The 72,089-nt window shown below is 40.0% G+C and overlaps 1 long non-coding RNA gene and 1 pseudogene across 1 annotated transcript; both read right to left on the bottom strand.

The window, feature by feature from the left end:
* Nucleotides 1-35,072: 35,072 nt before the first annotated feature.
* LOC134757544 (uncharacterized) lies at nucleotides 35,073-47,574 on the bottom strand (annotated as a pseudogene).
* A 3,787-nt stretch (nucleotides 47,575-51,361) lies between these two features.
* Nucleotides 51,362-53,563, bottom strand: LOC129528117 (uncharacterized). Its single transcript, XR_008673337.1, has 3 exons — nucleotides 53,500-53,563; nucleotides 52,917-53,028; nucleotides 51,362-51,483 (listed from the first exon to the last, which is right to left on the bottom strand). It is a non-coding gene; the product is annotated as an uncharacterized lncRNA (long non-coding RNA).
* Between the last annotated feature and the right edge of the window lie 18,526 nt (nucleotides 53,564-72,089).

The following is a 72,089-nucleotide window of genomic DNA, read 5'->3' as shown; positions in this document are numbered from 1 at the left end:
TTTTGGCTCATGGTTCCCCTAACATGTTAGCAATTTTTTCATTGTGCCTGTAGGCCAAAAGAAATGCTTGATGGTTCTATTTATTAAATCATCCATGCCCGCCTCCCCCAAATATTTATGTCCTAAAAATTCAGTAGTCTTTTAGAAAAAAATTCAGATTGAAGGTAAAAGTAATATATTTATTTCATTCCTAAATAACCACAATTAATTACCAGTGGGATATGTGTGCTTGTTGGGCATTGTACAACTTCTTAAACCTTGGAATCAGATGGAAATCCACCACTGTCATTTCCTGCTCCATGTTGATTTTCATGCAGTACTTCCTTTTTTATCACAGCTAATGCCAGAACCCAGATTTACAAAGTCATGATATCTCTGGAAAGGATGTGGTGTGATCTACCATGAACTTGTGAACTACCTTGAGCTAGTAGTTCTCATGGGGTCTGACACATGTTGCTGCCCCATGAGTTTGCATCCCCATCTCGAGCTCTCTGCACAGTTTGGGAGCTGCAACACCAGAGCCAGGCACTATGCCAATTACACGTTGAATCCTACGTGGATTGAATTAGGTCCTGTTATATTTATGGATTATTAGATAGAGATTCGTCTCCCATCTGAAGCCCACAAATAACTTTTATAAAGAAAACAAGATTATTTAAAGAATATGTAGGGCTAGGAAAATTATTATCATAGTATCAAACTTAAGCAAGGACCAAATAACATTACGCTGATATAATCTTTTTTTTTTTTAAGATAGAGTCTCACTGTGTTGCCCAGGCAGGAGTGCAGTGGTGCGATAGCTCACTGCAACCTCCGCCTCCTGGGTTCTAGTGATTCTTCTGCCTCAGCCTCCTGAGTAGCAGGGACTAGAGGCATGCACCGTCATGCCCAGCTAATTTTTGTATTTTTAGCAGAGATGGGGTTTCACCATATTAACCAGGTTGGTCTCAAACTCCTGACCTCGTGATCCACCCGCTTCGGCCTCCTAAAATGCTGGGATTACAGGCATGAGCCACCGTGCCCAGCCTACATTGATATATTCTTAAGAGCCATATTTTCATTCATCTAGCCACTGCAAATGAAAGCCTCATTTGAGTTGCTACTTTAAGCCATAGAATGGATTCTTATAGCCAGGGATGTTAACTTGGAGACCATTTATGCAATATCTTTATTGATTTGAAGTTTGTATATTCTCCTGAGGATGGTGTATGTAGCTTTTATAAAATCCTCAAAGTGGTCTGTGATCAAAACAGTAAAATTTGATCTATAACATTAAACAAAATACAATTTTAAAATTAGCTAAGACATGTTACTATTAACCCCAATAATGACATTTGCCAAAGTAGATCTTATTGGTAGAAAGCAGTTGTAAGGGTTTTTTTCTTTTTTTTCCCGGAATTAACCATTTTTCAATGTCAGAATGAAACAAAGATGATTCACTGCTTTCTTATTTTATTATTCTTTCATTCATTTTTCTGTGCTTTATAAATATTCCCCTACTTACTAGACATAATTTAGAACATTTATAAGTCACTTCCAAAATGAACAAAATAATTTTTCGTCTCCTTTTGTTTTGAAGATCTTAATTTTTCTGATACCTAGCCTTAAATAAAAATTTATTCGGAAAATGACATTTTCCAAAATACATATTCTTGTATGATCTATCATCTCCATATGGGATCCTAGCTAAATTGATGGCACATAATATTCTCTCTTGCGTGGATAGAGATTGAAAACCCTAGTATGAAAAACAAGCCAAATGCTGAAGCTGTTACTATGGGATATCAAATTCCCAGATTAAAAAAACTCACAACTCGTAATTTACTAGGTTATTACAAAATATTCCAGTGTTATTGTGTAGACCTAACACCTAAATAATTGCTTTAATGAATACAAGTGTCTCAGATTAAATAACCTCTGTCAATAATCGATATGTAAACAGAGTTTGATTAACTTGCCTATTCTTCACTTTTCTGAACAATAATGTTCTTGTCTTCCTGTGCAGCTCAGCTCACGTCCCAGATTCTCACTATCCCTGGCTTCACCAGCTCAGAGGGAACACTTCCTTCACTAAATTATACACTTCTAATCTCTAATGGAAAGTATAAGACCTCACCCTGCCTCCACCCAGCCCCAAATTACATATATTACTTTTAAAGAAACCACCTTCTTCTCAGCCTGAAATTTAGATTTATCTTCCATCTCCCTTACACCAATACTCTGTATACATTCAGCAGGCAAGACCTAGAGAGTTAACTTTTGTTACGTATTTGAAAAATAACCTCTTTTCCCCATCCTACTGTCTATCCCGGTTCAAGCTCTTATTTTCTATTTTCTAATACAATTGTAATAGAACCTCCTTAACTAATTTTCCTGCCTGTTTTCTTCTCATTCTAATCTGCTTGACACAACTTTCTAATTTATTCTCTATACCAGATAGCACAGTTAGGTTGTTCTGTTTTTTAAAATCCCGTTGTGGTACCCATTGCCCAAGAACTTTTACAGCCTCACCTACTACCAGTCCCTTAAAATTCACAAGAATTATTTTATCTGCCCCCGAACCTGTAATCCTAGCGTTCAATTTGTAGTATCTTCTCTACTTCTATACTTTTATAGCACTGTGCATTGTGGTCATTTTCTACCTAACATTTTATATATACATATATATATTTGTCCTACCAATTTACTCTCTCATAAGCTTTTGCCATATAGTAAAATTCTTTCGTTCATCTATAATTTATTGTTTACCTGCTAACCTTATGGCTATTCTGTAGGTCCAGGGTTTCAATGAGCAAGATGGATCTGCCTAAGCCCTGCATATAGTTAGTGCCCCAAAAACATTTGCTGAATTAAGTTTCTAATGGTTTTTGTTCGTATACATATATAAAGCAAATTTTTTGTTGAATTGAATTCTACTTTGTATTCCTTTAAATTTACTTTATGCTAGTCTGATATGTTCAAGAAGGGGAACCCTGTCTTATTCATTCTTTGTGATCCTCAGGTCATACGCTACAGGTAGGCCTACAATGGATTTTTAATAAATCCATTTTGATTGAATGATGAATGCTTTGTTTCTTCCATATATGTGATGCAGTGTGACCTGAGTCCATCATGCATGATAGGCAAGTGTGACCGACTGTGGAAGTGAGGGAACCTGAGTTTATTAGGCACTTTATTGCAGGCAGAGCGTTTGATGGTATTTTATTTTTACTTGCCGTTTGAGTTTTCTGAAACCAAAAGAGTATTTAGAGTGAGTTAGCCTGTCACCTGATCCTTTAAATAGCTCAAATATTGGTTTAGTTCTTGTTTTGTTATCAAGACATCCAAATATTGGATAAAGACATATCTAAATGGAAGAAATTATTCCAAAATGCCTGTATACATTTGAATAATGTTCAATATTAACTTAGTTTTTATAAGATTCCTTTATATGATTGTGTATGAATAGAGATGCATTGATACAAATATTTAAAATTGAGATAATATATCCAAGCCAACAACACTTACCAAGTAGCCAATATGTTAAAATGCTAGATTCAGTAGGAGAATACTGCCCTCATGGAGGTCATGTATTAATGCACCAGTCAAGTGTTTTGTTCTTGTACATTATTGTGAGTATATTCAGGGAAACATAAATTAAACTGTCTGAAAACCAAAGAAATTACAAATTTGTCATAATTGTTGCTAATCCTTACTCCAAATGAAATTATTCCTGTAAAGCACCTTACATAGTGACTACCACATAGCAGATACTCAATAAATATTCATTACCTTTCCCCTATGGGGTTAGAGTAGAATTAACCAATTATTTATAATGGAGTGGAGTGCATGAGAAATTCATCATGGAAACTTTCATTTATCCAGAAGGACCCAAATTTTTATTGTGCTTTAATAGAATTTATCAGCTAGCTGTTTCATTCATTACTTCCCCTGCATGAACACAGAACTAACTATATAATGTGAAAGAAATAAAATGAAAGAGAAAGAAAGAAAACTTTAAAATATAAAGTGTTGAAACTATTGTGAAAATTGTAAGGCACCTAAAACAGAAAATAAAATGCTAAAAGAAAGAAGAAAACATTATAAATGGCCCTCTTCTGAAGATCCTAAAGCTCCAACCCTGATGTAGACACAGCAGATTTAACACAGCAGATTTACTGTAAATACACAGAGTCTGCTCGATATTGTAGTGTAACTCATTTGCCTACTGAACATGCCGGTAATATTTAATCATAAACAAATTAGAATGTTATTCTAATTCTAAATTCTAGAAAAAAGCAGGATTGCACAGCATCCTGCAAGATGGCCTGAGCTTTGCCTGATGATCCATGGGGAATCTTCCATTCGGTGCCTTTCAGAGAGGTTGGTTTGTGGGTGCAGGAGCACAGGCCACAAGCAGGGGCCTGAGTGGCTGGAAACCACCCCGCGACCCGGCATTCCTGAGCTGCTCCGTTCTGCCAGGAAACTGCCCAGCTGTATGGAGACAGACAGGGAGTTGCTCTTCTGGTCCTCAGAGGAAAGGAAGTACAGTGATGTCAGCAGTGACCGCCACTGACATCTCTACCCGGTCAAATAGCCAAACTGTCCCAAAGGAGAGCCTTGGTAAGCACCCGCGGGGAGAAGAAAATTATGCTCAAGCAACAGGGTGGTCTTCAGAATGGTGAGAACACATCACACTGGACACACTCTATTGCTGTTTGTGTTAAAATTACAAAAACATGATCGGTTGTTGGTAAAACCGTAATGTGTGTCTAGATTTATTGAAATAATAAGGAATCCGTTCTGTAGTCTCATGACATTTTATTGGCAAATTCTGCTGAAACTAGTTTGGATCTGATTGTAATCATTGTGTAGGCTGAAAACTCGCTGGAACATATTAAAAACAGAGCTTCCTGATCCCACAGAAATCAAGCAGGTGCCCTCAGGGTAAATAGCAAGTCTCAATGTGGCTTCCTTTCCAAATCCGCAGCCTCTAAAAGCAGTTCCATAATAACTGCAGCTTGGGTTCCTCAACTAACTCTGGCCAAGTTACTTAGACAATTACTCTGCTAACTCTATGTCTGTCCACCTTGGTTTTGACAAGAAAGTTCTAGAAAGCAGACATCATTTCTGTTTTTCCTGCATGTACCTTCTGGACCCCAGGTTCTACTGGCAAGGTCTGAGAGGAGTGAGATAGATGATGACACTTCTTAATCGTTATCTACCAGGCACTCTGTTAAACATTGTTTATACAGTATCTCATCATATTATCTCATCAGTTCTATGTGGTAAGCATTATTTTCATTTTATGAATGAGGAAACAGGTCCAGAGAGGCTTAGAATTTTCCTGAGTTCATGGCAAATGAGTCTGCCTCATTCCAGAACCCGAATTGTCCATCAATTCCATGTCCTGCTGTCTATGTAGGATAGAACAAAGAAGATGGGTGCTTTCTGTGTTCTAAAAGGAGAAAGAGGTAATCGCTTTTGTCACCTCCCTAAAGAACTCAGAGTTGGAGTGCACCTAGAGGAGATGTTGCTGCTAATTTGGGAATGGGTTTGGTCTGATGGTGTCTGGGCCTTCCAGAGTTCTGAAACAGGTATAAAGTTTATCTTTGTTATCCCCTCCTATCTTTTTTTTAATTTTAATAAGCTTTAATTTTTTGAACAATTTTAGATTTACAGAAAAATTGGGAAAACCGTACAAAGAGTTTCCATATACAAACCCACATGCAGTTTCCTGTATTATTAGCATCAATATTAGTGTGGTACATTTGTCACTGATGAACCTATGTTGACTTTATTATTATTATTATTGTGAGACAGGGTCTTGCTCTGTCACCCAGGCTGGAGCGCAACGGCATGATCTTGGCTCACAGCAACCTCCGTCCTCCCTGGTTCAAGCAATTCTCGTGCCTCAGCTTCCCGAGTAGCTGGGACTACAGGCAGGAGCCATGATACCCGGCTAATTTTTGTATTTTTAGTAGAACAGGGCTTCAACATGTTGGCCAGGCTGGTCTCAAACCTGACCTCAAGTGATCCGCCTGCCTCGGTCTCCCAAAGTGCTGGGATTACAGGCGTGAGCCACCGCACCTGACCTTCAATGTTGACATATTATTATTAACTAATGTCAATACTTTATTCAGATTTCCTTAGTTTGTATCTAATGTTCTTTTTTGTCCCAGAATGCCACATTACATTTAGTTATCCTTTCTCCTTAGGCTCCTCTTCACTGTGACAATTTATCAGACTCCTGGTTTTTTATGACCTTGACAGTTTTGAGGAGTATCAGTCAGGACCCAAGAAATACACAAGGTGAACCTTGATGTTCCCTCAATTTGGATTTGTCTGATGTTTTTCTCAAGATTAGACTGGCATTATGAGTTTTGGGGAGGAAGACCCCAGAAATAAAGTGCCATTTTTATCACATTGTATCAAGGGTACATACCATTAACATGAACTTTATTACTTATCAATTACACTGCTAATGTTGATCTTGATTATCTGGCTAAGGTAGTATTTTCCATCTTTCTTCACTATAAAGCTACCATTTTTTTCCCTCTTATCATTATTGCTGACTTATGAATTCACTATGCACAGCCCAAACTCCCCTCTCCTTAAGGGTAAAATATCTACACAATTTATTTGGAATTCTTCTGCAGGAGAGATCTGTCTCTTCTCCTCTATTAATTTATTTATTTAATCATTTACTTATATCAGTATGAACTCATGGATATTTATCTTGTACTTTGAGTTATAATCCAATACTACTTTATTTATTTTGTTGTTCAAATTGTTCCAGCTTTGGTCATTGGAAACTCTTTCAAGTTGATTCCTGTGTCCCTTTGACATACCCCATCATTGTAGCCTTTTTTTCTTTTTTCCTTTTTTTTTTTTTTTTTAGCATTTTGTTACTTTCTGGCACTACAAGATGCTCCAGGTTCATCTTGTGTATGTACCCAGTCCTGGAGTGAGCAATTTATTCAAGGAGTTCTCCTATCCTTTTTGGGTAAGGAAATCCAAAAGATCTTGAGGGCAAAGGGATATTATGAATAATATTAGGCAGGCAAGTAAAATTGTCTGATCAGATTTTCATCTTAGAAGGATTGTTTCTGGCTGGATAAGTCTAGAAATAAAGGCAGAAAGTCAGACCAGAGAGGAGGCTACTGTTGCAGTCCACTTAAAAAGAAAAAAGCAAAAAAGCAACAGAGAAGGATAGACATTTGGGAGGCACCTTAGCTTACATTCCTAACAGAGCCGTGGTAGTCTGGTCCTGGGATTCAGTCTACCCTGCCACAAAGCGCACAGAAACTTTCTGAATGGAGGAGAAGGATAATTAGAGTAATAGCTAATATTTATTGAGCACTTACTATATTCCAGGCACTGCTCTAAACACTTAATATATAACAACTCATTTAGTCTTCACAACAACCCTTTATGCTAAGCACTATTATTATTCTAATTTTATAGTTGCAGAAATTGAACAGTGAGAGAATAAGTGGCCCAGAGTTTCACAGTGAGTATGCAGCAGCCAGAGACACCAGCCTAGGGGCACTGTGCCCAGCCCCGCACTCTTAAACACGGTGCTATAGTGCCTCATGCTGAAAGATGGCTTCAATGTTGACAGCCCTTACTGCTAGAGCCTCAGCATGGCTGCCTGGACCAGCTGACAGGATTTCTAATCCTCAGCTGCCTGCGACACTTCTGTTCCCTCTGATTCCTAGCTTATCCCCCAAAGCCAGTTCAGACTGGCCAACCATCGTGCCTGACTCAACGTCTGCATCTGGATCTTCCCAGGCCCTGCTGCCCATTTGATGTGACTCCCTTGCTCATTTTCAAAGTCAAAAGCACCTCTATTGTCTGGCACTGTCATAGGTGCTGGAATACAGAGGGTGTAAGTGATATTCCTGTCCTCAAGGGGCTCACAGTATGCACATGTGAGTGTGTGTGTGTGTGTAAAAATAGTGTCATATTTAGTTCTGCTTACTCTGTAACTCCTAACCATGGTATCTGTGCCTCAGTGCTGGGCTGCCCACTTGACCTTAGACTGTCTTCAAACTCATAGCATCCAGGCTTATGCCCAGGTCCTATCCCTCCTGGGTCTGTCATGACTCTGCTTTCTGCTTGTCTGTGGGGCTTCCGGTCCATGCTGTCGCTCACCTACACCTCCGCCACTAGGAGCCACGTGGCCAGCTTCCTCTCTCCCCTGCTGCGAATGGAGTCAGCTGGGGAATGTGCCTGGCCAACCCAGTCTTCCAGACTGCTCTGCTCTGACTCATGCTAATTTTGTTTCCAGAATTTGTTTTCATTCACAGCACTGTGAGAGCTTCAGTCTCTTCTTTTGCTCCAGAAGAAGTAAGAGGTGAATTAGAGGTGATTAGCAGTCAAATTTCTTCCACCACTCTCTTCAGGCCCATCTGGATTTTTCTATTTGACTATTTTCTAATTTGAGCCTGAGTCATTCTCCCACCAAATAGTGAGACCGTTTAAATATTCTGCATTGTTTCTCTGATGCTTCAAGTTTCAAAATCCATCTCATATACATTAATGTCTCCCAAAGGGATACTGCTACTGCCTACTTGGTTTGGGGAAACACCTTTACTAAGTCTGACGTAGTGAAACCATTGCCATGATGGTGCAGGGAGATGCAAGGAGATGGGTAATCTCTTGTGAAACTTTTTTTTTTTTGAGATGGAGTCTCGCTCTGTCTCCCAGGCTGGAGTGCAGTGGCGCGATCTCGGCTCACTGCAAACTCTGCCTCCTGGGTTCACGCCATTCTTCTGCCTCAGCCTCCCGAGTAGCTGGGACTACAGGTGCCTGCCACCATGCCCGGCTAATTTTTTTATATTTTTAGTAGAGACAGGGTTTCACTGTGTTAGCTAGGATGGTCTCGATCTCCTGACCTCGTGATCCGCCCGCCTCGGCCTCCCAAAGTGCTGGGATTACAGGCGTGAGCCACAGCACCTGGCCGAAACTTTTTAAAAAGGATGCTAAGAGTTCCCTCTCCATTCTCTCCAAAGATTCCAAAAATATTATGCAGTTAGGTTATGTGACATAATGTTCAGTTAAGTAACACACTTAAGACTCACATTTTCTTCATCAGCTTATTTCTAGACATCTTAAAGACATCTTTTATTTTTATTTTCCCAGTTAGAAATAAAGAGCCTTCTTGGTCCTTTCTCTGGCCTTTCTACATTTATGGAAGGGTAAATCTAGATCAAAGACTATGGCGAGGGTGGAAAGGAAGGAAACATAGAAAAATTCTGTCTTATTCTCTTGTTAGACAAGTGACTCTCCTTTCACCTCTCCCCCGCTCCCCCCCCCCCCCCGCCAACATGTCACTCACTCTCTGGGACAGTTTCCTCATTGTGCTCCCATAATCCACTGTCAGAAGTTGCTTTGTGAATTATTTGTAGCAAATAAATACCAAAGTGAGAAAATAATGATTTCAATACATGATTGTGAATTCAAAGTTAAAGCTAAGATAGCGTGGCTCGCATTCTCTTACATGCGACATTCTCTTACGATCCACTTTCTTGAGTGGGAGGGAAGGTGGAGGAGTTTCAGTGTGTGCAGCAGTTGCACCTAACCCACTGCAGTGTGTGTCTTGTGCATGCTTCATGGAGACTTGATTGACAACCACAGACCAGGGTATGTTTTCCACAAGTGGCATCTATTCACTCCTCCAGGGCAAGAGCTTTCTGATATTTTCAGTGAGTTCTGCTGAGAGCTGTGAGGTAAGTTAAGTCCTGACCCCAAGCAGAGACCCTCATCCACTTGTCCTGTCTGCAGGGTAGAAGCTCTGTTAGTAGCTTCTGGTCATTTCTGGCTACCCTAAGTCCCCACCAGAAAACTCTCAAAGCCATAGTAAGGTGAGAATGAGCAGGTCACCATGAAGATCAGCTGTGCAATGGGCAATGAGTGGACAACCACTGCTTGGACACATTCTGTGGACACAGCCTCTCTGATGGGCTTCCCCATGCCTGGGAATGGCTGGATATGGGGTGTAGCGAGTGACACATACAGCTGCTTTGAACGAGTCAAGAAGGAGGAGAGGAAAGAAGAGTTTAGTTTTCTATTTGGAGGAAGTAGATCAGGTCCATAGATGCCTGCAGGGACTGGAGATAGTCTTTTAAAGGTTTTTAGCAGTGGAGAGAAGAGTAGCCAAGAGTGTTGTGTTTGTTGCTTGTTTTCTTTTCTTTGCGTTTTGAAGAGGAATTGCACCACCTGTTCTTCCCCTGCTTCCACCCTTCAAACAAGCCCAAATGGACGTTTCCGTGCAGGTCTTTCCATACAGACAATAAGCATCAAAAAACAGTTTGGAACAGCTGAAGCAGAACCTTTGCAGAAGCCCCTTTGTACCTCAGGCCCTCTGTCGAGTCCCCCGCTCTGCAATCAGGAAGCCTCTATGTTAGGCCAAAGTGTTCACCAAGAAAGCTGCAGCCAGAGACTAAGGCTGGGAAGGACAACAGGAGAATATTTTGGCAAATGCTTTGCCTCTGTCCTCCCTTTCTGCCAGTAGCCACAGGAGACCCACAGTCAAGCAAATTCTGCCATTAGTTCCTGTATCTGTTTCAGAAATCAATATTAGCCAGTTTTTCCTCTACACCTTGTAAACTTCAGGCACGGCTGTCAGCTGCGCTCTGTGCTCCCTGAGAGTGAGCCATCGGAGGGCTCCCCCAGGGCTGGGGAAGCGAAGGGAGGCCAGTCTTCTGTGTTGCTTGCCTTCATTTCTTAAAGTGCATTTTCAAACAGTTTGAAAAGACTGCTGGCTGCTGCTGGGCTCTGTGTCTGGCTGGTTGCATCTGATCCGCTAGATAAATGTTGCCTCTAGCAGGAATTGCGGTGTGTGTTCAGAAACATAAAGTTGTTGCTTAATGAGACCAAGGAGGTGACAGGGCCAGCCTTAGCATGAAAGAATGCTGAGGAGGAGGTACCTGTTGGGTGTGATTCAAGTCCCCTGGACAGGAATGGAAATTCTCATCACCTTAATTCCGTGGTGATACATTCTAACTTCCTGTATGTAGCTCACACAGTAGCATGGAGGAAGTAATAATGATAATAATAACATTATAGTACTTTAAGGTTTACAAAATACTTTTACATCATTGCATTTTTGTGGGATGGTCCCCACTTAGTCAAGCTTCAGATAAAATTGTGTGGGTGCTTCTAGAAAAACTTCTCCCTCATTGTCCTACTCTTAAAACTATTTCTCTGAGTGGTTTGCATGGTAAAAAGGAGCCTATCAGGAGAAAGTATTTGTTATCAGCCTCTGGGAGGCAGAGCAGGTGACATAGGAGAGGTCAAGATGTTAGAAAAGCTGTGACCTGTCCCCACCCAGCCCCACAAACCAGTCTTTGGGTCACTGATGGAGGAGATGGGAAGTTGCTATTTTTCTCTGGGGCTGGAACTGGTGGTCCACACAATGCTCTTCGAGATCCAAATGACTTTCCATATAGCACAGAAGAACTCCAAATAAAACATGTAGATACCCCCCTGCAGGGGGTGGAGCTTAACCCCCTCCCACAGAATGTGGGCTGGACTTACTAACTTATTTCCAAAACATAAAGTATGGAAAGGCAAAAGAGAGCAGAGTGGAGAAAGCTGGTTAACACCAGCAGTGATACGTTATGTTGATATCAGGGACCCTCTGATCAGGCCATATCACCTCTAGGTTTTCTTCCCAGCATCTGAAAATCCTATCTTAATCACGAGAAAATATGAAACAAACACAAATTGAGGAACATTCTACAAAATCACTGAAGAGTAGTCTTTAAACTGAAAGGTCACCAAAAAAAAAAAAGCAAAAAAAAACCAAAAACCAAAAAACCAAAGCACACACACACACACACACACACACACACACACACACACACACACAAGAAAAGAATGAGAAACTGTCACAGATTGGAGAAGACTAAGGAAACATGACGACTAAAGGTAACGTATTATCCTGCACTGGATCCTGGAACAGAAAAATGACATTAGTGGAAAAACTGGTGAAATCCAAATAAAGTGTGTACTGTAGTTAATAGTATTTTACCAATGTTAATTTCTTAGTTTTGACAAGAGTACTGTGGTTATGTAAGATGTTAATATTAGGGAAAGCTGGGTGAAAAATATACAGGAACACTCTGTTCTATCTTTATAACTTTTCTGAAAATCTAAATTAAAAGTTTTTTTAATGTTTTAAATTACTAGGAAGCCAGAGTACAAAGACAACTGGAGAATACACATGTAGAATAAATAAGCTGAGAATAACGGAAAGTTGGATGAGAGAATTGACATTCCACAAAGGTTTTACTTCTCCAAACAGTTGTTCAGATCATCTTGGGTCATCTGGATTTTGGCCATTTCGTCACAGGAAACGCAAGCAAAGAGTAACAGTGATCTGTGTGTGTGTGATGGGAGCAGTGGGGGGCAAGGGGGAGATCAGAGATCCCACCTAAAAGTTTGGTGTTGGGGAGATATGCTTATCCATGCATTGGGGAACTAGGTTTAAAACTGGTTCTTTGGGAATGTCTTAGAAGACCAATCTAAATCAAAAACTGAGTTAATGATGTTTTTATCTACCATTTTTCTCTAAGGTCTTGAGGCTTTGTTATCAGAGAGGTTGGGATTCTCATTTGTTGAAGGCATTTTGCTTTGGCATTGTGCCAACAGTATAGAAAAACCTAGAAACCTTCCCACATATTTTCAAAAGATGATACCCACTTGTACATTTCTGTTGGGACCAAAGCTAGCCTTTCAAGTATATGTGAATAATGGCTTAAAGGTTATCTCCAACTCAAGCTGATCTATTACTTTAAAATCCTCTATTAACAGTTTCTTTTTTATGTTAAGCATACCTCTTGCCAGCCTCTGTATCTTTTCCTCTGTATTTGACGGTGTGACTAAACAGACTTAGAGTCTCTTAGGTTTGCATGCAAAAGGTTTATTTGGGTGTGCTTTTGGAATTAACACCTTTGAGGGGTGAGGAAAGCAGAATTTAGCAGAGAGAAAAGTTGAACCATAATGCAGTTGCAGTACAGGTCTCAGACAAACCTACTGATAATGTTGGAGCTGAGATAGCCCTTTATATTTCAACACTTGAGGAAAGAGAGTGGGGCTCCAACCTATAACTAATTATTAGATATATGCCAGGCAGTGATGTAAACTTGGGTAAGGTATCTCCCTTTGGCAGAGGGAGATTGCTGGGGAGGGATTTGAGTATGAGCTGTCAACAACCAACATTCTGCAGCTAGAAAAATAAGTACCTTGATCCTGAAAGGGGATCTCAGAGGCATATCAAAGCATCCCTACAGTCCTATCATTGCAACACTTGAATATTCTTCCAGAGGGAGTTAAACACATGCGGAAATAGCCTCAGGATTTTGGTTGGTTTATCTTTATATGAAAACTTACAATATGGTAATAGAGTGAACTGTAGCCCCACCACTGTAGCTGATCTCAAAGCCACAACTGGTGTCCTTCATCTTCTGTCATTACCCATTCTAGATTATTTTCACTGTCTATTATATCTCTGATAGTCTCGGTGGCTAAGCTGAGAGGGCAATCAGTCTTTATTCTTGAGTGTTGAGGTGCTGGTCACCATGCCCATCTCAGGCAATAGCTGCTATTTGAGTACATTCACTGAAGATTGGCCAGAGGAATACCAAGAGATGCTCCAGTGAATCACCTGTGTGTCATAGTATTCCCTGTCCTCATTGTGTAACTTCCCCAAGAACTGGATCAATTACCACTGCCAAGATGGTGACTCCTTTCCTTGCCTGCTAGTTTCTTGGTGTAAGAAGAACAAAGTGACTGGGCCGCAATGAAGCTTACAGTTTAATAGGATTCTTGCTGTATCTCCTGGTGAAAATAATCATAACTTTTGGATCCAGCACCTTTAGACCTACAGAGCCTAGAGCTGCAGAAACAGAATGCAGAAATTCCTTCAATCACTGCAAGTAATGCTACCCCAACCCTGGATTCTTAGACTTGTTCATGGGGAATATGTTATTGACTTTGGGTACAAGTTACATCCTGGAGGATGAAATCTGATTCTGTTAGGGTATCTTCTTTAAGATGTCAAAATCAAAAGGTTCTTCCCTGTCAAAAGGTTGTTACAGAAGTTCATCAGATCTGGAAGGTGAGGAATATGATAAAACTAGTGAATCCTAGGATTCCAAATTGGTGGCATAGAAGTAAGCTGGCCCCACTCCTCACAATAGAAAACCAAAAACAAATATACAACACTGAGATTATCACCAGCAATATCCCAGAGCTCAAATATGAGAAGGGGACAGTTCCTGGGGCCACAGAGAAGTGAAAAAAGTCCAAGAAGATGGGAAAGGAATTGGATGTCCACAATGCCCCCTGCTCAATCTGCCCAGCACAAACGTGAAAAATTTGCTCCCAATTCATAGTTTCCACACTGGAAAAAATGAAGTCGAGGTGGACAGCAAGTTTTTCCACCATCTTGGGTTGCCTGGCAGGAGACCTATTCCTGCTTCAACCCATGGAAGCATTGAGAGTACCTGAAGAGAGAAATATTCCTGAGGACAGCCAGAGACTAAGGGAGGGAGATGGGACCACCATTCCCAGCTCTGGAAACTCTTCTCTGGAACTTGGCCAAAGGAAACAGCAAAGCAAAGTGGCTGTTCAGCAGCACCACACTTTAGGGGGTTCATTCCATAGGTCCCCTGGGCATGAACCCCTAGCCAGCCTGCACACATTACTGGGTTGTGCTTTTTGTGACCTCCCCTATTCAAGATAGGTGGCACTCTGTTTACTGCAGTAAAGGCAAAGCTGGGCTTAAGGCATCATTTAGTGCCGAAAAGGAGGTAGTGACCTAGCAGGAGGGGGAAAAAAAAAAGAAAATCAACAAGTAAATTAAGCAAGAGAAAGAAATAAAGAGCATTGGAAGAGGAAAGGAAGTCAAATTAGCCTTATTTGCAGATGACCTGATCTTATACTTAGAAAATCCTAAAGACTCCACCAAAAAACTCTTAGAACTGATAAACAAATTCAGTAAGTTTACAGTATACAAAACAACCTACAAAAATCAGAAGCATTTATATATGTGAACAGTGAATAATCTGAAAAAGAAATAAAAAAGCAATAGCTACAAAGAATAGAAAATACCTAGGAATGAATTTAACCAAAGAAGTGAAAGATCTACAAGGAAAACTATAAAACACTCATGAAACAAATTAAAGAGGACACAAAAAATGGAAAGTTATTACTTGCTCATAGATTAGAAGAATGAGTATTGTTAAAGTGACAATACTACCCAAAGCAATTTATATATTTAATACAATCCCTATCAAAATACCAATGACGTTATTCACAGAAATAGAAAAAATAATCCTAAAATTTACATGAAACCACAAAAGGCTCCAAATAGCCAAGGAAATACTGAGCAAAAAGAACAAAACTGGAGGCATCACACTACCTGACTTCAAAATATAATACAAAACTATAGTAACCAAATCAGCATGGTACTGGCATAAAAACAGACACATAGACTAATGGAAAAGAATTGAGAACCCAAGTATAAATTCATGCATTTACAGCCAACTCATTTTTGGCAAAAGTACCAAGAACATACAATGGGGATAGGACAGTCCTCTCAATAAATGGTGCTGGGAAAGCTGAATGACCAGAAAAAATGAAACCAGGCCCCTCTCTCTCACCACATACAAAAATCAAATAGAAATGGATTAAAAACTTAAATATAATACCTGAAACTATGAAACTACTAGCAGAAAATACTGGGGAGGTGCTCTAAGACATTGGTCCGGGCATATAATTTTTGTGTAAGACCTCGAAAGCACAGGCAACCAAGGTAAAAATAGAAAAATTGGATAACATCAAGCTAAAAATCTTCTGCACAGCAAAGGAAATAATCAGAATGGAAAGACTTCTCACAGGGTGGGAAAAAAATCTTTGCAAATGATCCATCTGACAAGGGATTAATAACCAGACTATATAAGGATCTCAAGCAACTCAATAGGAAAAAAGGAAATAAATCAATTAAAAATTGACAAAAGGTCTGAATAGACATTTCTTTTTTAAATTTAATTATTTAATTATTATTTTTTCTTTTTTTATTACACTTTAAGTTTTAGGGTACAAGTGCACAACGCACAGGTTTGTTACATATGTATACATGTCCCATGTTGGTGTGCTGCACCCATTAACTCATCATTTACATTAGGTATATCTCCTAATGCTATCCCTCCCCCCTCCCCCCACCCCACAACAGGCCCCAGTGTGTGATGTTCCCCTTCCTGTGTCCATGTGTTCTCATTGTTCAATTCCCACCTATGAGTGAGAACATGCGGTGTTTGGTTTTTTGTCCTTGTGATAGTTTACTGAGAATGATGGTTTCCAGCTTCATCTATGTCCCTACAAAGGACATGACCTCATCATTTTTTATGGCTGCATAAGTATTCCATGGTGTATATGTGCCACATTTTCTTAATCCAGTCTATCATTATTGGACATTTGGGTTGGTTCCAAGTCTTTGCTATTGTGAATAGTGCCACAATAAACATACGTGTGCATGTGTCTTTATAGCAGCACGATTTATAATCCTTTGGGTATATACCCAGTAATGGGATTGCTGGGTCAAATGGTATTTCTAGTTCTAGATCCCTGAGGAATCACCACACTGACTTCCACAGTGGTTGAACTAGTTTACAGTCCCACCAACAGTGTAAAAGTGTTCCTATTTCTCCACATCCTCTCCAGCACCTGTTGTTTCCTGACTTTTTAATGATCGCCATTCTAACTGGTGTGAGGTGGTATCTCATTGTGGTTTTGATTTGCATTTCTCTGATGGCCAGTGATGATGAGCATTTTTTCGTGTCTTTTGGCTGCATAAATGTCTTCTCTTGAGAAGTGTCTGTTCATATCCTGTGCCCACTTGTTGATTGGTTTGTTTGTTTTTTTTCTTGTAAATTTGTTTGAGTTCTTTGTAGATTCTGGATATTAGCCCTTTGTCAGATGAGTAGATTGCAAAAATTTTCTCCCATTCTGTAGGTTGCCTGTTCACTTTGATGGTAGTTTCTTTTGCTGTGCAGAAGCTCTTTAGTTTAATTAGATCCCATTTGTCAATTTTGGCTTTTGTTGCCATTGCTTTTGGTGTTTTAGACATGAAGTCCTTGCCCATGCCTATGTCCTGAATGGTATTGCCTAGGTTTTCTTCTAGGGTTTTTATGGTTTTAGGTCTAACATTTAAGTCTTTAATCCATCTTGAATGAATTTTTGTATAATGTGTAAGGAAGAGAACCAGTTTCAGCTTTCTACATATGGCTAGCCCATTTTCCCAGCACCATTTGTTGAATAGGGAATCCTTTCCCGATTTCTTGTTTTTGTCAGGTTTGTCAAAGATCAGATAGTTGTAGATGTGTGGCATTATTTCTGAGGGCTCTGTTCTGTTCCATTGGTCTATATCTCTGTTTTGGTACCAGTACCATGCTGTTTTGGTTACCGTAGCCTTGTAGTATAATTTGAAGTCAGGTAGCGTGATGCCTCCAGCTTTGTTCTTTTGGCTTAGGATTGACTTGGCAAAGCAGGCTCTTTTTTGGTTCCATATGAAGTTTAAAGTAGTTTTTTCCAATTCTGTGAAGAAAGTCATTGGTAGCTTGATGGGGATGGCATTGAATCTACAAATTACCTCGGGCAGTATGGCCATTTTCATGATATTGATTCTTCCTACCAATGAGCATCGAATGTCCTTCCATTTGTTGGTATCCTATTTCATTTCATTGAGCAGTGGTTTGTAGTTCTCCTTGAAGAGGTCCTTCACATCCCTTGTAAGTTGGATTCCTAGGTATTTTATTCTCTTTGAAGCAATTGTGAATGGGAGTTCACTCATGATTTGGCTCTCTGTTTGTCTGCTATTGGTGTATAAGAATGCTTGTGATTTTTGCACATTGAGTTTGTATCCTGAGACTTTGCTGAAGTTGCCTATCAGCTTAAGGAGATTTGGGGCTGAGATGATGGGGTTTTCTAGATATACAATCATGTCATCTGCAAATAGGGACAATTTGACTTCCTCTTTTCCTAATTGAATACCCTTCATTTTCTTCTCCTGCCTGATTGCCCTGGCCAGAACTTCCAACACTATGTTGAATAGGAGTGGTGAGAGAGGGCATCCCTGTCTTGTGCCAGTTTTCAAAGGGAATGCTTCCAGTTTTTGCCCATTCAGTATGATACTGGCTGTTGGTTTGTCATAGATAGCTTTTATTATTTTGAGATACGTCCCATCAATACCTAATTTATTGAGAGTTTTTAGCATGAAGGGCTGTTGAATTTTGTCAAAGGCCTTTTCTGCATCTATTGAGATAATCATGTGGTTTTTGTCATTGGTTCTGTTTATATGCTGGATTACGTTTATTGATTTTCATATGTTGAACCAGCCTTGCATCCCAGGGATGAAGCCCACTTGATCATGGTGGATAAGTTTTTGATGTGCTGCTGGATTCAGTTTGCCAGTATTTTATTGAGGATTTTTGCATCGATGTTCATCAGGGATATTGATCTAAAATTCTCTTATTTTGTTGTGTCTCTGCCAGGCTTTGGTATCAGGATGATGCTGGCCTCATAAAATGAGTTAGGGAGGATTCCCTCTTTTTCTGTTGATTGGAATAGCTTCAGAAGGAATGGTACCAGCTCCTCCTTGTACTTCTGGTAGAATTTGGCTGTGAATCTGTCTGGTCCTGGACTTTTTTTGGTTGGTAAGCTATTAATTATTGTGAATAGGCATTTCATAAAAGAAGACATAAAAATGGCCAAGAGATACATGAAAAAAATGCCCAATATCGCTAATTATCAGAGAAATGCAAATTAAAATCACAATAAGATAGCATCTCACTCCAGTTAAAATGGCTTTTATTTTAAAAAGACAGAAAATGGAGAAAGGGGAACCCTCCTGCACTTTTGGTGGGAATGTAAATTGGTATAACCACTGTGGAAAACAGAATGGAGATTTCCCAAAAAACTAAAAATGAATTACCATATAATCCAGCAATTCCATTGCTATGTATATAGCCAAAGAAAAGAAATCAGTATATGAAAGAGATGGCTGCACTCCCATATTTATTGCAGCACTATTCACAATAGCCAAAATACATAATTAACCTAAGTGCCCATTAATGGATGAATGGATAAAGAAAATGTGATTATATGCACAATGGAATATTCTACATTTATATATTAAAAAAAGGATAAAACTCTGTCATTTGCAGCAACATGGATGAAACTAGAGGTCTTTATGTTAAGCAAAATAAACCAAGTACAGGAAGACAAATATTACGTATTCTCACTTATATGTGGAAACTAGAAAAGTGGATCTTATAACAGAGAGTAGATTGGTGGTTACCAGGGGCTGGAAAGGGTAGTGGGAAGAGGGGGATTAAGACAGGCTTATTAACAGGTACAAGTATACAGTTTGATAGAAGAAATAAGACCTAGTGTTTGATACATTTGTAGGTTGACTATAGTTTACAATTATCTATTGCACATTTCAAATAACTAAAACAGAATAACTTGAATGTTTCTCACATAAAGAAAAGACAAATATTTAAGGTAATGAATACCCCAATTTCACTGGTTTTATCCTACAAATTATATGAATGTATTAAGTTATTACATGTATCCCCCAAATATGTACAACAATCATGTATCATTTTTAAAAAGTGCATCCTATGGTCATGTGCATAGCATTGTATCTCCCTTGTAGGAAAGTGGGTCCCATGGTCAAATGTGACGTAATGCACAATCCTGTATTGGTGAATCAAACACTCTATAAGGCAAACTCATACTCAGAATGTGTGCCAGTTTCAATCAAGATATACAGTTGCCCTTTCCAAGTTAGAAGGGAGTTCAATTTAATCAACTGTGAACAAGCAGCTGGTTAGTTTCTTCATGGCATGATATCAGAGAATTATATTATATATCTTAAAATTATCACAGTCTACCTTCAAGTGATAGCATATCACTCCATGTATAGTATAAAAGTCTTTCAGCAGTATGCTTCCTTTCTCCCTTTCTGGCCACTGTACTATTGTTGTTATACATTTAACTTCTATAGATGCCATAAAGTGCACACTACACTGTTATTATTTTTTATTTAAGCAAGCAATTATGCTTCTAAGAAATTTAGATAAGAAAATGTCTATATTTACCCAAGTAATTACCATTCTCAAGTCTTTTAATTCCAAATTGTCTTCTAATATCATTTTACTTCTGCCTTAAGAACTTTCTTTACATTTCTTATAATACAGGTCTGCTGGGGATAGATTATTTCAACTTTCCTATATCTGAAAAATCCTTTCTTTTGTCTTAATTTTTGAAATCTACTTTTGCTGGGTTATGAATTTCAGGTTTAAAGTTAGGTTTTTAAAAATTTTTCTTTTCAATGCATTCTAAATGTTGCTCCATTGTCTTCTTGCTCATGCTGTTTCTAGGGAGAAATCTGCAGTCATACCTATGTTTTTCCTCTGTACTTATCTTTTTTATCTATCTGCTTTAAAATTTTTATCTTTGTCACAAGTTTTAAGAAATCTTATTATGATGTGCCTTGGAGTTATTTTCTTTTTTCTTTCTTTTTATTCTTGGAGTTTGCTGAGCTTCTTGTACCTGTGAATTTGTAGTGTTCATTAAATTTGGAAAAATTTTGGCCATTATTTACTCAAATATTTTTTCCATATCTCCCTCACTCATCCAGAGACTCCAATGTGCCATTAATCTCATCCAGCATATTTTTCATCTCAGACATTTTAGAAGTTCTATTTTGGTCTTCTTAATATCTTCCATGAGTCTGTTCAACATGGTCAATCTTTTCTCTAGCATTCTTCTAGGTCTCACCTTATTTGTTTGTTGTCTCTTGGTAATCATCATCCTTCATTCCCTGCTGTCAAATGTCATGAAAATCATTGGATCACATTTTTTTCTGGGTTTTCAGATGAGAAAGCAAATCATGTCCCTGTTATTCCGTCTTGGCAGCAAATTAAAAATAGTCTAGGTTCTTTTAAAAATCTCAATCTTTTAAATGTAAATTTTATCATAAAGAATGACCAACTAAATTCCTAGCACCTCATGACAGATATTTATGGCTACCCACCTAATAACTATTATCCCTCTTTCCTTGCTAACAGAGCCAATTTTGCTTTAATTTGGAGGTTCTAATCCTCAGGGAATGCAATAGTTTGTTCCATGCCATGGGAAAAAAAGGAGGCAGTTTTATTATTCCTTGTTGATGATTTGGTCAAGGTGTAGGTATGTGTCCCAGTCTGCTGGGGGATTTCTGGAAAAGATTTTCTCCCAGATAAAACTTAGAGCTGAAGATAAAACAAAGCTTTCTCTTTCCCTGTTTCATTCTTTCATTTGAAGATTTTTGTGAGAGGATTTGATGCTTGGATGTGTCAACCAACTTACATCCATGTGGCAACAATCTAGAGTAATATTGTCAAACACAGAAAGTAAAGAGAGGAGAATCATAGAGAAGCTGACCCCCACATTAAACCACAGAACTATCCCTGGGCTCACCTACCTTTAAACTTCTTATTAGGTGAGATAGTACACATTCTCAATACATAAGCCACTATTTTTTAGGTTTTCTATGGCTTGTAGCCAAATACATCCTACTTGATGTATTTTACCATGGCTCAGTTTCTCAGATTTATCCAACTGCTTTCTTCCACAATCAGAAAGATGATGTTCTGAGAATGAAGGCTGCCATCAGAGGAGGTGGAATCTCAATGGCATAAAAACTACTTCACAATTTTTTAAAGGAGTGGCATTGTGTAGCCATAATCCTAGGCAGTCAGAGCCCTGTAGGCTTTGCCTCTTAATGTTAGAGTCATTTAACAGACAATGGCTATGCAGAAGTTGCAATGATAGGGAACTTGATGGTAATGTCCCCAGGAGAGCTGTATTGATTCTTGAGTGGAATACTAACTTCTAATGACCAAAATCCACAGGAAAAAAAAGCCCTAGCCAAAGATACTTGAAATAATGTATATTAATACAGTTCCATCATAAATAATACATACTATTAATATGGTTTTAAATAATGTATAATGCTAGATTTGCATAATAAATAATACATAAATATGTAATCAGCCCGTGAAGTCATATGAAATTAGTAATCATGAAGGAAACAACCTAGTAACATGCTATGAGAGGAAAGGAGGCCTTAATCAGTGCTGCTGTGTCATCTTGTGGCTAAGAGAAACACCAACCTTGTATAAAGAATTTGATCTATATATTTTGCTAGTGAAGAATAGTAGCTAGTAACAGACCTCAGTTACAGTTAATAGACTTCCTTTTGGTCTATAAAGATAACACTGCTTTTTAGCAATGTTAAAATTAGAAAAAAATCTCTAATCCATCACTGATTGAAAGGGTATAGAAGAGTTGTTTCCTAAAACTGATACAACACAAACCATTATCATTGACCCTTTCAAATTCTTCCATTTTTTCAGGAGTTCACTTGTGTTATCTTATTTAGTCTGTCTAGTAATCCTATGTGATGGACAATATTTTTCTCATTTTCCAACTCAGGAAATGATGGATGAGGGAGGTTAAGTAGTAAGTTACTTAACTTACCCAAGGTTACACAGCTAGTTGATGACAGAGACAGGTACTCAACTCTTCTGAAACTAAAGCCTATTGTTTTTCCACTATATTACCCTGTCTATCATTTTTAATGTATCTCTTCTCTGTGGATTAAGATCCTGGATATTTTATAATTCAAATTTAGCAAACCTTTGAAGAATTTCTTCTGTGTGCTTGACATGATGTTAGACATCCCATGCAGGTGATGTCATTTATCCCCCACAATAACCCTATTGGGTATTTGTATCTTCATGTTACAGATTAGGAAATAGAGGATTAGAAAAATGAAGTGGCTTGTCCAAAGCCTCAGAGTGTGAACCAAAAGTTGAGCCCTGTGTCTCCATACCACACCACACTATATCTCTGGCAAAAGGCGATGAAATGTGACCCCTTGTTTTAGCACCAGTTTCCTGAGGAATTCTCCAAAGAGCAGACCCAAAGCCCAGGCTCCTTTAGAGTGTTGACTCCTGCCCAGCAATATTAATTGCTTTCTTCTGGAATAGGAAAGGTAATGTTCTAGGAGTGGAGGTTGCTGCCAGAAGATTGGCGGGGGGGCAGTACCAACTGCAAACTTTCTTCACAGACTTGTAAAGACACTGTGAGCAGCCTCAGTCAAGCCCACTCAAGGTACGTTAACAAACACTCAAATTCTTGAGTCCCTCATGTTCATGTTCCACTCCTCCACAATATGTAGTTGGTGAAAAGTCCCTACGCTTCTTTTAATAGCATTCTTGGAAATTGTGCTTTGAGATCAGTTCTTCTGGGAAACACATAACCTGCTGAAGAAGTACTGAGAAAGACTGAAACTGTAAATGTCGAGTCTACCCAGGAGAGTAAATATAAACTGCTTGCATCTTTCTGGCTGACTTATAGCTTATCAAGCACACATTAAACCTTTAAGCCTTTTTTTCTTAAGTAAGAATAAATCTAAGTTGACTATTCCAGCATATGTATTTGTTTTCCCTACACTGTCTATAAACCATGTCCAAGGTGAGTATTTATAAGCCTGAACAAAAACTAGACAAACAATTCTGAGAATAAGTGACAACTGTAACAGTTCATGATAACACAGTCACAACAAAGGAAATGCTACGCATTAAGTGATTTTTCTTGCAAATCCTTTATACATATGTCAGGTTGTGTGCTGGCAGAGAGAAAGAGAATAAATCAAAGAGAATGCCCATATAAGAAAGGATTTTTAGGCAAATGATGTCTTGTATGCATAAATCAAATAGTGACTGTAAAAATTCAGAGGAATAGCATAGGTTTCTATGGAGTTTTAAACAATGAAGTTATTTGGCAACCGCACAACAATTTATTTTATGGAGCAGCTTATAATTATTTGCTAATTAAAGCTTATGCCATTTCAGGTAAGTAGACCCGTACCATTAGTTAATTTTGTAGACAAGATAACTGAAACAGGGAATTGTTAATAACTTCCCCAAGGTCACATACCAGGTATGGGTTGGGCAAGGACTTCACTTCAGAACTCTTGCCTTCATAATCCTAAGTTGCAGGTCAGGGTAGCGGTGCAGCTGCCTCTTAGCTCTCTCTTCAGTGAGGGACAGGTCAGGGGAACATGCCTAGACATCTGGGGTTGGGTGATAAAGGCAAAGACTCCTGGCAGTAAATCTAGAAGTGCCAATGATTGGTGTTGCCGTTAACATTTCAGCTGGACCGTGAACCCCATCGGGATGCCTATGAGAGGCAAACACACGTCTGTAATACAGCCTAGAGTGAGATGATCATGGCAGTAGATCTAAAGCTGTAGTTCTCAATTCAGGCTGCAATACCAGGAGGGACCTTAAAACCCATGCTCCAGGATCAATTAAATCCAATTCTCTGAGATTGGGGCTTGGACCGGGACAATTTCAAAAAGTTACCCAGGTTTTTCTAACACGTGGCCAGAGTTGAAAACCATTGGTGTAAAGATCCTTCCATATTTGCTGGATGTGGTTGGGCAGGTTGTTCATTGCACAAGGACACCTAACTAAACAAACCAGAGAGGACTGAAATTCAGCCCATACATAGTGTGCCCTAATTTGGGGGTGGCATTTGTTCTCAAAAAAGTCACTTTTTATCTGATTCCCACAAAGAAGGCCCTGGATCACTCTCTATTCTTAGGTCTGCATTGCTGCATATACTACAAATTCTATTTTCAGTTTATTATGCATTCTTTAAAATTATATTGGCATCTATTATATGCTGGGCACTGGGCATACACTGGGGGTGCAACTACAAAATGATCACAGCTCTAGTCTTATTGAATCCCCATTGTTGGGCAGGACAAGTGATTACACAGGGAGTTACACAACAATGTGGAAAGTGCTCCATTGCGGATGACTACAGGAAGCTGGAGAGGATCTAGAAAGGGTGCTCCACCCAGCCATTTTGGGGCTAAGGGACCTCATACTGGAAGTGGTGTAAGAGCTGAGACGGAGGAGTCACTGGCAAGATAAAAGGAAGAGGTGGCATTTGAAGCTGAGTGACAGCATTTGAAGAAACTTGGAGTCAAGAGAATGTGGGTTATTGGGGAACGGACAGTGGTTCAGCCTGTCTGCCTGGAGCATGGAGGGAATGAAGGTAGAGGGAAGGGGGCTGGGACTAGGGTAGGTTCTGCCCATCTTCCAAGGGCTGGATTGGCCACTTGCAAGCTTAATCTCTGTGCCTTGCTCCTCAGTCCTACAACCCTTGTTCCATCTTACCATGCTCTCTCACTCCCTCCCTTCTTCTTTTCAGATATGGTTATTAAAGCAGAAAACACCTAAAACACTTGTAGTCAACCTCCTATAATCTATAACTCTAAGCACTAGAAAGAAACAAAAAGTTTGGAAGCAAAAAAAAGGGACAAACAAGCACGAGATACAGATACAGATGCCACCTCTTCACTTGGTGCCAAATGGCACATCCTCACAATTGGCACAGATTCCTTCTTGCCCACTGCTCTCCTTCCTGGATATGCCTGATTTCACATTCAAAATTACCATCTCAATCCCTGGGCTAGTGGGGGTGCAGCAGGGTGGGGAAATGGGGTGGTATAAATTAAACGAGCTTGGTCATGAGCTAATAAAATTATTGAAGCTGGGTGATAAGTACACATGAGGATTTATCACACCAGTCCCTCTATTTCTTATTATGATTGAGATTTTCCATTATGAAAAGGAGAAAAACAAAAACAAACTTAAGATCCTCTGCTACTTCTTTTCTTCTTCCATTTTGGTTACCATTTCTTCTAGTGACACTCTGGTTCTTTTTGTTTGTTTGTTTGTTTGTTTGTTTGTTTGTTTAAATCTGGTTTGATTTGACTCAGGTTCCATTTTTTTTTTTTACTTTAAAATTGTATGTTTTGGTTTTATTCATAGGACTATTTTAATGAGCCAAAATTCCCAGTCCATTAGAATTATGACTTGGCTGATCGACATACACTTCACTCCCTAAAGTTTAGGAGAGTATTGTACAATATGCTCATCCATTTGCCTCCTATTTGGCCCCTCACAATTCTGATAGATAGCTTTCCTTCCCTTCCTACTGGAGTCATGGCAACTTCCAGCATTCAGAGATTCAGTCAGGCCAGTCCTCCGTTTATGTGTCCCTTGTGAGATCAGAAATGTTTCTCCACTTACAGGTGGATAACCTGCAGTGGAAATGAAGAAGATGGACATATTCAGCTTTTAAGCAATTTCAAACCTTGCACCTCCAAGCCTCTCGGATCCCATTTCCACACATTAGCCTGCAGCAACTACGGAACACCTAAGTGTCTACTTACCAGGGGATAAGAACTAACACTTGTAAACTAGAATGGAACTTTATACAGCCTCCAAGCCAAGAAGTCATTCACTTTGTTTTATAACATCTGTCCAAAGCCACGTCCTAGAGTAACGTAAACACGTTTGCCAAGAACTGTGATCTCTTCCGGACAACCAAGTTACCTTGTACACACATCTACTATCCACAGGTATCACAGTGGGTTCTACACACTTTATATATGTTCTTCCCCATAGATGGAGCTCCTTGAGGACAGGGCCAGACAGGCTTTTCTCAATCCCCAGTACCTGGTGTTCTATTTGACCATAGGTGATCCACGTGTGTTTGCTAAGTGAATGAATAGCCTAATTATGCTAAAATTTAAGCCTATTTCCTCTAATATAGAAGAAAATTATTTGAAAATACTGTATTTGGAAATAGAGAATAAGTATATCTCATATTCAAGTTCTGCAGGCAAACATGGCTATGTTATACCCATCTTCTGAGGGCCTCTGCTTCCCAAACATGTGAGCTATGGCTTGGCTTCCTAAGGCTGAGTGTGTCTGACAGAACACAGTCATTCTGCCCCAACTCCTACTTCCTCCAAATCAGTCACTTTAACCAAAAAGAGAGAAAGAAGAAAATCAAACTTTTTGTGCTTTTGTCAAAATTAAACAACCAGCTTATTGATGAAGCATTTCTATTATTACAACCAGTGTCTATAATTTCATATGGCTACAACTAAAGTCTTTATGGCTCTTGTGTATTCACAAAGGCCAATTAATATCCCTCTGTGCTGTTATTGCCAAGGGACATGATATGGCTTACATCTGTGTCTCTGCCCAAATCTCATGTCAAATTGTAATTCCCAATGTTGGAGGTGGGGCCTGGTGGGAAGTGATTGGATCACGGGGGCAGTTTCTCATGGTTTAACACCATCCCCCTTGGTATGGTCATGGCAAGAGTGAGTTATCACAAGATCTGTTCCCTTAAAAGTGTTTAGCACCCCCACCCCCACCACACTCTTATTCCTGCTTTGGCCATGTAAGACGTGCCTGTTTCTCCTTCACCTCTGCCATGATTGTAAATTTCCTGAGGCTTCCCCAGAAGCAGAAGCCACTATGCTTCCTGTACAACCTTTAGAACCGTGAGCCAATTAAACCTCTTTTCTTTATAAATTACCCATTTCAGGTATTTCTTTATAGCAGTGCAAGAATGGATTAATATAGGGCCCAAGAATGGGGTTGATGAGAGTATAAAGGAAGAACCTTCTCTGCATCAGGGAAATGGGGAGTGGGTTTCCTCCACCTTCTCTTCATTGGTTTCATCCCCAGAACACAACAGAAATAAATGAAGATTTGCAACCCATTAGGGAGGCACCCCTACGTTGCACTGCTGTGCACCTAGAGAGAAACACAATGGGGAATCAGCGGGCTCCGCCCTGCCATGCTATTGAAAAGCTACTAGATCACACAGGCATCCAGCTATACATTTCCTTCTACCAGCATAAAGCATACAAATGTGACAGAACTGAACATGTGCTAAAGCCAAATGTGTGTATTGTGATTCTTTTGTAATCTCCTTAGCCAAATCCTAAAATGAGAATTTCATAGTTTTTCCCCTCATTTGAAATCTTACATTTTCTTAATGGGCCTGAAAGGTGAGGGAGTCTTGGACAGTTGTAGCTGAAGCACCCCTCTTCTCATTTCCTCGCCCCTGCCAGTGTTCAGTGCCCTCTGACCACAGACCGCCCTCTGTCTGTGGAAGGAGCTGCACACACACTGGCTTTGCCACTCCCCAGCCACTCAGTGGAGTTCATTTTACAGCTGAGAAACTGAGGCATGGAGAAGTTGACACCATTTCCCTCACAGCATTGCTTGAGTATCTGATAGGTTCACCAATAAAAAGGCCATTAGCATAGGCTGCCATGCGCAAGGTGACCAGCAAACGGGAGGCGCCCCCTCCTCCAGGTTGCCCTCACTGATGTGCTGCTTCTCCAGTATTTGGCAGACACATCTCCACTCTTTCCTCTGCCTCTGTCATTGCCCTGGCTGCTCCCCAAGGCCAGAGCCCGTGTCTCCTCTTTGTCTCGTGGCCTTTCTCTCATTAGACACTCAATAAATGCTGTTGACAGACCGGCTGGCTGCCTGGCTAAGATGCCATCTTTCCACCAAGGGCAAGTGTCCTTTACTGCCTTTATTTATTGCTTGATGTCAAATCAGCATGAATTCATTTTCCTGAAATGCACATCAGGATTAATGAGAGAGTTAAAGAATTCAAAATTATTGGAGGGTATTGGCACTAATTAGTATCATAGCACTGTAACAGGGCTTGAGTAATGTCTTCCAGGTGTAGAAAGCTTTGGAGTTAAACATGTCAGTCTAACCCTGATTTTTATCTAAACATCCCCAATTTTTATGACATCATTTGTATGTATATCAGCAAATTTCCAACTGTGTGGTTACCTCCTATTACTTTAACTTTGAGAGACAAAAATTAAGTATAAGAATCACATTTTATGTTGTTTAACAATTGTTAAGAACAAACACACCAAATCATTCCTGTTTTTTAAAAAATTGAAGATCGTCTTTCCTTTCAGCACATTGTCAGCAGGCCTTGGGATCAAAATGAAGGCGTCTTGGTCCCAAGCTATGTTCATCAACATTCTTGCTTATATGATCTGCAAGAAGAGAGGGAAAACATATTTAAGTTCTATAAGGTTCTTGAACAGTTTTTTCCTTAGTAAAACATGAAATAAACACTCTTCCCCCCAATAACATAGCAAATCCAGTTTTATGAGGCTTATGAAATCGTCCTGAATTTTAAAATAGCTCATCCATTTGTTACTTCCCCTTACCTGACATTCTTTTAAAACCTCCATCACCATTGCTTTCACAAACACTCCCCAAATGCTGTCAGATGGGTTATCACTGCCTTGCACTTTTGTTCTGTTGTTAATTTTGGAGAAAGTCCTAGAGTGTAGCAATATTATTGAACTCATTTCTGCTTAGGTCTCAAGTTTCCATAGCTCCTCTGTTACCAAGTGGCAGTGCACCCTATAGGCACAATAAATAAATAATACAACACTGAAGCTATAACAAATCACAAAATGCATTATTAAAAAATTAAGAAATAAATATCCCCCTCTTACTTAAATAGAGATTGATTTTATAATGTGGAATGCTGAGGAGAGCTGCTCCAAGATATATTAAAGCCTGGGGACAGGGAAAATACACTATAATGGGCATTTTGCTCCCTCAGCCAGAGGAAAAAAATCCTCAGAGTGAATGGATGTATTTGTGAAATGGAAGCTGCTATTCTCTGTTTGTTCACAAGCCAGGTATGATGCACTGCTGGCTTCGTCATGTGAGGGTAGAAAGACCTGCAGGACACATCTGTCTTTCCTAAGCACAAACTGTTAGTCTGGATGAGGGTGATGAAGACAAATGCTTTCCTGGAACTGAAGTTGGAGAAGCACTGTTTCTTTCCTTTAACTTTAAATCACAATTCTGGCTTCCAAAAAGATGTTCTCCAACCAGGATTCTGCCAAGCATCCTCCAAGGTGTCTTACTTAACAGGAGGATATGGCACAGATCTCTCCACAAGGTGTACCCTTCAAGAGGAAATATTACATAGGATCACTTCTCCAGAAACTTGAAGATTTTCTTTTCCTTTTTTTCTTTTTCTTTTCTTTTGGCCACTCTGTGGCCCAGCCTGGACAGCAGTGGCACAATCAAGGCTCACTGCAGCCTCGACTTTCTGGGCCCAAGCCATCCTCCCACTTCAGCTTCCTGAGTAGCTAGGAGTACAGGCATGTGCCACCACTTCCAGAAAATTTTTATTTTTTGTACACGTGGGGCCTCACTATGTTGCCCAGGCTGGTCTGGAACCCCTGGACTCATTTCATCTAAGTTTTTGACTGGGGAAGAATCTGCTTCGAAGCCCACACATGTGGTTGTCAGCAGAATTCAGTTCCTCAAGGACTATTGGACTTACAGCCTCAATTCCTTGCTGCTGGTTGGCCAGGTTCTGCCCTTAGTTTCTTGCCATATTGGCCTTTCCAGCTTGCTTCACCAGAAACAGCACACATGAAGAACAAGAGAGAGGCTAGCAGGATGGAGTCACAGTGACATACCATCACTGTTACATATTCTATTTGTTAGAAGCAAGTCACTTGATCCAGTCCCCATCAAAGGTGAAGGGGTTACACAAGGACATGAATACCAGAAGACAAGGATCTTTGGGAGCCATGTCAGAAACTACCTACCAGTGTGAATAAGAAATAAACCTCTCTTGTATTAAGCCACGGAGATTTCAGAGTTGATTTGCCACAGCAGCTAATACCTTGAGTAACACAAGAGAGAAGAGCAGCAGATGGTTCTGGTAAAGTGGAGTCAGGGCAGGCCAGATCCTACAATGCCTTATAAGCTCTGATTAAAACAAAAACAAACAAACAAACAAAAATGGCATTTATTCCAAGTGCAATGAGAGATCATCAAAAGATTTAAGCATGAGAGAAAGAATTGGGGTTTTGTTTTATGATTATTCTTGCTACTGCTTATAAATGCATTGAGAGGAAACAAGAGTAGAAGCAGAGAGGCTTGTCAGGAGGCTATTGTCATCTGATTCAGGATTGGGTAATAAAGAAAATAGGGGTTGAGTGGTTAATTTTATGTGTCAACTTGGCTGGGCCATGGTGCCTAGATATGTTGTAAAACATTGTTGGAGATGTTTCCGTGAGAGATTTTTTGGATGAGATCAGCACGTAAATCAGTAGATTTTGAGTACAGCAGATTGCCTTCAAAATGTTGGTGGGCCTCATCCAATCAGTTGAAGGCCTGAATAGAACAAAAAGACTGATCTTCCCCAAGCAAGAGTGAATTACACAGATGGCCTTCAGACTTGAACTGCAACATTGGCCTGTCCCTGGGTCTCCAGCCTGCTGACCAACCCTGCAGATTTTGCATTTAGTAGCCTCCATAATTGTATAAGCCAATTTCTTAAAATAAACTTCCCTCTCTCTCTCCCTCTCCACACACACACACACACGCACACACACGTGTACATGCACATACACATACACTCTATTGGTTCCATTTCTCTGGGGAACCCTGACTAATGCAGCTGGCTTAAGCCCACCCAATACCCAGCAGTAGCAGCAGCTGTGCCAGCAGATTCTGCTGTTTGTTAAGTACCTATTCTGTGTTCCAGGCACTCTGCTAGATATTTTGTATGCATCATCTCATCCAATCATCTGACAAATATAGATTTTTACACCCATTTTACCAATGAGGAAATCAAGACTCAGAGAGTTAAGTGAATTACCCAAGGTCACATACCTTGTGACACAACTGCCTGATCAATTTGTCAGGAGCCCATTTTTTTCAAATGATGGAATGAAAAAAAAAAAACAAAGAAAGTTTTGTGCTTGAAATCTGAAATGCCATTTTGCTGATGGTCAAAGCAAATTCATTAAATCCAGTACAATTTCCTTATGTATTAAAATAACATTTGCAATCTGTGAGGGGCCTTTCTTTTTGCTAACGCATGGCAATTATATTTTTACACTGCAACTGCAAATCTGGTTTTTAGTTTCCCCATTTGTTTCCATACGCATACTTTTACAGCCAATTGTTAACGGATTAAAACTTTGGGTGAAATCCATCAGTCTGCTCTGGTTTGCCTCTATGGCTGGAAAGTCTGTTGACAAGGACAGAGCACAGAGGAGCTGGCTCTAGCTTGAGCAGGCCAAATAGAGCATTAGTTCCCTTGATAAATGTTTATTGTGCTTCTGCTATGTTCCAGAAACTGTGCTGTGCATTCTGGACACTGCCTCATAAGCAGCAAGGAGTCTTTCTGAATCTTCTGGGTTTGTAGAATATAAAAATGACCTCATTAGGAAATCAGCACATCTAAATAGCAAAATGTTTAGTCTCAGAAATACATTCTATTTTATGTGTCCAAAATTTCTCCTATCAGTCTACCTAGCTATCTGTCTATCTAGCTATCCATTGAACCATCCATTCATTTCTCTCAACAGTTTCTATGCAATGATCTCTCAATGGCAGTATTTTGAAATAATCAACAAAATGGTAACATCTAAAACCCACTCTCTGTAGAACTTTTTTTCTGTAACCTGTAGCTCCCAAGAAAGTCACTCAAGAGCTGCAGTCATTTGAAAGGTGAGAATTGTTAATCCCCAGGATTTAACCCTCTGCCCACCCCCCAACGCCCCCACCAACCCACCTCCTGCACATCTGCACTCCAGCTTCTGGGGCCAGGAAGTCAGAAAAAAAAATTCACATTTAGTTTTGTCCCAAATGGGAAGGATGGACGGAGAAAGTCAGATGGTATAAATATGGCAGGCTTTTATTCTTATAGTTTAAATAGATTTAAAAAGCAGAATGTATCGGAAGAAGGAAAACACAAAGACATTACCCAAAATACAAAGTTAAAATCCTCCTTGAGACCATTAGACCTCCGCTATGGCACACGCAAGTGACCATCAACATCTAAAAGATAACATAAAATAATTCAGTAACAAAAGCCTAAGAAAGCAAAGAGCAAATCATGTTTAACTCCAGCTGCAGAACTCAGGTGAGGTGGGAAGACTCAGAAAGGGCTGAGACTGGATTATAGGAAGCTGCCATAGAGGAGAGGACTTTTGAGTAATCTAGAAGAGAGTAATCTGCAACATTGTTTTCTGTCCATAAAACCTTTCACCCTGTACTATGGCCAGAGTTTTACAGGAGGGTGTATTCACAGACAGTGGCATTTTGGAGGGAGAATTTGTCCCAAGTTATCAGAAGAATACATTCGTCATCTGAAGACAACACATGGAGAGCTTCACCTCCAGCACTTCAGTGTTGCTAAGAATTGTTCTTAGCAATCCTATTGGCGACAATAGGAACAATAGGAACAGCAAATAGGAACAGCAATAGGAACAGCCAATAGGAACAGCAAAAGCTAGAAAAGAAATGCAAATGATGCGGTCTGCATAGTTCAAAAGGGAACTATTTATTCCAAGACTGAATTTTGAGAATTACAGACAGAAAGACTTGAGGTATCCAGGCTAGTACATCCTCTTTAGTACAAGAAAGTGGCCTTTCAGGTGGGGACCAGCACGGATTGACATCAGAGGTAGGCAACGCAGATCAGCAGGCAGAAGTGGAGTCAAGGGCAATGGAGAACCTGGAGATGGCAAAGGCTTGCTTCATCTATAATAAGAGTGTTTGAGGGCATGGGAAACAGACAAGGAACGGAGAAAGTCACTCTACATAGATCTTGCAGGGTGAGCAGGATTTCACCAGGCTGATGGAAGAAAGCAGGAAACATTCTAAGCAAAATGCAAAAGCACAGAAATAAAAAACAGTATGGTTCATTCACCAGTGAATAGGGATGAGGGATAATAATAATAATTACACTTATTGAATACTTTTACATTCATTCAGTATCTCATTTAATTCTCCTAACCTATCTAGGAAATCAGCATAATTATTTTCATTTTACAAATGAGAAAACCAAGGCAGGGAACCCAAGAACTTGTTAGAGGTAATATATTAGTCAGTGATTGAGCTAGAACTCAAACGTAATTCTACTCCATACTGCATATTGTTTCAGTTTACAATAAAAATATTTATGCTTAAACAAACTGTATATAATCCAATTAATAAACCCTTCCTAGATTTCTCAAAGAACTAAAAATAGAACTACCATTGAACCCAGCAATCCTACCACTGGGTATCTACCCAAAAGAAAAGAAATTGTTATATCAAAAAGACACCTGCACACATATGTTTATTGCAGCATTATTCACAATAGCAAAATCACAAAACCAACCTAAGTGTTCATCAACAGATGACTGGATAAACAAAATACATACATACACACACACACACACATATATATATATATATATACCGTGTGTATTAGGGTTCCCTAGAGGGACAGAACTACTAGGACACATATATATGTTTATTAATGTATAGTTTTAATTAATTAATTAATATTAATAATACTAACTAATAATATTAATTAATTAATTAATATTAATTAATAGTTTATTAACTATTAACTTATATGATCACAAGGTCCCACAGTAGGCTGTCTGCAAGCTTGAGGAGCAAGAAGAGCCAGTCTGAGTCTCAAAACTGCTGAATGTGGAGTCCGATGTTTGAGGGCAGGGAGCATCCAGCATGGGAGAAAGACGTAGGCTGGGAGGCTAGGCAAGTCTCGCCTCTTCAGGTTTTTCTGCCTGCTTTATATTCGCTGGCAGCTGAATAGATTGTGCCCACCAGATTAAGGATGGGTCTCCCTTCCCAAGCCCACTGACTCAAACGTTAATCTCCTTTGACAACATCCTCACAGACATACCCAGGAACAATACTTTGCATCCTCCAATCAAGTTGACACTCAGTATTAGCTATCACAAGTCCACCCCTTGTCAACTTGAACCCATATACAACTCCTGAGATCATACATAATCTTCAAATAAAGACAATAATGAGGTCATAATTATGCCTAACATAATATAACTCTCCTTGGTACAACTGGAAAGACACCAATCCCCAACCCAAATACTATTACATAAAGTTAACAATACTTAAAGGCTGATATGAAGTCAATAAATCTTATGCCACATGATAAAGGAAAGTGAAATAAAATGAAGATATTTTCTTAGTACAAGTGTATACGTACACAAACATGTTTTTAACAAAAGTAGAAGGAAATACTCATGACAGTTACAGTCCTCGTTTCTGCAGCTGGTCACGTGGTCGTAGCTGGTATTGATGACTACCTTCTTCTACTACCCATTCTGTATATCCTTTGCCTTAGGCAAGCACCTCAGCAGGTCATGGTTTTATTCCTGGTGGAGTGACCCAAACCTTCATTCCTGTGGGGTCTGGACAATTTGTAGTCCTGCCTGGATTGGGCTGTTGTAGTTTCCTATTGATCTTAATCACAGGACATGGTAATACTAAGAGAACGCCCCTGTATTCCATGCCTGCTCTTCCTTACCTCTGTCGCAGAGTAGTAGACTGATTTCATCTTGATAGTTGGGTCAATTACTCCAGCCAACACTGTAACTCCCTTCTTAGCCTGTTGACTTAAAGGTAAGAGGAGCCCAAAGTGTCCAGGTGGCAATCTTAACTTCCGGTTTAATGGAATTGTTGTGTCTCCTGGTGGCAGTGTTCCTCCCTCTGGAACTAAGACCTCTAGGCCAGCAGAACTCAATGTCACAGAAACAGGAAGCAAAATTTTGCTAGTGGATCACTAGGGGTGACGGTGAGTGATGCCACTTCCACTTCCACCCCTTGATTCCTGGACCCGTGAATCCTGGCTATGGGAGAAAGAGTACCATATATTGGACGCTGATTCAGAGCATACACAGCCTTCAGGAGAACTCTGCCCCAGCCCTGCAAAGTATTGTCACCTAGTTGGCATTGTAATTGTGACTCCAAAAGGCCTTTCCACTGTTCTATCAATCCAGCTGCTTCAGGATGATGAGGAACATGGCAACACCAGTGAATTCCATGAGCATGAGCCCACTGCCGCAATTCTTTAGCCATAAAGTGAGTGCCTTGGTCAGAGGCAATGCTGTGTGGAATACTATGATGGTGGATAAGGCATTCTGTAAGTCCACTAATGGTAGTTTTGGCAGAAACATTGTGTGCTGGATAGGAAACCCATATCTGGAATAAGTGTCTATTCCAGTGAGGACAAACCTCTGCCCTTTCCATGATGGAAAAGGTCCAATGTAATCAACCTGCCACCAGGTAGCTGATCACCCCAAGGAATGCTGTCATATCGAGGGCTCAGTTTTGGTCTCTGCTACTGGCAAATTGGGCACTCAGCAGTGGCTGTAGCCAGGTCAGCCTTGGTAAGTGGAAGTCCATGTTGCTGAGCCCAGGCATAACCTCTGCCCCTGCCACCACGGCCACTGTGTTCATGGGCCCATTGGGCAACAACAGGGGTGGCTGGGGAAAGAGGCTGAGTGGTGTCAACAGAACAGGTCATCCTATCGACTTGATTATTAAAATCTTCCTCTGCTGAGGTCACCCATTGGTGAGCACTCATATGGGACACAAATATCTTCACAGTTTTTGGCCACTCAGAGAGGTCCATCCACAAACCTCTTCCCCAAATTTCTGTGTCACCAATTTTCCAATCATGCTTCTACCAAGTCCCTGATCATCCAGCCAAACCACTGGCTACAACCCATGAATCAGTTTATAATCACACATCTGGCCATTTCTCCTTCCTTGCAAAGTGCACAGCCAGGTGCACTGCTTGAAGTTCTGCCCACTGGGAACATTTCCCTTCACCACTGTCCTTCAGGGATGTCCTAGAAAGGGGCTGTAGTACTGCAGCCGACCACTTTCGGGTAGTGCTTGCATACCATGCAGAATCACCTGTGAACCAGGCCCTAGTCTTCTCTTCCTCTGTCAGCTGATCATAGGGAACTCCCCACGAGGCCATTGGTGCAGACTGGCGGAGGGAAGGCAGGGTGGCAGGAGTGGAGACCTTGGGCATTTGAGCCATTTCCTCATGTAACTTACTTGTGCCTTCACAACCTGCTCAAGCCTGGTCATGTATATACCACTTCCATTTGATGATGGAATGCTGCTGTGCATGACCCACTTTATGGCTAGATGGGTCAGAAAGCACCCAGTTCATGATAAGCAATTCAGGTTCCATGGTGACTTGATGACTCATAGTCAAACCCCCATAACTTGATGACTCATAGTCAAACCCCCATAAGAGTCCAAGGGCTGTCTCTCAAAAGGAGAGTAGTTATCTGCAGAAGATAGCAGGGCCTTGCTCCAAAATCTTAGAGGCCTCTGCTGTGATTCACCTATGGGGGTCTGCCAAAGACTCCAAACAGCATCCCTATCTGCCACTTGACACCTCAAGCAGCATTGGATCTGCTGGGTCATATGGCCCAAGTGGCAGAGCAGTTTGCACGGCAGCCTGGACCTGTTGCAGAGCCTTCTCTTATTCTGGACCCCACTCAAAACTGGCAGCCTTTTGGGTCACTGGATAAATGGGCCAGAGTAACACACCCAAATGAAGAATGTGTTGCCTCCAAAATCCAAACAAGCCCACTAGGCATTGTGCCTCCTTCTTGGTTGTAGGAGGGGCCAAGTGCAGCAACTTATCCTTCACCTTAGAAGGAATGTCTCGACAGGCCCCACACCACTGGGCCCCTAGAAGTTTTACTGAGGTAGGAGGTCCCTGAATTTTAGTAGGATTTATTTCCCATCCTCTGGCACACAAATGTCTCACCAATAAATCCAGTGTGTTTGCTACTTCTTGCTCACTGGATCCAGTCAGCATAATGTCATCAATGCAATGAGCCAGTATGATATCTTGCAGAAGCAAAAAGCGATCAAGGTCTCTCCAAATAATATTATGACACAAAGCCGGAGAGTTGATATGCCCCTGGGGTAGGACATTAAAGGTATATTGCTGGCCTTGCCAGGTGAAGACAAATTGCTTCTGGTGGGCCTTATGGACAGGTATTGAGAAAAAGACATTCGCCAAGTCAATGACTGCATACTAGGTACCAGAAGATGTGTTAATTTGCTCAAACAATGAAACCACATCTGGTAAAGCAGCTGCAATTGGATTCACCCCTTAGTTAAGCTTACAAGAATCCACTGCCATTCTCTGACATCCATCTCTCTTATGCACAGGCCAAATGGGAAAGTTCAATAGGGATGTGGTGGGAATCACCACCCCTGAGTCTTTCAAGTCCTTGATGGTGGCACTAATCTCCACAATCCCTCCAGGAATGCAATATTGTTTTTGATTTACTATTTTTCTAGGTACAGGCAGCTCTAATCACTTCCCTTTGGCCTTTACCACCTTAGTAGCCCTTACCCTGACAGTCAGGGAGCCAGTGTGGGGGTTCTGCCAGCTGCTAAGTATGTTTATGCCAATTACGTATTCTGGCACTAGGGAAGTGACCATAGGATAAGTCCAGGGACCTACTGGACCCACTGTAAGTCAGACCTGAGCTAAACCTCCATCAATTACCTGACCTCCATAAGCCCCTACTTTAACTGGAGAACCACAATGACATTTTGTGCCTCCTGGATTGACATCCGCTCAGAGCCAGTGTTCAGTAGTCCCCAAAATGTCTGATAATTTCCCTTTCCCTAATGCACAGTGACCCTGGTAAAAGGCCAGAGGTCTCCTTCGGGAAGGATGGGAGAAAGATTCACCACGTAAATTGTCGGTAATGTAGTGGGGTCCTTCCTCAAGGGAACCTGGCTTCCCCTTCATTCAAGGGGTTCTGGGTATGTAGACTGGCTCAAGGCTGGAAATTGACTGACAGGCCGTGATTCTCTGTTTTTGTATTTCAAATTAGTCTTTTGTCCATTCAACCTAGAAGTTTTATCCTTATATAAATTAAATAGCAATGCAGTAGGCTTCCTATCAATTTTACTTCCAGGAACGCTGTGATTAATTAGCCAATGCCACAGCTCTACACAAGTTAGACTATTCTGATTGCTGCTTTGTCTCTGCTGTCCATTACAGTAGCTACGACCACCTTGCCTTTGACGGTTGAGTGCTGTCACTTGGCCCCTGCCACCTCAAGATCCAATTATTCCCATTGTCTTGTAGTTGAGTGACTGCGGTTCCCACTGTTAGATCTGACATACAGAGAACAGCAATTACAGGGCTCTCCAAAGATGCAGGTGCTGCCCTCACAAATCTTTCACAAGGCATTGGTTAAGGGTATATCTTCTGAACACTCCCAGCTGGGATGAGTAGGTCTAAAGTGACTAATCCACTCTACCATCCCAATCTCCCTAAGCCTTTGGATCTTTTCCTCTACATTAAACCAAGGAAGATCAGGCATTTCCAGCTCACTCACAGTGGGCTATCACCCTGGCACCTGGCTTTTTGAATACTTCAGAGGTCCCCTGAAGTGTCCAGAAAACAGACATAAACAGGATTAGTTGACGTGTTTAGGTACATGGGATTGGTAAAATGATGCTCCATCTTCTTAGGCTATATTTTTGTGAATAATATTAATATATGTTCCAAAATTGCATGAGATTTTCTAAAATTCTAATGTCTGAGTATATGCTATCAATCATAATCAAGGTTTTTATGTTAAGTTATTGTAAACTATGGAGATAACCAAACTTCTTTGTCAATTGTGTTTCTAACTGTAACTACCTTGGACATTTTGCTATTCACAGGCAACTGTTGTCTCGTTTTAATCCCTTTCAAAGATGGTTTATAATGAGCTATAGAACTTTAGCAGGTGCTCTCAAATACAGTTCTGATAACTTTAAAAATTAGCCATGATACAATTCAAATAAGTTCTGATAACCTTAAAAATTGTGACACTGGAATAAAGGAAAATGTACAGTACTCATAAAGAGCTGAAATATTCATGAATATCAAGCAAAACAAGAGTTAACTAAATGGACTGAACTCAGGAAGCTGAAGCAAATCTTTGTGACTTTTGCTTGGAATATTGCTGATCCTTGTTTTGTTTTTCAGAGTCAAGGAAATTTATTTTGAATTATTTATGGCATTTAATAATTAAGGTATTAAGGTATACTCCTGGGATCAAAATTTGGAGCATGTTTGTTTCTCTCTGTCTGGTTCCTCTAGAATTTGGAAACTGTCTGTAAGTATTCTTAACTTTATGGCGATATAGTTGTTTGTATCAGTGCAATAAGCACCCATTTTTCTTTTGCAACAGGATACAATTGGAGAAAGTGGTTATTTTACCAAGGCTTTGACTGGAAGGATATGCTTCCCTTTAAGGAGTCAAGCTTGACTTACAGAGCTGATAGAAGCCCAGTGGGGAAACTGGCCTCATACCCTTGTCTATGCAGTCCCTGTACAGGGTTCCTGACCTGTGGTCAGTAAAGAATGTCACTTTCTAACAGGTCCAGGAGCTCCAAGTTTATTATGGGACCTCAAGAGGAAAAGATCATCCAACTCACAGGTGTTTGAGGATACAAACCCATGGTTGGGCTTGGCTTTAAAAGGTCTTATTTGAAATTCCTTGTGGAACTGAATTCCTTAAAAGCCAATCCAAAAGGCCTATGTAGAAATAATTATTCTTGCTATTTGTACTTTATGCAAAGAGTCAGGCCAAGCATAAAACTAAAGTCTATTTTGCAAACTACCAGTCCTATGATGATTTATTTTTTAACAAATGAGGACTGGAGAGTGAGAAATCATGTTTCAAAACTTATATTTGTCATTAAGTTCTAAACTCACTAGTTGTTTTTAAGTTTTCACCTACATTTTAGACTAACCCTACTTGTTCCGGTGAACCAACTGGCAGTCCCTGGCTGCAGCTCAGAAAGAACAAAAGGGATGGGTGATGTAGAAATTTGGATCAATATTCTAGTTTTGAGCAATTATCCTGCAAATCCTGCCAGGTGATAGAATAAATAGGGTATAAATAGGGTGCCCATCATTGGAGGTTTCCTTTTGGGGAAAGTAAAAACAAGGGAACTAACCAAAGCCAAGCACCATGGACCCAAATCCTAGCAAGCATAACAATAGCTATCAGTTATCTGGATGTGTCACAAGATGTCCTTTCCTCTCCCTTGCTGGAGCACTCAGTTCCACAGTTTCACCTTAGCATTTGGCTTATGATAAGAAGTCCATGCAACTCCCTCTGCAAGATACGTTTTTGTCCCAAACTTAATTCCAAGCTTCAAGTCAAAGCCCTAGGAAATAAAACTGGATCAGAGGGATCAAGAAGCAGATGATAATGGAAGTTAAAAGGCACAGTGAACGTGAACATGACTGATTTCTCCCGATTAAGCCAATCCCAAGCTTCCTGTTTCATGGAGAAAGGCCACATAAATATCCATGGCATAAATGAGGTATAGGGAACTTCAAGGCTACTGACAACAGGGGAGATAGGGCATACATGGGTAAGAGTGGATGATTCCTACCCCCTAGGCCCCCCTGCTTCATGGGTGCAAGTCGTTTTAACACCTATGGCCAGTTCTGCCAAGGTTGCCAGAACTCAGGGATGCAAGGACGGAAGATGAAAAGAAGACCCTCTTCCCTCTCTTCCTCATATACCCCGGGTATCTGCTAGGAAGAAAAAGGAACCATGGGTGCCTGGTCCCCTCTTTCTAGAGGGGTAGCCATTCATCTTCAGTCTGTACCCCTTTCAAATGCATCCTGAACCCCCGGGACCCCCTTGAAAAAATGCCTTCTTTTTTCCTTTCTCCTCCTCTGTCCTCTCTTCACTGACAGGTAATTGTGTCTCTATAATATGGGACACTCCCCTCAGATGCATCCTGCAAACTGGAAAGAGTTAATTTCCCAAACCTTAAACTGGTTGGCCTAAGATTGGGCTCAGGCAGGGGAAGGGAACTCAGAAGCCCAACATGCTGGCAAAAGGGTGAAGTTTTTTTTACCAGCTGAGCTTTTGCCCTCCCTTTCCCCATGCAAACTGGTAAAAGACCTCAGAATTTTTCAGTTGTTCTTACCCGCCCCCACTTTGTTTTGTTTTGATACATGTTTTCTAATAACCTAGTTTTTCTGTTCTTGAGTTCAGGCCATCAAACTCCAAATGGTCATGCAACCAGAGCCTCTGATGATGACCCCTTCTGCTGGGGACCCTTAGATTGGCCTCTGAGGGAGCTCTGACTGCCAGTTCCCCCAAACAGTGCCCCCTGTCAGCAGGAAGCAGTTAAGATTGGTCTTTGTCCTTATGCTTAACCTAACGAGAGTTAGATATACTTCTTTAGAGAGGGGAATGAGACAGCCAGGTGGGACGAGGTCTCTGGTGAAACTCCAACCAGCCTGCCCACTGGGGAGGAGACTTGGGAAGTTCACACCCTTTGCAGTGGGGAGGAGCCTCGCCCTTCCTCCTCCTGTGTGGAACCTGGGATTCACAGTTTTCACCCAATAAAACCCTGCTTTATTCACCCTTTAAACTGTCTGCGAGCCTAAATTTTCATGGCCATGGGACAGACAAGAAGCCCGTCTTTAGCTGAACTAAGGAAAAGTCCTGCAACACTAGTGAGGTGTGGGGTGCTCTTTAACAACTGCAAGCAATTTTCTATCTCTATCAGTAAAGACATCAAATTACCTTTGGAAAACACTTCCATTGTTTTAGGAAAATCATTGGAAAGGATCCTCTTCTGACCTAAAAGTAAAGCAAATATGCACACCATTTTTGAAGAAAATTGTCACCCATTAATCTAGATGGAAATGCCTCAAACTGACATATTACACATTTTGTTTATAAGTACAAATTGGCATATACTTAGCAAGATTGTGCCCTTAAAAAGATTTTGTTTCCTAAATTTGATTTTTTAAATGTGTTGTCTCTGCACATCATTCTTTGTTCTTGGGATGCATGTATGTATGTATGCGTGCACACACGCACACAAACACACACAAGTTCCATCTTAAAATTACTCATCAAAGATCAGGAGCAAAAATCAGATGATGAGAGGATGGACAGGGTGATATATCTTTACCATAAGCTTGGAGTAGGGATCTAAAAGAAGCCAGATGGGACATGCCAAAGTCTGCCCTGGACTGAAAACCCACATGTGGTGTTATTTCAGTGGTATACCCTAGACCTTGGGAAATCTACTGTCAAATTTTGATTGCCCTGTCTGAGCTCACAGAGCCAGACCACACACTGTGAGTGAGAGTAGTTTGCTCCCGAAGAAAATGGCTGTAAGGCTGAGGGAGGGAAGTTCTTATCTCTTGAGTGCCAGGAGCCCATCTGTCCTCTTGAGAAGGAGGGACATGGAAAGGCTGAGGAGCCCAAGACAAGGATCAGAGCCAGAAGGAAACCAGCTCTTAAAGGGCAAGACCTAGAAGCATGAGTGGAGCTAACCTGTCAATTATCCTCTTCTGTGTTGCAGTATCCCCAAGCTGTCTGAAGAAATTTTTCAGATACTGCTATCTGGTCTTACACATGCTCTGTAAGGTTAAAGGAAACTTATGTGTCCATACTGGAATAAAGCAGAATGGAATGTAGAGAGCTGATGTAGTTCAGAGAAGTTAAGTGTAAGCTGGCAAGAGCTGGCTTACCTGGTGGTTATGAAGAATCCATCTGGAGAAAGGAGGGCTGGTAGAGGTGACAAGTGACATCCAGGAGAGAGTAGTACAACATGTGAGCAAGACTGAGGAATTCCCAGAAATTACTTGGCAAGGAGAATCCAGTAGATGAATGAAATTCCAATGGCCTGTGGAGTGAGGGCTCAGACTTTATTAGCTACATATTAAATGAGCTAATCCATGAGTAACAGAGACTGGAACATTCAGCAAATATTTCATGAACTCCTCAACATTTCCTAGCACCTGTGCAGACTAGGGCCATGTGACTAATACTACTGCGTAGGCAGTGGGAGGAAGTGAAGAACCCAGGCACAATTTTGCGGGCACTCCTCTTATTTGAACGATGAATGTCTGTGATAAAGACAGTCATAGAAAGAATAACATGTCTGTTCTTGACTCTCTTTTACAGGTCTTTATTTGAATCAAACTAGGGAGGAATAATGTTTTAGCTGTATCTAAACATAGAGAGAGGACACTGGAAGCTAGAATCTGAAAAACTGAGTTGGTAACTGGTAAAATGGTGACTTCAGTTCTGGTGTCACAAGCAAGACCCAAATCTCTCTGAGCCTCCACCTCCTTTTGTAAAGGGGAAAGTAACACGTACTTCACAGTGCTGTTCTGAGTATGTCAGTTAGCCTTGTAAATGCATTGCTTACAGGTAAGTTATGATTACAAATGAGCAGCCTTTTAAGTCCTCAGCTGGTTTTCTGCCCCAATCAGAATGAAATTGGCATGAAACACAAAGGTGAAGAGGCCTCCTCCACTGCATTCAGCCCTTGCCACTCCATGTTTTTCCCTTGTCTTTCTAAGGATTTACTTAGATGAATTTATACCAGTTTAACAGTGGAAATTTCCTTTGTAGAGGCCCAAGTGTAGCTAGAAAACCCTCAGACATCAATCAACTTAGCCCATAACAGGTAGCTTGCTTCTTTTGATCAACATATAGGCAAACAAACAAATATATATATTTTTTGAGACAGAGTTTTGCTCTTGTTGCCCAGGCTGGAGTGCAATGGCATGATCTTGGCTCACCACAACCTCTGCCTCCCGGGTTCAAGCGATTCTCCTGCCTCAGCCTTCCAAGTAGCTGGGATTACAGGCATGTGCCACCACGTCTGGCTAATTTTGTATTTTTAGTAGAGACAGGGCTTCTCCATGTTGGTCAGGCTGGTCTCAAACTCCCGACCTCAGGCATTCTGCCCACCTCGGCCTCCCAAAGTGCTGGGATTACAGGCATGAACCACCATGCCCGGCCTCAAACAACATATTTTAAAAATAGGGAAACAGAACCAATTTTTAAACCAATATAGTCACCTTGGTTTCCTATAATAGACTAGAATGGACTGGGTTTATAATAAGATATAAGTGATCACATGAATTCTTTGCAATCATGTAATAGTTCCAATGGTGGAAAAGATATTTATATTTATGGGCATCTCTTTTTCCCCTTTCAAAGATGACAGTGGTAATAATACATTCAGCACTCTGGCTGAGCAAACGGACTCAGGGCTGCCAGCTTTTCAACACTGTGTGTGTATATGTGGCTTCTGTTTTCAGGGTAGCAGGTTCAGCTCCTATTTCAAGGACCTTTCCATGTTGACAGTACTTTGTTACCTGAACTACAAGGCACCTTTGCCCCGAGTGAGTAGGTCTGTTCATTTATCTATTGCTGTAATTTCCCAGCAATCAGTAAGTTCCAGCTCCTTCTGTAATGATGACTGTGTTTTTTATTTGCCAGGCAGCAGGCAGTATTTATCAATTTCCCTGGTGCTTGCTTTTAAGTGATCACTGATCTATAATTCCTCTTTAGTTTATCACTCAGGTCTACTTTATAAGATGACTATTTATGAGGCAATATGAATGTTGGCTGGCCTTGGACAGCTACAGCAACAGTTCATTTCGAGTGTCCCATTGTTATAAATACATTTTGCTCTCAACTCAACTAATCACAAAGTGGAAATAAATAGAACAATGAATTTTCTCCATAGCTTTTCAGTTCTGTGAGCTTGTCTTATCTGGGCTTTTACTTCCCTGTCAGCCTGCAAGTAAACTCTCACCTTATAAGACACCAAGAAATCATTACTGGTTCTTTCTGAGATTCCAAACATTAGGATGAAAAGCATTCAGTGGGTATGACTCAAAAACATATGAAATGTCTAGCGGGTATGTATTCAAATACAAGGATTAAATTGCAGTGCTGCAAAAATAAACATTTATAAGATTTTTCAAATACTCTTTGTCTTTTTTCCCCCAAACATAATTTGCATTTGCTAAATTTCTTTTGTGTTTTTTTAAACATCTTGACATTTGAATCTCATGAGAGTCTATTAGGTGTTCCTTAATAAATTATTCTAAATCTCATTAATTTCTTATCTTCAAGGTGCTTCTTTTAACGAAAGAGCATTGAATTGTAAATCCTTTTCAAGGTATTTCTTAGGAGATACTGCTTTGTGACCTTTATGGCCATTATTTTGGCAGAACTGTTATAAAAATAAACTTAGTTCCGAGAGTGTTTAAACAAGAAGAATGTACTTCGGCTAACTTTCCATCTAAAATCATTCAAAATACACTCCAAGGATAGAGAAGAACCATTTTGTTTAGAAAGTCAATCTTTTTAATTCTGCTTTTTTTTTTTTCTGGGTAGACTAAACAAATAAGTCACCAGAGGCACTGTGCATTTTTTTCTATTCCTTTCTCTTGGGATGAAATATGAAATAATCTACAAAGTAATTTGATCCAGCAATTAAAAACAAGGACATGAATTACACTAACAACTGTCACATAGAAAGAATTAATTCCCTCATAACACTGCTTGATGTTACAGACCCTGGGTGATTACAAACAGATTGTAATTGGAAAAGAGCCAAACCAATTCAGGTATCTCCAAAACACAGGCGTAAGCCTCAACTCGCAAATAGAGAACATTTTTTACTACCCACAGGAGTATCTTTTTGCAACTGGTGCTCGGATGTTTACCTAGCGATTACTCAAGGCACCCAGTGATGCAGCCGTCCAAGGTACTGTATGTGGCAATGCCACTGATCCTTGCTGGAAAGCATAACAGCTTCTGGAGGCTGTGTTTGTAGAAATGATGTCCTCTGAGTGCGGACTGCTGGCTGGTTGTGTTTAGTTATACAGTATGTCATTCTAAATAATGGACATTAGCTGGTAGGTGTGTCATTGGACAAAGGAGGTAGAAGATACTGATGCCTGATGATTATTGGTAGAAATTTCATTTTCTTAATGGCATGCAGGTTTCATGGCCCCTTTCTGATACTTCATCATTTCTGGTTTAAGGCAAGGTAGCAAAGCTCCTTACTGAAGAGAACTGTTGTATTCTGGTATTGTGGGAAGAACTTAATTTGGGGAGTTAGAAAATCTAGGGTGTTCCCCCCACTTATAAAAGGGGTACTAAGTAATTGGGGTTTTCAAGCATAACAAAAGATAAAGAAGAAAACAAAAATCCTTCATAATTAATCTACCTAGGGCAACCACTATTAACATTTTGGCATATATTTTTTTCCCAGTCTTTTTCACATTTTTTGAGGTTGGGATCCTTCTTAAAAAATTTTGTATCTTGTTTTGCTTTATTCTGTTTGTGTAAAATTTGTCAGATGTATTTTACCATTTCATTGAAAATCCTTCTGACATATAATTTATAACAACTGCATAATGGTCTATCTTTTAGATGCTCCAGAATTTCTTTAAACAGTCTCCTGGTGTTGTTTTCATTTCTAACCACATATTTGTATACAAATCTTTGTCTACATTTTTGCCTTTTTCTGCAGATGATTTTCTAAATGGGGAATTAGGGGTCAAAGGATATGAGCATTTTTTGCAAATTTCTTCCTTTTGAAAGACAATTTTGTTTTCTATGGCAATATAAACTCTGCAAAAACAAACAAACCCTGACATTTAAAGAAGAAAATAAAATCACCACTATTTGTCTCTGCATACACACAATTGCTTCTTTCTTTTCTTCCTTCCATCATTCCTTCCTTTCCTTCTTTCTAAAAAATCAGGGATCATATTATAAAAAATTATTTCATAATTTGCTTTTTCCACCTAGCAACATACTGAAGACACAATGGACATAATATTTTTAGGGCTCTTGATATAGGTCAAATTGATACACAGGAAGGCCACACCAACGCTGACTGTCATCAGTAGGATCTGAAGTATGCATTAACACCGGGCAACCACCATTAACATTTTGGCATGTTTTTTCTAGCCATTTTTACATTTTTTGAGGTTGGGATCACTCTACTATTGCCATCACCAAATATTGACTCTATTATAATCTTCGCTATTTAGTGGTAACTTATTATACCTTTACTTTGTATTTATTTGTGCATTTGTGAAGTTAAATCCTTTTTTCACTTCGGACCCTTGAGTTCCCTCTTTTCTAATTGGTCTTCTCCCTTTGCCTATTTATTGCTGTCTTGTTTGCATATTGATTTGAATGAGATCTTTATATAATAAACCGTTTATACCTTTTTCATTATTGTGACAAATGTTTTTGTTTCTTATCTCTTTTATTTTGAAATCCAATTTAAAATATTATTCAAATTTATTTTCTTTCTCTATATCATTTTTCTCTTGTTTCTAAATGTAGACAATCCTTCCTCCATACAGAGAATAGCTAAATATTTGCCTTTTGTTTTCCCTTTATGATTTTTATTTCAAAGATTTTTATTTTAATCTACCTGGAATAGATAGCAGAACATAGCAGAAGATTAGAATCTACATTGAACTCTGTTTACAAATGTTCAATATTTCCTGCTAAATTATTATACTCTTTTATCAGATATAAAGTCTTATATATACAGAGGTCTATTTCTGAATTGTGCCTTTTCTTCTAGACTATAAGCTCCATGCAGGTAGGCAAATTTATTGTAATCACCTCATGCTTATCATATACTATTCTCTGTTCAGCCTAAAGCAACCGAAGGGAGAAAAGAAGAATTGAAAATCCTGTAGGGAAATGAAAAGCAGCCCATACTAAACTTGGAAAAATTTATTCTTCCTTCCCTAAAATGCTACAGGTGTGAATAAAATCTTATAAACCACGTTGGAAAGACACAGAAGATAGACAGAAATGTCAAATCTATGACATGCAATTGTATATAGAAAAAAAGAAGTCCATTTGAAATCTGATTGAATTTTAAGTACGTGGTACTTTCCTAATGAATAACCATGGCCCTTAAATTTTATCTTAAATGCTTAATCATAGGATTTTAATTCGCCTTATTATGGTTTAAAAAGAAAATGCAAATGTTACACTTACCAGCCATGCAAATAGTTGGGAGAATATATTTAAGGTCACATTTCTCTAGAAAGAGAGGCTGCTTGATTCACTTAGGTTTCCCAAGTAAAAGTTCAAAAGCACTACTTGCTTAAAGGTTTTGATTTCTCAAATCATAAAGCAATAAAGCAATTTTGGGTTTTAATTCTCTGAGTGTCTCCCCCTTTTAATCAAACATTAAAGAGGCTACAATAATATTGGTAGAATATTTAGAGATAGGTCAGAGGTCTGTGAAGAAATAAACTGCTTCATTTCCAACGTACTTCTAAGATGAAGACACCTGCTTCGAGGACGTGGAGATGGGTTGGGCGGCAGGAATTTGTCCCAGGAAAAGTACAGTCACAAGCTACCAGGTTTGTGTAAGGAGATTATGTCAGAACTGTGCTGGCAGACAATATGTGAAAAGAGAAAATAAAAAGTGCTTAAGCCTAGGTCACAATATCATTTGGGGTTAACACATTCTGCTAATTCACAATTCGTTCTTGCTTATAATCACAGAGTTAGTAGATTTCTTCTGAAATCACAACCAGCCATGATAAGACAGTACAGCTAATGCCTTACTCTGATGTTATTAAAACCTCTAATTCATAGTTTGGATTACCTAGCCATGCCATATGCAGCAGTGTTAATGCAGAGTGGGAAAAATTTGGACCCAAATTTCCTGCACCATGAAAATTCAAAACAAGAACAACATTGCTGTCAATCAAATCGACAAAGCCATTCTGATTCAAAGACCAGATTTCCTGATTAAAAATTTGCAATCAGATCAGGTCTTGGAGGATGCAAAGCTACGTGGGGCAAGCATTATTAAACATTTCAAAGGTCCAGTATAACCACTCAGGGTTTTCCACTGTGACTTCTGGCTTCAGTCACCTTTGAAGTGTTTGAAGCTGTGAGTCTCAGTTGCTTATTATTGGGACACATTTGTCTTCATTGAACAGTAAAGTACAAAGCTTCTAAAAATATGCATCTGAATGACACTGCAGGTACATGACTGCATGTACTAACTCTCTCCCCAAATTCACAATAGGTCTATGAACAAGTATATTTATAATATGAATAAAAGATACTGTAAAAGATCATCTAGTTCTAAACACGTACTTGAAGCAATACCTTTTTGAAAATCACCCCAGGAAAAAATGTGGCTATCCCTGTTTAAAACTTTGACCCCCTAGCAGCAATGACAGAAGACACCAAATAATTCTTTATGCAAAATATGTTGGGTTTGTTTTGTTTTGTTTGCAAAAAGCAATTTTTTCTTTTATAACCACAACTGCTTCAACTGAGTTTTCCTTGGGCACCAGACTTAAAGGTGATCTGCTAGTGATGGAAGCATGTCAGTGTATGTTCCCAGTAATAAAAATCTTCCTGGTATCTAACTTAAATCTCCTTTATTCCCGCAAGGTAAGTTCATTCACCACTTCCCTGAGGCTATTCTGTGTCCAGAGATGGCAGTGCTGCTGGAGATGAGAATACGGTCTAGCTTTATCTTTAGAGCATCTTTAAAATATAGATTACAAGAGAGAGGCTGACTACAAAGTGCTGCAGTGTGATATTTAGAGAGCACCCTGCTCTGCAGACCGAAGCCTGCCACTGTATTAATTCATCTCACACCATTTTCTGTTCTCATTACAATTTTATCTTAGGAATTAATACATTCTGCCATTTTCTATTCTGGCTACAATCTAGAGAAATCCGTGAGGCTGAATACATTTTGTACCACTTTGTTCTGCTTATAATGTTAAGATGTTTTCAAGAATGGATTAGTTCAATGCCACTTTCCCCACTTTATCTTGAGAATGAGAACTTAAAGACTTAGAAAACTTCATCTAGTACAAAGATTGTATAAAGAAGAGAAAATAGGCAAATAGTTTTATTTGCCTTTGTTTTAAGATTCTTTGACCTCCCATAAATTTTAAAGAGACTGCACAAAGGGCATATGTGAGTAGTGTTAGACATGTAACAAAGGTCTTTAGAAAGAAAGAGAAGTTTTCCTCATGAGTCGCTCTCCCAATCAAAGCAAATGGAAATCCTTCCATCAAAATTACATTAAAAAAACTCTAACAATTGAAAAGATACAGAAATTCTAACAAAGATTAAAATTTAGCATAAAATGTAAAAATATCTTCTCAATACAACGATTACCAAAATGGCTAAGTCATTTTGAAGACTCATGGAATAACCAAGTTCCTTTGGTCGCCAAAATCAAACTGGTAAAAGTGATTTTTTACATGGGATTAGGGATGGTGGCACACAAAATCGTGGAAAAACTACACAGTTAGGGTAATGTGACAATTTTTCCTTGTTAAATTATGGGACAAGTTCTTATTTTGACAGAAAGACAAAGTTTAGTGATGCTGTGTTTCATATACAAGATGAAACTAATGATTTGCCAGGAGGAGGTTTGCATATTGAATATCATCTTGAGCCATTTTCCATTCTTTACCTGCTGCTTCTCCCTCCCAAATGCTCTAGAGGCTTCCATAGCTTTTCATCTGCTTCCTTCTTTTGTTCAACAGTACACCTTTGTGACATTAGTTGGGGGTACGTGCCATGCTTGGGAAACAAAGTACAGTTAATTGGCTTCAGTATCTCCAGTTCAATTACTTTATTCAGCCACAGATATGACCCAGGTAAAGCCCTTACCTCCACCTATCTAGTTAGTTTCCTCTCCCATTGCCCTTGGTGGTTATTGCCGATTTTGACCTTTTAAGAACATTCTTCATTTCCAGTTTCTCCCTTATTCTCTGCAGAAAACCATAACTTCTCTTTGCAGAAAACAAAAACAAAAACAAAAACAAACAAAAAAAAAAACATTGTAGTACTCTCCCTCTTCTATCCTCTCCCAGAAATGTATGTAAATCAATTCCTACATTTGTTTCCCTCACACCAACCCAGGCATTGGGGTAGGCATTCCTTCTTGCCTCTGGAGGTCCTCCATTCATCTGGTCACAGGTTCACCACCTCCAGGACCTTGCTCCCTTGGTCCCTGACTCTCTTTCCTGTACATTTGATCTCCCCTCCTGATACACAGGCTGGACCCCTTACAATAAATATAATCAATCTCAGGCCTCTCAATTCTTTAAAACATAAGAAATGGGATTTTTAACCTCAAATACCATTCCAATTACCTCCCTTTTTCTTAATTCCCTTCACAGCCAAATTTTCTTTCCTCCCACTAATTTCCAACACTTTGCAGTGTGGCTTCTGCTCCAAGATGCCACAACACTGCTTTCCTGACCCTAGGGTCACAAGTGGCCTCAGTGTTGACATACCTACTGAACACATTCACATGCTTATCTTACTTCTCAGTAGTATTTACACTGTAGGCCACTTCTTCCTGCTTAAAACAGTTTTTTTGTTTGTTTGTTTGTTTGTTTTGAGACAGAGTCTCACTCTATCGCCCAGGCTGGAGTGCAGTGGTACTATCTTGGCTCACTGCGACCTCTGCCTCCTGGGTTCAAGCAATTCTCGCCTCAGCCTCCCAAGTAGCTGGGATTACAGGCACACACCACCATGTCCAGCTAACTGTATTTTTAGTAGAGACGAGGTTTCACCATGTTGGCCAGGCTGGTCTTGAACTCCTGACCTCAAGTGATCCACACGCTTCGGCCTCCCAAAATGCTGGGATAACAGCGGTGAGCCACCCCACCTGGTCTGAAACTGTTTATTTTGATTTAGAGACACTACCCTCTTTTAATACTTTGCCCTCCTGGTGGCTGTTCCTTCTCTTCATTCATCCTTTTGCTCTCCCTTGAAATGCTGCTGTGCCCCAGGGATCCACTATCAGCCATCTGATCTTCCTATGTTCTTCATGGATAAGTTTGCCCAAACATATGGCTTCTTTATCTCTCATAACTTTATACCTTCCAAATCCAAGCTTTCCCTCCAACCTTGCCTGCTGAGTTCCTGAATTACTCCCTTCTATGTATCTGTTTTGAGTATCTTGGTGTGATCGTTAATTTTGTATGTCAACTTGGACTGGGCTAAGGGATGCTCAGATGGCTGGTAGAACATTGTTTCTGGGTGTGCCTGTAAAGGTGTTTCTGGAAGAGACTAACATTTGGCTCAGTAGCCTAAGTAAAGAAGATTCCCCCTCACCAATGCAGGTAGGCATCATCCAGTCCACTGAGTAACATCCACCATCTCCTATCCTTGGACATCAGAGCTGGTTCTCAGGCCTTAAGACTCTAAAACTTACAACTGTGTTCTCTCTCCCTCTTGGTTCTCAGATCTTCAGACTCAGACTGAATTACACCACCAGCTTTCCTGATTCTCCAGCCTGCAGACGGCAGATGATGGAACTTCTCAGCCTACATAAGCATATGAGACAATTGCCATAATAAATATACTCATAGATAGATAGATTGAGGGAGAGAGAGAGAGAGAGAGAAATTATCCTATTGATTCTGTCTCTGTAAGACCCTAACTAAAGTACTTAGGATCAGCATAATTTCTCTCATTGAAATCACCACATCTCCCTTAAGTTCCAGCCAGTTTCACCTTGGCTGGATGTGTTGAGGGTAAGATATGGGAGCTCATGTCACTTGTAAACTGTGCTCCAAGTGATGACTTTGCTTTTTGCAACTGACCAATTTCAAAACAAACAAATAAACAAACGAACACCTGAATGACTCAATTGCTGCTATTTCTCAAGCTGTTGTACCAGAACACATTGCGATTTACCTAGTTATATCAGGCTGTCTTACAAATAACCTAAAAATTAATATGATCAACAAGTATCTTACCACATCACAGAATCCTACCCATCCCACTCCCACTACCTGACTACTTTCAAACTCGACGTCTTTGGTTCTTGGATTCTTGAATTCATAGCCAGAATTTCTCACTGGTAAGAGTTCACTCCAGTAACACTAGAACAAGAACAGGAAACACAATCAAGGAACGATTCCAAAGATCAGGAGGAAATGGTTAGTATAACAGTAATCTTTCTTAAGAATTTTCCAGTAACGCTAGTTTTGCCTGTCAGGAGAGCAAAGAATTAAACATCTTAAAATCAACTCTCAAGACACTTAACATCCATTTTATACACAAGGAAGATTTCAACCAGCTACAAGTGTATAATTTAAAAATTCAGCTTATTCAGCAGAGTGAATATGGAGAAGGTAATTGCATGTCACCAATTTAGAAACATCAATCGGAAGAGAAGTTGTCCACAATCTTTTGTGGTGTTTTTCAGGATAAGGTTAAAGTGAAGGAAACATCTTTTATAAATATGTCAAGAAAAGAGGTTAGGATTATTTCTATCCACTATTTATATTTAATTTCCCCTTTTATTCTTTTTTTTTTCTTTTTAGATGGAGTCTTGCTCTGTCACCCAGGCTGGAGTGCAGTGGCGTGATATGAGCTCAATGAAAGCTCCACCTCCAGGGTTCAAGTGATTCTCCTGCCTCAGCCTTCCAAGTAGCTGGATCTACAGATGCACACCACCAAGCTAGGTTAATTTTTTTTTTTTTTTTTTTTTTTGTATTTTTAGTAGAAACAGGGTTTCACCATACTGGCCAGGCTGGTCTCAAACTCCTGACCTCACGTGATCTGCCCACCTCAGCCTCCCAAAGTATTGGGATTACAGGCATGAATCACTGTGTCCAGCCACCCCTTTTATTCTAAAACTATACCATTGTTGCTATTTGAGCCTTAAATACAACCTACAATAAACAAGGAAATGGACAAACCATTTATCTAAAATGTCCAAATACAGTTTTAAAAGAGTCTCCAGTGAAGGCACTTTTGAAGAGCCAGCATTGACTTCTTGTTGACCAAATAAGTAATTGTTAAAGTAAATCTACCATGTGAAATAACTCAGACTTAATGGAACCCTTTGAAAAAGATACTTGATTCTCATTAGAAGTAGAATCGTTGATTTTCCATTCCCTCTTTTATGGTTTGAACACAGATGAGACTTTAATCAAACATAATTTGAAATGACAATTTGAAATGCTATGAAAACATTATTCTATGTGAAAAGCAAGACTTTGTGACTGAACATATGAACAGACACTTTCATGTCTTCCATTCATTTTTCTCTAGATTTCCAAAACAAGTTTTTTATCACCCTGGGAGAAGAACAGTTCTTAGCTGCTCAGGGACTACCTTTAGCAGTATGGGAAAAGTAGTTTACTCTCCCATCTCATTCAATCCCTGTTCTTGGCTGTAATAGTGACAATTAACTTTAATTGTAATGGCAGCCAGTCTGATGAAGACTGTGGACAGTTAGGGACAGAGCTGAAACCACTATACACTCATTTCCCCAAAGACCATGTACCTTTAGGGGGTAATGACTTTGTGTCATTATATCCTGATCCAAAATTCAGCTGATAGACTAAAGGGTAACAGTTCTATTTCCCATTACCAAGAAGCCCAGGCTAGTGGTTCCTATTCATGTTGTGATAGTCTCCAATAAGTTTCTTATTAAATTTCTTACTGCTTGAAGCTTAGAAGACTTTCTTTTTAGTGGTATACCACATTTTATCAGGAAGGTATATTTTAGAAAAGGTAAAAAAAAAAAGAATATGAAGGGTATATCAGAGCAAGACTAATAGATGGTAAGACACTTCTTTGATATACTTAAATGAGAAAAAGAAAAACATAAATATATGTCAGCTCCGGCAAAGAAAAAAAAGCCAACATTTTTGCTTTTTTTCTACTATATTACAGCTTATGTCAGTAGCTAGAAAGATTATAAAATTTTTTTTTGCATTTCAACCACTCTTTCAACAGTATATGAAAAGCACAGGCATAAACATATTATTTATTTAAAACTAAGCATCCAGTTATAGTCCAGAGATCACTATAGAAAGTTGGTAAGTGGATCCCTGAGGCAATGGAAACCAGATTTTTTTCTGTCCCCATAAGACTCATTTCCAAACCCCATGGGGGTTTATCAAGCCCAGTTTCAAGTGTCCTGATCCTTTCAGACTCCAATTAACTTGTGCTGTTATGCTGGTTTTAATTCAGGCCTGTGTTGCTCATCTCCAGTGAGGAAAAACCAACATAGGCAATGAGGTTAAGCAAAGTGGTGGTTGGGAATTTGCAAGGGGAAAATAAAGTCCCCAAGAGAGAGAACACCCATTCTAAGCTACCTTGACTATTATAAAGAGTCTCTGATAACCTCATAGTGCCTGGGCTAAGGGTTGACAACAAAGGTAGGCACCCACCCAATGGCTCTGACAGAATCAGAGATCGTGTTTAGCAGGCCTGCTAGAGGCAAACATGTTTTAGTTTTAATTTTTAATTTTTTTATTTCAATAGGTTTTGGGGGAATAGGTGGTGTTTGGTTACATGAATAAGTTCAAGTAATTTAGTGGTGATTTCTGAGATTTTGGTGCACCCATCACCCAAGCAGTGTCCACTGTGCCCAATCTGTAGTCATTTATCCCTTGCCTCCTCCTACCCTTTTTTCCCAGAGTCCCCAAAGTCCAATGTGTCATTCTTATGCCTTTGCATCCTCATAGCTTAGCTCCCATATATGAATGAGAACATACAATGTTTGTTTTTTCCATTCCTGAGTTACTTCATTTATAATACTAGTCTCCAGATCAGGCGCAGTGGCTCATGCCTGTAATCCCAGCACTTTGGGAGGCTAAGGCAGGTGGATCACTTGAGGTCAGGAGTTCAAGACCAGCCTGGTCAACGTGGTGAAACCTGTCTCTACTAAAAATACAAAAATTAGCTAGGTGTGGTGGCATGTGCCTATAGTCTCAGTTACACAGGAGGCTGAGCCAGGAGAATCGCTTGAACCTGAGAGGCAGAGGTTGCAATAAGCCAAGATCTTGCCAGTCCAGCCTGGGCGACAGAGCGAGACTCTGTCTCAATAAAATAAAATAAAAAAGAATAGAAAAAAATAAAAATCTCCAATTCCATCCAGGTTGCTGTGAATGCCATTATTTTATTCCTTTTTATGGCTGAGTAGTATTCCATGGTGTGTGTACATATATATGTGTGTGTGTACATATATATACACATACATATATGTGTATATATATATCACATTTTCTTTATCCACTCGTTGATTGATGGGAATTTGGGCTGGTTTCATATTTTTACAATTGCAAATTGTGCTGCTATAAACATGAGTGTGCAAGTATCTTTTTTGTACAGTGACTTCTCTGGGTACATATCTAGCAGTAGGATTGCTGGATCAAATGGTAGATCTACTTTTAGTTCTTTAAGGAATCTCCACACTATTTTCCATAGTGGTTGTACTAGTTTACATTCCCACCAACTGTGTAAAAGTTTCCCTTTTTTGCCACATCCACACCAACATCTATTATTTATTGATTTTTTGATTATGACCATTCTTGCAAGAGTGAGGTGGTATCGCATTGTGGTTTTGATTTGCATTTCCCTAATCATTAGTGATGTTGAGCATTTTTCCATATGCTTCTTGGCAATTTGTGTATTGTCTTTGGAGAATTGTCTACTCATGCACTTAGCCCACTTTTTGATGGAATTGTTTGTTTTTTTCTTGCTGATTTGAGTTCCTTGTAGATTCTGGATATTAGTCCTTTGTTTGATGTACAGATTGTGAAGATTTTCTCCCACTTTGTGGGCTGTCTGTTAACTCTGCTGCTGGTTATTATTATTATTATTATTTTGCTGGGCAGAAGCTCTTTAATTTAATTAAGTCCCATCTATTTATCTTTGATTTTGTTGCATTTACTTTTGGGTTCTTGGTCATAAAGTCTTGAGGCAAACAGATCTTTACAGCACACATCAGGGACTGGGGAGAGCCTGAGGAGGGCTGGCTTTCCCTACTGTGTCCCCCTCCTTTTTCCTGCCTTACATACATGTCTCTCTCATTTCATTCCTGTGAGTCAATTCTGAAACTGTTGAAAGAGGATTGGCTACACTTCCCATCAGCCACCTAGCAGCCCTCAACCACAACCAGCTTTTCTTAAACTCATGGCTGGCTTCAGAAGAGAAAGCAAGGAGAAAAAGAGAAAGAAAAAAGGTAGACAACATCCAGACAGCAGGGAGGCAGCTCTGAGGCTTTTGCATGGAAGATACTGATTCCACATCAGCAAGCCAAATAGGCACTTTGAAGAGTGCCTAGACCTGAGTCAGTCATGGGTAACAATCTTTGAATAGGATGACTACAGCTGGTCATATACTTAAGCAAGGTTTAGACTAAACAATGTGGCCTGTGTGCCTTTTTTAGTGTTTACATTCCATTTCCACTAATCCCCTTGACATTAAAAAAAAAATCTTCTATGGATGCAAATTCATACTATATTATTTCCATATATATATATATGGAAATAATCATATAAATGGCAATAACAATATTAGCTAACATATATTCATACTTGCTGTGGCCACATACTCAGTATTGCACTAAGCATTTCACTTGTCTTATCTCAGTTTATTTTTACAACAAACCCTATAAGAAAATGTCCCCTCAGGAGGCTTATCTGTGAAATACTGTACAATCCCCGCACTCAACTGATGAGAAGACTGAGGTCACATAGCCAACAAGTGGTAGAAGAGTTGGTACTCAAACCAAGGTATTTCTGGCCCCAAAGCCATTTTCTTAATCCTTACCCAACACTGCTCTGAGAACAAATCTCAGATCTCATTTATCTGAGCCTCAGATTCCTCAGTTTAGTGAGAGGACTGAATGGTACTATCTGCCAGCTCTGAAATGCTCTACTAAATGAAGGCTTGCTAACTTTGCAGGAAAAAAAGCCATTGAGTCAGGATTTACAATCACATCTCTCTTTTGGTCAGAACTTCAGGTATGTTTCTGAATAAGTGTTTCCACAGTTTCCTCCTGTGTGTGGTGAGTCTGAGAATGTCCTCTTTTGTTAAAAAAAAAAAAAAATCCTCCCCTAGATTCCACATACCAGCTGTAACCTTTTTCTCTGCCCCTTTTATAACCAACGCGTCATAACAGTGGTCAATACTTGCTGCCAACCCTTCCTCATTGTCCATTCTTGCCATCCTGCTCCAGTTTGGCTTTTGCCCAACAATCCACAGAAACCCCTCTTATCAATGTCCCCTTCAGCCTCCATGATGATCTTCACCTGGAAGGAAACTATAGTTCCATGATACAGAAGAACAGGCAAAAGAAAAAAAAAAGGCATCTACAGAACAAAACAACATTTGTGAACTATCTTCCCTGAAACTCTTAAGCTAAGTACAAAACGCAAATACACATCATTAGACATATATTCATTATTTTTCATAAAATATCTTAGTACCACAAGAGTTTCTTTTCCTTATTACACTGGTAGTTATTGTGTTCAGGGAAACTGTTAAGTAGTTTAGATTTTATTTGAACAAATATACCTATTTTGCTATTGCTATATATCACCTTAGCATATACTAAGATTATATTACATTTGTTGAGGCTGCCTAAACTAAAGAAAATTTCAATATTTTGTAGCCATAGGAGATCATCTGAATTGCCTTCCTTAGGCTTAGGTAGGAAAACAGGCTGAAGGATTAATGACTCACCTAATGTCACATAACTCATATTGGTAGACCTGGAACTAGAAGCCAAATCTCAGAATTCAAATTGAGAATCATGCCATAATACCATTCTCCCTTGATATATTTCAAAAGAGGAGTGGATTTGACACAGTGAGATATGCCTTTTACTAGTCAGTAAGTGACAAGGCAGTACTTAAGAAGAAGAATATTGAATCTCTCCTTTCTAACCCGCCTATTCCCACCCTGTTCTCAATATGTGCTTTGGCCACTTGGGAAGTGGTCCCAGGTCATTGTTTAGTCATGTTAGCTACAGTAATTAGATTTGCAAATGTTTCATCATTAAAAAAATTAGATTAGATTCAAAGTTATATCAATAATAACACCATTTTTATTCATTTTCATTCCAATATGCTTTTCGGAGTAGAAAATAATACGGGAGGTACAGTTAAAGCTAGTACACCAGGAACTTGGCCTGACATGCAGGCTGTCTTAGGGATGCCTCAGCCTGTCCTCTAGGTTCTACCATAGGAATGGGAATGCCTGTGTACAACTGTCACCACCATGTATGGCAAAGCAGTGGTTTCAAGATGGCCAAAAGGCAGCTCAGATGTTTGGTATGAGACATTCTCACATTGCTTCACTTTCTTGTTACTAAACATACTACATATTGGGCAGATAATTCTTTAGAACAGAAAAGTTTGGAAACAAATTTTCCTAGATGTTCATGGTTGGAGGATCAGTAGAGGACATAGCTCTCCAACCAAATCCCATTCCATCTGGTCATGAGCCAGATAAGCCAGCCACCGGCTGGGCAAATAGCATTGATGAGATGAAAAGATGTTCCCTTTAGACTGAAGAGATTGGTTTCATAAGAAACCAACCTTGACAAATTTTTCTGTTTCTTTAAAACACAATACTACATTTAAAATGGAGTTGGCCTATGTATCTTTGACCAAATCTTGTTTTCACTTCTGAAATTAGCAGCAACAAGGGAGTTGGGGGGAAAAGCCACCCTCCTCCATCTCCCTGAAGGCCAGAACAGCAGGTGTGCCTATTTTCAGAGGTAAGTGAAATATTTGCCAAATCATTTGGCACATTTCAACACAAAATGTGCCAAATTACCTGTCAAGGCTAAACAGCCTTTTTAGAAGAAAGATAAATGGCCTTCCATACACATTTGCATGGACCCACAGTGCCATCCAGTGGCTCATTATATCGGTCACAAGTGTGCAGGGCTCCACTTGTCTCCCAGGGTTTGGTTCCAAGCTGACCATCCTTGTTATGGCATTGGTTTATTTGGTACCCAGAGCCTTTGGGACTTGGTAAGGTGCAATGCATGCATTTGAAATGAGCTGGGTTGGAGGAGAGTTGGTGTCAAAGCTTGGATGTCTTGCCTATGGTGTCTTGGTGACAGCGCAAGTTTTAGAGATTCTCCAACTAGCAAACATCCATGTACCTTCTTGCATTGAATCAATGCCAAGAACAACTTACTAAACATGTCTAAACATCCCAGATCTTTGTGTTTAGTCTCTAGGCTTTGTCACCTTATGGGGACTGGGCCAGCCAGAGTATAGCAATCATCTTCATTTTACTTCCACTTGGTAAACAATTTTAAAATTCTCTACTTGTCCAATTTCTCCTTTACAATGCTTTTTTTTAAGGGACTGAATTTCTCTTTACCAAGAATTCCAGGACTGCTGGGCAATATAAGTTGACGAAAAGTAAGTAAAGAGGAAGGAAGTTAGGAAATAAAAGAAGGAGGAAGAAAAAACAGAGAAGACAGGTTTGATTCTCTTCTTTTCAGACAACTGAAGGGTCAAGCTGACACTATCTCTTCAAATGTCAGTTTCTATAAACTGTAGAGCAAACAGGGTTTTTTAAAGGAAAATGGATCGTATGGTAACAGCAGCAGCTGTATGTTCCCATAAAGAGGTAGATTCCTTTTCAGATAGTAGCTGTGCAATGCTTGTAACAAAACACAGAGCTGGACCAATCAAAAGAACTGAGAACTGCTTCACTCACTCACCAGGTTGGTTCTGAAGGGGTCACAGTTCTCACTGGGGGAACATTCTGGAAAGGAAACAAGAATCTGAACAGAAATTACAGATTGCTACAAATAGGTTGATTCTTTTCCCATTGGCTTTCCCAGCATAGCTGGACAGTGACCTGTAACATGGTTTAGCTTTAAATTATCTGAACCTGTCAGACTAGATTTAGACATTTTGGTTTGTCACTTTTTCACCTTTTTTTTAAAGGTTCCATCAAGCAAATCCACTGCTCTAATCAGCAGCCTGTTTCCTTCCCAAATAATTTAAATCCATGTGGTTCTAATCTTGACAGACCTGGGTAGACCATACCCACTGGGGCTATAGCTGCCATTTTCCATTTGCTATTTAATTTTATTTTATTTTAATACACTATTTGAAATAATCAGAATTGAAGGAAACATGAAGACTATTAACTAGGTTAATATCCCCATTTTACAGACATGAAAATTGAGGCCCATTTTCCAGTCTTCCTTTTCTAAATGAATACAAATCTTTGGCCTACAGTAAGAGGACATAATAGAAAAAGAGTCAGTTACTTTCACATTTTTTACATTAAGGAAATATCTCCAAACTTGATGTCTTCAACAAATATAATCTAAGAGTTTGGTGAAAAGATTAAGAGAATAGTGTAACTACATTTGTGTCCCCTCCTGCTGCATTCCAGGAGAGGATGTGGAATCTTCAGTGATACGTGGAATGACACACCCATTTGTGCTCTGGTAACAGAGATTCTGAGTTGCCCAGTTCTGGTGTCACTAACAGTCGGGCTGACTCATTTGGACTTTGAAGCCTTGTAATGGAGAAATTGTGGTTTTTCTGGATTATTCCATCTGAGATGAAAAAAAGGCTTAAAAAACAAGTTCTGTAAACACAGTGCCTGATCAAAGACTTGGGAGAATGATATTATATAAATGCCTGTCTGAACAGTAGAAGCCCAATTAGGAAAGGACATGGGAAAAAAACTATTTAAAGAAATCATGATTAGGCTACTGGCTGCCAAGAATGTCTTGCTTAACAGATTACAGATGATTCCCTATTGGAAGAAGGCCTCCTAAAGCAATAGCCATAGGACAGAATGATGGAGAACTGCAGGCCAGAGCAGTTGCTTAGCTGAGATTCAGGGGAGGGGCCTTAAAGTGAAAATCGGTACTGTGTATTCTCTTTTAGAGTCTCTGTCACATCAAGATTCAAGATCTTGTGGTTACAGTAGAGAAATACCCACTCTAACCAGTTCAAGTTAAAAAATAAAAACAGGCTGGGCACGGTGGCTCCCGCCTGTAATCCCAGCACTTTGGGAGGCTGAGGCAGGCGGATCACGAGGTCAAGAGATCAAGACCATCCTGGCTAACATGGTGAAACCCAATTTCTACTAAAAATACAAAAAATTAGCCAGGTGTGGTGGCGGGCACCTGTAGTCCCAGCTACTCGGGAGGCTGAGACAGGAGAATGGCGTGAACCCGGGAGGCGGAGCTGGCAGTGAGCCGCGATCGCGCCACTGCACTCCAGCTTGGGTGACGGAGCGAGACTCCATCTCAAAAAATAAATAAATAAATAAATAAATAAATAAATAAATAAATAAATAAATAAATAATAAAAATAAAAAAACAATCCCAAAAAGATGAGTCCGTTATTGTTAGACCTCATCTGACAATCAGACACCCATGGGCATAAAGCAAAGTCCAGCTGGATCTCAATAGGGCCTCAAACTTAGAACTCAAGAGTCAGTAACTGAGTACTGATAGAGATATCTCTCTCCCCTTCCTTCCCTATCAATACATATTTATGGACACCTATATTAATAAGCAAAATATACAAAGATTTCATCCTTGTGTAGCTTTGCATTCTAACTTTCCTGCCCCATCCCCATTTCCACACCTCCCTGCCATCTGTTATTTGTTCCATTCTTCTCTTTACAAATGAGCTTTCCCGACTTACTCTTAGTCTCAGCTTCTCTATAACTTCAGCAGGGATTGACCTTCACTATGTTACAGAATCCACCTCTGATTCTCTATGACCTTCTATCTGTAGAGTTTTCCAACTAAATGCTTACAGTTAGCCACCTCAACCATTGGCTGGCTTTGAGTAAGAAGTCATTCCTGATGAAAGTTACAAGGTGTAAACATGGTGGCCTAGGCTAATCTCTTGGTCTCAAGTCACTAATGGATGCAGTCATTGATAGGGTCCTTGATGGACAAAGTTCTCAGAAAAAAATGGGCTGTTGTTGAGGTGGACATCCCAAAATACATCTACCATTTAATTATATATTTGTTCAAGTTTATATGAATATTCTTTGATAAATTTTAGAATATGTCCCTGACTATGCTAGACTACTAAATCTTCCTTTCATAGCACGAATTTCAAGATGATGTGGTCAATTTATGCCAAAATGTCTATCACTTTCCCATCACTAGCCAGTTCTTCTTTGTTGGTCAGGATTTAGAATCAAGTAGAAATTTGCCCAATTGCTTTCTCTAACTTCTAAACTATGAAATTATCAACAAGACAATTCAACAATTTACCAGATGCTCTGCTTTTAGAAGAATGACACTTGCAGCATATGTCCAACTAGAGTAATGAGGTATTTCAGCAATCTTGTTTCTGTGCCAAATTTCAAAAAAAAGTCATCCATATTATTGTCTAAGATTCTTCAAGTCTATGTCTAGTTTTGAGGCTGTGGTAGTGGTTATGAAAATCATGATATTACTTTGGTGTCTCTTTTCTGTTGTCCTCTAGCAAGTTCTTTGCCAGGTCTTATCCTTATCCTAACTCTCAACAGGGTTACTTTGCGGAAAAACTCCTGTAAATATCAATAGATACATTTACTCATTTAGGAACAAGTAACAGATATGATATTATAAGACCTCAGCAGTGATTTTCTGTTTGCTGTTGGAACTGCCCATTTTAAGAGGTTTTGCCTGGGCTTGTTATGAGCCATGTAAAATCCTTTCCACTGCATTTCTGCTCCAGAAGGCTATCTTGCAACACCTCAGTGACAGTGATAAAAAGGGCCAAAATTGGGTGAAGCTCAATTGTGCATTCAGATATATGCAGAAAGTCAGGTAATGTGGTCAGCCTTGGGATGCCATGCTCAGAAAGAGTCTCTGTGAGCCTCAGTAGTGTGAGCATCTTGTTGGGTATGTGAAGGATGAATGGGATCATTCTGAATTGAAGCTAGAGCTAATTTGTTGAGCGGAATCACAGACAACTGACAACAAGCTTTACAATATTAAGAGTCTTCCATTTGAACTTCACAAATACAGGTACGCAGACATCCACCATGACAATCAACTTGTCACATACTGGTACAGCTGTTATACATCTGTCTGGTTCCTGGCAGAATAATTTTCTTCATCAAATTTGTCAAAATGGGAAATCCATCTGTTGGCTGATGATAGTAGAAACTTTCTGTGCAAGGCGAAGTATAGGATCATCAGAAGGTTACCAATGATTTGGGAAAGTTTAGGGCCTTAGACATAAATGATTTCTGCTGATACTGTCACTCTTGAATGAGCAACACTCTAGAAGACTGAGCTGAGAAGCTTTTTCTATGAGATATCTTCATCAAAGTATCTGCTTTTACATAATAGGATAAAGTTTATGTTGCCTGTAATTGTATCAGCCATAACCTACTGCAGTTTTAAATTGACTTCTGCTTTTTAAATAGCTCCTATATGAAGATATCACTGAGTCCCCACAATAACACTGTGAAATGTTAGAGCACTTCATAATGCCTTCATTTAGTATATGAGGATACTGAAAGGCATGATAAATTATACAGCTTGCTCAAAGGCTCTAGAAATTGCATGACTTTCTGAAAGTCATATGCCCTTGTTAGTGAGCAAAGTGACTAGAACATTCTAGGTATTCTGACTCCTGGCCCAACACTCTTCACCACAACACTTTATTTTCTTTTCTTTCACATTGAGCAAATCTCATCCAATGGTTATTCTTTTGGTCCAAAATGGCTGCCTCAGCTCCTACCTTCACATTTGCCTCTCAGCCATAAAAGTACGATATGAGAAATTTACTTACCTTCCACTGGTTAAAATTTAGCCACATGGTCACATACAGCCATAGATCACCTGTAAAATTTAGTCTTTTTTTTATGAACAATGATGTGCCCTGCTAAAATTCAGGGGGAGTCTATTACTAAAAAAAGAAAGAAAGAATAAATTTGAGGAGACAAGTGCCTGCTACAAGTATCCAAAGAGAACACCAAGTAAAAATGGCTCCACTTACATCTTGTTTGGGGTGATATAATTTTAAGAGCAACGTTTTCTGGGTTGAAATGGGGCCTTCTAAATGGCTCTCGGAATGTCACCAAGCAATTGCTTTCCTGGACCACTCAGTTTCCAAAGAATTTTAGTATAGGAGACTTAGGCACAGCTGTAGATAGCACTTTGTAGTTCATGAAATTATATCACGATCATTTGATCAACATTTTAGCAAAGTTATCCAATTTCAATATAGAATGAACAGGCTTACACTAAAATGGAAAGGGTGGGCCATGAGAAAGAGTGGATGTTGTGCTGAAGCCCATCCCCCAAAAAATAATTAAAGAGCCTTAGTTCTATAATGTTTTCTCATACCTCTAATCTCATGGTTCCCCAAAAGATTTGTAATTGAGGCCCTTGGTCTTGGTTCTCATTGTGAAATAAGGATGGATTCTAGAGCCTTCAACATTCTTCCACTGGGAGAGCAGTTTCAAAAGAGAAATCCAATAGCCCAAAAGAGAAAATCTGATGAATAATGAGGCACAAAGAAAGGAGAAGCTGAGAAAATGGTTTCATGGAGGAGCTCAGTATAAGAAGGGGAAATGCACAGCAAATGATGGTGGATGACAGATACAATTCTTTCTCTGGCTACTTTCACCTTTCTTTGAGATTTTTGTTTCTCTCATTCTACTTACATTCACCCTTCCTCTCATTGTGATTTCTGTCTTTTCAGTGGATTTTGAATAATCTGACCTTGCATCTCTTAAATACGACTGTATCAGTAGCTCCTTTGTAGCAACTTTGTGTGTGTGCTCATATAAAAGAAAATCCTATGGCATCTCAAAAGGTAATGACTGGATTCATTCAATTAGAGTCAAGAATACTGTGTTTCTCTTTTGGGAATTTCTCTGGCAGCCCCAGTGACAAAGCAAAGGGAGCAACGGGTGAGATGAAATTCCTTCTTTTGCTAAACCACAAGGGCCCTAGCTTGCCATTTCACAAGGCATTGCCTTTTCCACTCATCAGAGTAAGGCAACAGCCCCCAGAGCAATCTTGTAATTATACACAGCTTTGCTCTTACAAGGTGATATGCAGATTGAGCTCATTTATCAACTCTTCACTTATCAAGGATGATTATTTTAAAGACAGTAAAATTTGCTGCCTTTTAAAAACATGGGGGATAGTTTCTCCACTGATAGTTTCTTCTGAATAAAATTATATTGGAATATACAACTCAGCCTCTAGGCAGAAATAAGTGCTTTTCACCAGCCCTGTCTTTGTCATCCTGGAGCACAGCTATCATTTGTTTTTAGTGTGTTGTTGTAGATGAGCCACCCCTGCTCATCATTTCAGCACTGGAATCGTTTGGAATGTTCAATCTCCTGAATTTCAAATGCACTGGAAAGCCCACTGCTCATCTCCTTACAGGAACAGTGAAGCCAAAAACAATGTATCTGCATGGAGCTGTAGAGATTATGGGCTTCCAGATGTATGTGGACTCCTGATGCCTCAGTTCCTCTACAGCTCTCGCCTATGCCCCTGCCTCTTTCAGATGGACTGCAAACTAAAGCCCCTCCTCTCAGACCTGGGACCTAGGCTCAGCCATGGCTGCTGGCTTCCAATATTGGCCTCCTATGGGGCCCTCTTTTGCAGAACAGCTCAAAATAATGCAGTGTTCCCAAGGAGCTCTGGGCTCCTGGCGTGCTCTGGACTCCTGGTTGCTCACCTTCTACCCCTACCTACCACACTGGTACAGCACCAGCAACAGGCTTCAGGTTGAGGCCTTCTGCTTAGTTTTGACAATTCCCCATTACTGATGCCCCTGTAAAATGAGACAATTATTGAACCCTCCGTTGGCAGGAAACTGGGATGCTGTGTCATCCTCCTGCCAGTCTTCAGGGCTGGGGTCCTGCCACTTAAATACAGATTCTCTAGAGAACAATAGCCCACCCTCTTGGCTACTGAACCTCAATTGCCATAAGAGGAAAAATAGCACACACTAGACCCTGAGCTAAGCTGGGATTTGTTCTCTTATGGCAGAGAGTCTCATACATGTTGGCTTTAATCTTCAACCTCTTAAAAACATAAATTGCAGTCAAGTGATATCGTATATTTATTTAATTTAGATAATTCAAGTATGCATGCTCTCTCAAAAATTAAAAAAATATAGGCCGGGCGCGGTGGCTCACGCCTGTAATCCCAGCACTTTGGGAGGCTGAGGCGGGCAGATCACGAGGTCAGGAGATCGAGACCATCCTGGCTAACACGGTGAAACCCTGTCTCTACTAAAAATACAAAAAATTAGCCAGGCGTGGTGGTGGGCGCCTGTAGTCCCAGCTACTCGGGAGGCTGAGGCAGGAGAATGGCGTGAACCCGGGAGGTGGAGCTTGCAGTGAGCCGAGATCACGCCACTGCACTCCAGCCTGGGCGACAGAGCAAGACTCCATCTCAAAAAAAAAAAAAAATTAAAAAAATATAAAATATTTCTCACATATGATTTTATATACTTTATTTAATCTATATATTTTGTTTACTCTCTATATTATACATTTATAAATATATATTATGATACAATGCAAATCCCAGGCACAGGGCCAATCACTGATAAATAGCAGGCGATCTCTTTGGACTGTCAAACTAGCCATGTCAGAACCGCACTCCACTTCGTTAGCCTGAACCACCAGGCAAATGGGTCCCCAAGTCCCTGCTCAGCCCCCTTCCTACCAAATGCCTAATACTAAGGATGCATGATGCCTGAGTTGCCAGAAGCTTTGTCAGCTGACAGTATACCAACAGGGCCATCATCTTATTCATAACACCAAGTACAGTGAAGCACACTTAGAGCAGCTGGTTTGGACACCACTTGTTTGTACTGGCCCTGGAAAGAGAGAAATATTTAGCATTTTGCTGCTAACCATGAAGAGGCACCATTTGAATACTATACTTGGGAAAGGAAGAATATTCATGTCTGTCATTTTCCACCCCTTTCTGGATTCTCATCCCAGCTGTACCTATAACTAATTCTCAGGAGCTAGAGCAAATCATCTAACTCTTCCAGGCCTAGGTTTCCTTATCTGCATAATAAGATGGTTGCGCCACTTGTTCTTTCTTGTTCCTTCCAACTCTGACGTTTTGTAGTTTCTTACACACACACACAAACACACACACACACACACACACACACACAAAGATTTTTCCCATCAGACACCTGGTTCCTGTAGTTTCCCTAAAGTAGAGCTTGAAACTTGCTAAAGAGCCCCAGAGCACGGCTTGATGGAATGTCTTCCAGCCAAGACTTGGTGGTTTGTCCACATCAGAGCCTTAGGTGTTATCTGATATGTACCTGTGAAGTCAGGGGGCTTCCTCACTGTAGGGAGATCCTGCCCAGGACGAAAGCTATGGTGGTCACATTGGGGAAGATGACCTCTTTCCTGTCAAGGGCAATGGCATGTTTATTATTAATATCTTTCATTAATTTGTTTCACATCTTTTTGCACAAAGCCAAAATAAAGAAGGAAGGGAGGAAGGGAGAGAGGAAGGAAGGGAAAGGAAAGGAAGGGAAGGGAAGGGGAGGGAAGGGGAGGAAAGGGGAGGGGAGGGGAGGGGAGGGAAGGGGAGGGGAGGGGAAGGGAGGGGAGGGGAGGGGAGGGGAGGGGAGGGGAAGGGAGGGGAGGGGAGGGGAGGGGAGGGGAGGGGAGGGCAGGGAGAAGGATCTATGAGTACAACTTTTCAACTTTAAGAGAGTCAGAAAACGTAAGGCCAGAGACTCTCACAGCAAAGAGCTCCTGCATCCAGGCTTTCTGTCCCAGTAACTCCTATCCAGGTGATTTGAATGAATCTGAAGGCAAAATTTGATTGGATCATTTACTTGCTTTTCTGCATCCAAGCCAATCTGGTACTTCTCCAACTTCTCTGAACTAATGCATCTCATCAAGCCAACTTGATGTGCTGCTCTGCTCAGCCTTCAGCAGAACATCTCCTGGGACTACCTAAAAGCAGATTACCCTCTTGCTCCTTTTGAATTTGCATCAAGATGAAATCCAGTTCAAGGAAACAGCAAAGGCAGCCTTAAACAGGGAAAGCAAAGGAGATTTTGCAAGACAGCAAACAGCTCTCTGAAGACCAGAGAGAAAGAAGAGGGAATTGACTTCCGCTTTGGTTGACATTAATTGACTTCCCAGGAGTCTATAAGACCAACTGAACATCTTCTGCCCATAACATCCAGTCCAGGTGTCATTTCCCCCATAAGGTCTCTTTGGATGCCTACATTCTTCCCCATCCTCTTGGAGACTGGAAATATTCTTTCTCTCTCCCCTCCTTCACACTCTCGGAGCACTTAATATTCCCTACTGTGTAGACTTACTAGTATTATAATATCTCCCTTCTAGATGGTGAGTTCCTTTAAGGGCAGAGATTACTTGAGAATCTGAATATAACTTAGAACTAAATATCATTTATGTAGTTATATAGCAGCTATAGATATAGAAATATGTTCCACTGTGCCTGAGCACAGTAGGGACTGGATAACTATTTGGCAAAATAAAAATGAAAGAATAAATAATAAATTCATTGAGCCTGTTTTTGACCCCCTTGCTGTTCTCTCATCCTATGAGCTTTTGTTTTCCTTAAAGAGATAATTTACCAAAGAGGAAAAGAAGAAAGTCTAAAATAAGGGATCTACAACTTCTCAGCCCATTTTTGACCAAGCCTGGGAGTGGTCTCACTGTCAATTTCTTGCTTTTCCTCCTCTGCTCATCTTTGCATTTGAGAAGGCAAATACAACAAGCAGGAGAGGGACAAGCTTACCTCCCTCCCTTGCATGCTCTTTGCAGCAATTACCCTCTTGCGAAAATCTCTCCACTGGCAGATTAGAAGTTCAAAAAGCCTCGCCTCATTGCTGACCTGAATAGAATTGTGGCAGCTGATAAAGCCAGGCAGCTCTGGGGTCTGCAACTGGAGGCTGGCTAGGGAAGGGCCAGGAGCCACCTCTGCTTCCCCAGCATCCCTGGGTGCACAGTCTGGTGGATTATTGACAATGCTGAGTGATGTGGATGGCATTTATTAGTTTTCAATAGCTGCTATAAAATGAACTTCACGCCATCTGCAAAATTAGGATTCAGAAGCAGCCCTGGATATTAAAATATTTGTGGCTGCTTCTGCTATTATATAAGATTTTACATTTTATAGACTCCCTGTGGGACTCAAAGTGTAAATTAAGATACATATTTAAAAGGCAGTAAATAAACTTAGGAAAGCAGCAGTACAATTAATGAATGGACAAAAAACTGCATATGGGAGGAAAAATAGTTATTCTACATAGAGTCAAAAGCTAAATGGGATTTAAACATTCTCCTGACACCATCGTTAAGACATAAATATCAAAAATAATATACTAGAATTCATAAGGAAGATTTTTTAGCAAAGTGAATAAACAACTCTATGTATAACAGAGAGATCCAGAGAGTAATAGGCTTCCTCTTCCTTACCATCCCACTGGACTCTGGAACTTGTCTAATTATTCAAAAGCCTTCTATAATATTATCTCCAACAGAGCAAATGTTTTGATCAAACAGATTCCATGGAAAGCATTCCAAGGCCTTATTCTAATGTCACCCAATTTTCTAGGATAATTACCATATTGTGTCACTTTCTCTTTACCCAACATTCCTAATGAAGACACAATCACAGTATGATTCAAAGATGTAATGGCAAATCACAGTCAATCATTATTAGTTCCCTAGGCATCCCGGTTTGACTTGCAGATCCCTCGTGGGCAGGACCGTCACCCTTTTGAATGAGGGGTGCTCATTGTGGTGTTGGCCCTGGGGTAAGACCGGCTGCAGAGGGACAAATCCCTGCCTCTGGTAGGATTTTAAAAAAGAAAAAAGAATAACAGTAGTTTTAGTATTTGTCTAGAAAGTTCTCTCCAACATTCCTTCCATGTGCCCTTTGAGGTAGCACAGGTAACACAGAGGAAAGCTGGTCTCTTATCTCCTCTAGCAATGCAATAGTGTATTGGCCCATGTTCATCCATGATGGCTGTGATCATGTCTGATGCCTCAAAACAAATGTGTGTTAGGGTGCCCATCCCCATGAGACCAGCCTCACAATCAAGACCAGGAGCCCAACTGGCAGGGAAACAGGCAACAGTGGGTTACAAGAGAATAACTGATTCCATGGATATTTTCATGCTGTGGCTGCCCAGGACGAGGCCACCACCCATGCCCTCACTCTCTCTCCCAATCCGCTCTTTCCTTCTGGCCACACTTCCATTCCACATCAATCAAGCCCCAGCCTGAGGAGGCTGGCCTCTCCTGATTCGCCTCTGAAATGCTACTGGTACTAATGGCAGTTGGAGCCTTAGGAAACCATTCCCTGAAGTATCACTGAACTGAAACATAATCCAGAGATAGAAAAGGTTCTGGCCTGCTGCTTTGTATTAGAACAAAAATAATCATGGTAATAGCTTGCATTCTCCTTGATACCTTTCATTCAATAATGTCAAGCAATTTGTACGCAAGTAATTAAGAAAACACTCCTTTGTGGTAAGTTATTAATTTAGCTCCCATTTTAAAGAGAGACAGAAAGAGACTTAATGATTTTCCCCATGGGAGACCAGAGTAGGTAGCAGAAGCATTGGGTATGCAGTGATTTGTG

Source organism: Gorilla gorilla, chromosome 19, assembly GCF_029281585.2.
Source record: "Gorilla gorilla gorilla isolate KB3781 chromosome 19, NHGRI_mGorGor1-v2.1_pri, whole genome shotgun sequence".
NCBI lineage: Eukaryota > Metazoa > Chordata > Mammalia > Primates > Hominidae > Gorilla > Gorilla gorilla.
This window is presented reverse-complemented; position numbering and strand designations above follow the sequence as displayed.